At 37.5% G+C, this 72089-nt stretch overlaps 3 protein-coding genes across 6 annotated transcripts; 2 read left to right on the top strand and 1 right to left on the bottom strand.

The window, feature by feature from the left end:
• Positions 1-13413: 13413 nt before the first annotated feature.
• Positions 13414-26538, top strand: LOC107808330 (syntaxin-71). Its single transcript, XM_016632839.2, has 9 exons — positions 13414-13702; positions 13796-13921; positions 16814-16973; positions 25282-25367; positions 25502-25570; positions 25648-25692; positions 25775-25837; positions 25937-26013; positions 26241-26538. Exons 1-9 carry the CDS (start codon positions 13547-13549, stop codon positions 26254-26256), a joined length of 798 nt encoding a protein of 265 aa, XP_016488325.1. The 5' UTR covers positions 13414-13546; the 3' UTR covers positions 26257-26538.
• A 14043-nt stretch (positions 26539-40581) lies between these two features.
• LOC107789230 (zinc finger protein JACKDAW) lies at positions 40582-45280 on the top strand. 3 transcript variants are annotated; one of them, XM_075247054.1, is made up of 5 exons: positions 40586-41117; positions 41503-41902; positions 42403-43250; positions 43996-44088; positions 44894-45280. In XM_075247054.1, the coding sequence occupies exons 1-5, from the start codon at positions 40982-40984 to the stop codon at positions 44896-44898; spliced, it is 1482 nt and encodes a 493-aa protein (XP_075103155.1). In that variant the 5' UTR covers positions 40586-40981; the 3' UTR covers positions 44899-45280. The 3 variants fall into 3 exon arrangements, with proteins under 3 accessions (XP_016466522.1, XP_075103155.1, XP_016466588.2); XM_016611102.2 differs by having other exon boundaries at positions 40614-41117; positions 41509-41902; XM_016611036.2 differs by lacking the exons at positions 43996-44088; positions 44894-45280 and having other exon boundaries at positions 40582-41117; positions 42403-43466.
• Positions 45281-48291: 3011 nt separating this feature from the next.
• LOC107789081 (small RNA degrading nuclease 1) lies at positions 48292-53871 on the bottom strand. Of its 2 annotated transcripts, none has more exons than XM_016610945.2 (12): positions 53769-53871; positions 53258-53440; positions 53076-53165; positions 52398-52466; positions 51837-51980; positions 51564-51680; positions 51386-51455; positions 51027-51127; positions 50537-50671; positions 50343-50450; positions 49201-49305; positions 48292-49065 (listed from the first exon to the last, which is right to left on the bottom strand). In XM_016610945.2, the coding sequence occupies exons 1-12, from the start codon at positions 53802-53804 to the stop codon at positions 48730-48732; spliced, it is 1494 nt and encodes a 497-aa protein (XP_016466431.2). In that variant the 5' UTR covers positions 53805-53871; the 3' UTR covers positions 48292-48729. The 2 variants fall into 2 exon arrangements, with proteins under 2 accessions (XP_016466431.2, XP_016466366.2); XM_016610880.2 differs by having other exon boundaries at positions 49201-49308; positions 53769-53867.
• Between the last annotated feature and the right edge of the window lie 18218 nt (positions 53872-72089).

Genomic DNA, 72089 nt, shown 5'->3' with positions numbered 1-72089 from the left:
AAGCCATATGTTAAGTTCTCCAAATGTGAATTCTGGCTAGAGTCTGTAGCATTTTTGGGGCATATTGTATCAGACGAAGGTATTAAGGTTGATCCCAAAAAGATTGAGGTAGTTCAAAATTAGCATCGTCCCACTTCGACAACTAAGATCAGGAGTTTTCTGGGTTTAGCAGGTTATTATCGTCGGTTCGTGGAAGGTTTTTCATCTATTGCAGCACCTTTGACCAAATTAACCCAGAAGGGTGCTCCGTTCCGATGGTCCGATGATTGTGAGGTGAGCTTTCAGAAGCTCAAGACAGCATTGACTACAACACCAGTGTTAGTGTTGCCTTCTGGTTTGGGGATATATACAGTGTATTGTGACGCTTCACGCGTTGGCTTGGGTTGTGTACTGATGCAGGAAGGGCGAGTTAATGCATATGCTTCACGCCAGTTGAAGTCCCACGAGAAGAATTATCCAGTACATGATTTGGAGTTAGCTACGATTGTTCACGCTCTTAAGATTTTGAGGCATTATCTTTATGGGGTGTCTTGTGAAGTTTACACTGATCATCGCAGTTTTGCAGCATTTGTTCAAGCAGAGGGACCTAAATATGAGATAGCGCATATGGCTTGAGTTACTAAAAGATTATGATATTACTATCTTGTATCATTCGGGCAAAGCAAATGTGGTTGCAGATGCCTTGAGTAGAAAGGCGGAGAGTATGGGTAGTTTAGCTTTCATTTCAGCAGAGGAGAGGCCATTGACTTCAGATATTCAGTCCTTGGCCAACAGACTTGTGCGGCTGGATATTTTAGAGCCCAGCCGAGTTCTTGCATGTGTTGTAGCTCAGTCTTCACTATTTGACCAGATCAAGGCTCACCAGTATGATGATCCACACTTAATGGTTCTTCAAGAAACGGTACTACGGGGTGGTTCCAAGGAAGTTACTATTGGAGCGGATGGTGTTCTGCGACTTCAGGATCGTCTATGTGTTCCTAATGTGGATGGACTGAGGAAAAAGATCCTACAGGAAGCACACAGTTCTCGATATTCTATTCATCCAGGTGCTACGAAGATGTATCGTGATTTGAGGCAGCATTATTGGTGGAAACGAATGAAAAAGGACATAGTTGAGTATGTGGCTAGGTGTCTAAATTATCAGCAAGTTAAATATGAGTACCAGAGGCCAGGTTGCCTACTTCAGCAGATGACTATACCAGAGTGGAAATGGGAACACATCACCGTGGATTTTGTAGTTGGGTTGCTGCGGACCTTGCGAAAGTTTGATGCAGTTTGGGCCATTGTTGGCAGGTTGACCAAGTCGGCACACTTTATTCCTGTTGTGACTATGTATATTTCAGAGAGGTTGGCCCAGATATATATTTAGGAGATAGTTCGGTTGCACGGTGTGCCAATTTCTATAATATCAGATAGAGGCCCTTAGTTTACTTCATATTTCTGGAGAGTAGTACAAAGTGAATTGGGGACCCGGGTACATCTCAGCACAGCCTTTCATCCGCAGACCGACGGGCAGTCAGAGCGGACAATTCAGATTTTGAAGGATATGCTCAGGGCATGTGTGATTGACTTTGGAGGTCAGTGGGATCGTTTCTTGCCTTTGGCCGAGTTTGCTTATAATAACAGTTACCAATCCAGCATCGAGATGGCTCCATTTGAGGCTTTATATGGTCGGTGATGTCGTTCGCCCATCGGGTGGTTTGAGCCCGGTGAGGCTAAGTTATATGGTACTGATTTGGTGAAGGATGCCTTGGAAAAGGTAAAGTTAATTCAGGAGTGACTCCGTACAGCACAGTCCATACAGAAGAGTTACGCGGATCATAAAGTGCGTGATTTATCATTTATGGTAGGTGAAAAAGTTCTTTTGAAGGTTTCGTCAATGAAGGGAATCATGAGATTTGGGAAAAAAGAAAAATTGAGCCCAAGGTTTATAGGCTCATTTGAGGTGTTGAGACGAGTTGGGGAGGTTGCTTATGAGCTTGCATTGCCTCCCAGCCTATCGGGAGTTCATCCGGTGTTCCATGTATCTATGCTCCGGAAGTATCATGCTGACCTATCACATATGTTAGACTTCAGCACAATTTAGCTAGATAATAGCTTGGATTATGAAGAGGAGCCAGTTGCCATTGTTGATAAACAGGTTCGCCAGTTGAGGTCCAAGAGAATTTCTACAGTTAAAGTCCACTTGAGGGGCCAACCAGTCGAGGAAGTGACTTGGGAGGCCGAGGAAAACATGCGGAGCAGATATCCACACTTATTCAGCACTTCAGGTATAATTGTAAACTCGTTCGAGGACGAATGTTTGTTTTAGAGGTGGAGAATGTGATGACCCAAAATGTCATCTTTAAATTTAATAATTAATTATTTGTTCTAAGACCTCGAAAAGCACTATTTATCATTCCTCGACTTGCATGCGAAGTCCGTAAAATTTTTCGGAAAGTTTTTATGTGAAAAATGGATTAAAATGTGAATTAGAGCTTTAAAACTCAACTGAGTTGACTTTGATCAATATTTTGAGCAAACGGACTCTGATCAGTGTTTTGACAGCTCCGGTAGGTCCGTATCGTGATTTGGGACTTGGGCGTATGCCCGGAATCAAATTCTGAGGTCCCTAGCCCGAGATGTGGAATTTTGATGAAAAATTAAAAGTTTAAGTTCAAATAGTGACCGGATTGACTTATGTGCAAATGACCCTGGAATAAAATTTTGATGATTCCAACAGCTCCGAATGGTTATTTTGGACTTAGGAGCGTGATCAGAATTTTATTTGGAAGTCCGTAGTGAAATTAGGCTTGAAATGGCTAAAACAAGAATTTAAGTTTGGAAGTTTGACCGGGGAGTTGACTTTTTGATATCGGAGTCGGAATCTAGTTCTGAAAATTTTTATAGCTCTGTTATGTCATTTATGACTTGTATGCAAAATTTGAGGTCAATCGGACTTGATTTGATAGGTTTCGACATCGAATGTAGAAGTTGGAAATTTTAAGTTTCATTAAGCTTGAATTGGAGCGTAATTCGTGGTTTTAGCGTCGTTTTAGGTGATTTGAGGTTTCAAATAAATTCGTATGATGTTTTAGGACTTTTTGGTATATTTGGTTGAGGTCCCGAGGGTCTCGGGTGAGTTTTAGATGGTTAACGGATCAAAAGTTGGACTTAAAAAGTTGCTGCAATTTTTCCTTCTGCTGGATATTCTGGGCTGTGATCGAGCCCAAGATTGAGCCCAGATACAAGCCCAGGGTCGATGGTCTGAGTCGAAGCCAGGGACGAGGCTCAGAATCGAAGCCACGATCGAAGGTCCAGCTCGAGGGCTATGATCGAAGGCAAGGCTCGAGGGACAGGATCGAAACCCAAGATCAAGGGTCATAATTGAAGGCACAGGCTCGATGCCACGATCGAGGCCATGACCGAGTCCCAGGCTCGAGGCCATGATCAAGGCCATGACCAAAGCCCAGGAACGAGGGCCACGATCGAGTCCCAATTCCGAAGGTTGTCTGGGCAGATTTATAAAAGAGGGCATTCATCCCATTTGCCATTTTTAACGAACTTGATAACTCTGACTCAAGCCAATCTGGCAACGAATGCCACTGTTCTGGAGCCTTTTGTACGTGCGATAAAACCCAGGTTTCTATCAAGGTACTTTCAGATAGCTCCAAAGAAGCTCTGTTTGATGTTGTCCAACACATCGCAGATGATAAGTCTAGGAAGAAATACTTGATTGAACTCAAGAACCTTATTCTCACTCATCAAAATGACAGGCCCAAGCCTAAGTCAATTATTGAACCATTCAGCATGAAGCAAGTCATGGCTCGCTTCGATAAACCTGCTGAACCTTCGATTTCTGATCTGAGACATGAAGTCTCAGAACTTAAGGAAGAAATCAAGAATATCAAATGCAGACTTGGAAAAGTCGAATTTGATGTTCTAAAGGAACAGGTTCTTAAACAAGCTAAGACTTATACACATAAGTCTGAAAGCGAAGAAGAACCTGAACTTGAACCTGAACTTCATGAAAGTGAGTACCACTCTGAGAATGAAAACTCTATCAACCTTCGTCTTACCAAAGACAAGACTTCATCATCCCAAGCTCCAGGTCTTACGGTCATCACGAGTATCAAACCTCAGAGTTACCATATTCCTATCAAGATAGTTATTAGCAAACACTTCGCTATTAACAAAATCGCTTTGCTTGATAGCGGTGCAGACCGTAACTGCATCATGAAAGGTATTGTTCCAACCCAGTACTTAGAAAAAAGTACTTCCAAATTATACTCCGCTACAGGAGAACAATTTTGTATTAACTATAAGCTTTCAAAGGCTCATATTTGTAATAACGGTATTTGCTTGACAAATAATTTTATTATTACTGAAGATATTAATGAAGATATCATTTTAGGAATTCCTTTTATCACTTAGATAAAACCTTTTATTACTGGCTTAGACGGTATTTCTACTCAAATATTAGGAAAATAATTACATTTTCCTTTTGTTAAAACCCTTTCACAAGATGAGAGTGATTTTATTAGAAAAAATACTATTTTTCGTATTAACAAACTATCTCAGCATGTCACCTTTTTAAAGGATGAAATAAAAGTTAAGAAAATCGAGCAGATTTTAAAAACCCTGGAGATAGTTACTAAAATAGCTAATCTTCAAAACAATTTTGAAAAAGAAATATGCTCTGATTTTCCTAACGCTTTTTGGGAAAGAAAAAAGCATTCAGTTAAACTTCCTTACATTTAAGGATTCAATGAACAGGTCATCTCTACTAAAGCAAGACCTATTCAGATGAATCAAAAAATGATGGAAACTTGCAAAACGGAGATTTCAAATCTTCTTAAAAATAATATTATTCGCCCTTCTAAATCTCCTTGGAGGCGATATGTATCCTCCTCAGGAAGAAGTCCCTGAACATCTCAAGATGATCAGGTCTGGTGATCCTTATATACTGGATCAAAAGAAGATCGATCGTCAGTGGTCTCACCCTGATAACATACCTAAAAGAAAATGGTATGTTGTCACTTATTCTCTTGAACAGAGAAAAGACTTCAGAGATTGTTGGATATCAGACATGAAAAGAATGAGATGCGAAATCGATTTCTTTAAGTGGTTTGAAATATCTGGCAAATACGAACATCAGAAGGACTGCCTGCAAGTCCTTATTAACAAATGGTATACAGCCAACAACAAAGTTGTTGAATCTGTCACTCCTCCTCTAGAAGGAATAAAAATCCCGGTTTCAAATGTTGTCATCTCTGCTTCTTCTTTCAAAACCAAAAGTGAGAAAGCTACAAATATAGTTGCTTGTTCAGATCTTGACCGAGTTATTGAACAAAACAACTACTCAAACCAACTCCTTCATGTCATCTCAAGGCAAATAGAAGACTCCAAAGAAAAGTCTTTATTTAGTGGAAAGCCAACCTTTTCACAAGCCAGTTCTAGTCAGAACATTGAACCAAACCCAGGCTTCAAAATCACTTAGTTTTCTAAGGACAAATATCCAAAACTCAAAGATACCTTTGAAGTCAGTGGTAATGTTCTTGACAAAATCAACAAACAGTTGGCCGATCTTAATATTTCAAAGGAGAAACCTAAATATGGTAAAATATATCCAGGAAAAGGAATATCTCCTCCATAGGCTTACAAATGAACGCTTTCATAATTACAAAAATTATCATAAGCGTCCCTCATTCCCAGATATTCAATATGAGGAAAATCACTTTCTTGCCTCTACTTCTCACGAAGGAAGAAGCTTATCGAATGGAACATTGATGCTCTAGCAGAGCACCAAATATACCATAAACTCCATGAAATGGGAGTTTGTATTACAGCTTACAAGATAAGAGGATCTTCTGATAAAGAAGCCGCCTCTATGATTGTAGCTGGATTCACGGGCATGTTGAAACATTGGTGGGATAATTATTTCACTGAAGATGTTAGACAAGCTATTTACTCTGCTACGGCTGTTGAAATCGTAGTCAAAACCGAAGGAACTACCTCTACTGCTATGGTCATAGGCGGTACTGTTACTCCTATGGAAACTACCTCCCAAATAACTAGAGAAGATGCATGTGCTACCCTTCTCTATCACATAGCAAAACACTTCATCGGAGAACCAAAACTCTTCCAAGACAGGAGTTTACAAATCCTGAACAATCTGTCCTGTCCATCTTTAGATGACTTTATTTGGTATAAAAACCAATTCATCAGCAAGGTTATGATTAGACCTGACTGTCATCTAGACTTTTGGAAAGAACGATTCATCAGCGGTCTTCCTCCTTTATTCGCTAGCAAAGTCCGAACCAAAATCCAGGATCGTTGTGAAGGTAAAATTCCTTACCATCAGATGACCTATGGTGACATTGTTAGCATTATCAACGTTGTAGGTCTCGAACTCTGCATAGACATCAAGCTTAAAAATCAGCTCAAAAAAGAGCAACACTCCTCTAGAAGAGAATTAGGAAGCTTCTGTCAAGACTTCGGTTACACAAACATTATTGCTCCTTCTACTCATTCTTTTGATTCTATCAAATTCTGTCTTAGTGAAGTTCCAACTGATAATGAAGGATATACATTTCTGGATAAAATATTTGCACATTTTGATGTGCTCTGGTAGAGTAGAAATGGCCTCTTTGGTCTGAAAATCTTCAAACCTATTGAGGAATTGCTGAGGGAGGATTTCTCTGTTTCCTCCAAATAAGTTCCACCATTCGTAGAACCATCTAGGAATTATAGCTTTAGTAATATCTAAGCTATACTTAACGAACCAAGTATGTCCTGGCCTATGATACAAAAAATTAAACCATGCTACTTTATAATCATGCCAGTTATAAGTCTAGGGACGATGTGTCATGGTAAGTGCTACTGGTGTGTGCAAATGATCTACAAACCACTCAAAGGGTGATAAGATTTTTTTAATAGTAAACCTAGAGTAATTAATGAACCCTGGTCTATTATCACATAAAGTATGTTCTACTTCAATGGAGTCTTCACGGTTTGGCTTGGGTTGTGTACTGATGCAGGAAGGGCGAGTTATTGCATATGCTTCATGCCAGTTGAAGTCCCACGAGAAGAATTATCCAGTACATGATTTGGAGTTAGCTGCGATTGCTCACGCTCTTAAGATTTTGAGGCATTATCTTTATGGGGTGTCTTTGTGAAGTTTACACTGATCATCGCAGTTTTGCAGCATTTGTTCAAGCAGAGGGACCTAAATATGAGATAGCGCATATGGCTTGAGTTACTAAAAGATTATGATATTACTATCCTGTATCATTCGGGCAAAGCAAATGTGGTTGCAGACGCCTTGAGTAGAAAGACAAAGAGTATGGGTAGTTTAGCTTTCATTTCAGCAGAGGAGAGGCCATTGGCTTTAGATATTCAGTCCTTGGCCAACAGACTTGTGCGGCTGGATATTTTAGAGCCCAGCCGAGTTCTTGCATGTGTTGTAGCTCAGTCTTCACTATTTGACCAGATCAAGGCTCACCAGTGTGATGATCCACACTTAATGGTTCTTCAAGAAACGGTACTACGGGGTGGTTCCAAGGAAGTTACTATTGGAGCGGATGGTGTTCTGCGACTTCAGGATCGTCTATGTGTTCCTAATATGGATGGACTGAGGAAAAAGATCCTACAGGAAGCACACAGTTCTCGATATTCTATTCATCCAGGTACTACGAAGATGTATCGTGATTTGAGGCAGCATTATTGGTTGAAACGAATGAAAAAGGACATAGTTGAGTATGCGGCTAGGTGTCTAAATTATCAGCAAGTTAAATATGAGTACCAGAGGCCAGGTTGCCTACTTCAGTAGATGACTATACCAGAGTGGAAATGGGAACACATCACCGTGGACTTTGTAGTTGGGTTGTCGCGGACCTTGCGGAAGTTTGATGCAGTTTGGGTCATTGTTGATAGGTTGACCAAGTCGGCACACTTTATTCCTGTTGTGACTACGTATATTTCAGAGAGGTTGGCCCAGATATATATTTAGGAGATAGTTCGGTTGCACGATGTGCCAATTTCTATAATATCAGATAGAGGCCCTCAGTTTACTTCATATTTCTGGAGAGTAGTACAAAGTGAATTGGGGACCCGGGTATATCTCAGCACAGCCTTTCATCCGCAGACCGACGGGCAGTCAGAGCGGACAATTCAGATTTTGAAGGATATGCTCAAGGCATGTGTGATTGACTTTGGAGGTCAGTGGGATCGTTTCTTGCCTTTGGCCGAGTTTGCTTATAATAACAGTTACCAATCCAGCATCGAGATGGCTCCATTTGAGGCTTTATATGGTCAGCGATGTCGTTTGCCCATCGGGTTATTTGAGGCCGGTGAGGCTAAGTTATATGGTACTGATTTGGTGAAGGATGCCTTGGAAAAGGTAAAGTTGATTCAGGAGCGACTCCGTACAGCGCAGTCCAGACAGAAGAATTACGCGGATCAGAAAGTGCGTGATTTATCATTTATGGTAGGTGAAAAAGTTCTTTTGAAGGTTTCGTCAATGAAGGGAATCATGAGATTTGGGAAAAAGGGGAAATTAAGCCCAAGGTTTATAGGCCCATTTGAGGTGTTGAGACGAGTTGGGGAGGTTGCTTATGAGCTTGCATTGCCTCCCAGCCTATCGGGAGTTCATCCAGTTTTCCATGTATCTATGCTCCGGAAGTATCATGCTGACCTATCACATATGTTAGACTTCAGCACAATTCAGCTAAATAATAGCTTGGATTATGAAGAGGAGCCAGTTGCCATTGTTGATAAACAGGTTCGCCAGTTGAGGTCCAAGAGAATTTCTACAGTTAAAGTCCACTTGATGGGCTAACCAGTCGAGGAAGTGACTTGGGAGGCCGAGAAAAACATGTGGAGCAGATATTCACACTTATTCAGCACTTCAGGTATAATTCTAAACTCGTTTGAGGACGAATGTTTATTTTAGAGGTGGAGAATGTGATGACCCAAAATATCATCTTTAAATTTAATAATTAATTATGTGTTCTAAGACCTCGAAAAGCACTATTTATCATTCCTCGACTTACGTGCGCAGTCCGTAAAATTTTCCGGAAAGTTTTTATGTGAAAAATGGATTAAAATGTGAATTAGAGCTTTAAAACTCAACTGAGTTGACTTTGATCAACATTTTGAGCAAACGGACTCTGATCAGTGTTTTGACAGCTCCGGTAGGTCCGTATCGTGATTTGGGACTTGGGCGTATGCCCGGAATCAAATTCTGAGGTCCCTAGCCCGAGATATGGAATTTTGATGAAAAATTAAAAGTTTAAGTTCAAATAGTGACCGGATGTCGACATATGTACAAACGACCCTGGAATAAAATTTTGATGATTCCAACAGCTCCGTATGGTGATTTTGGACTTAGGAGCGTGATCAGAATTTTATTTGGAAGTCCGTAGTGAAATTAGGCTTGAAACGGCTAAAACAAGAATTTAAGTTTGGAAGTTTGACCGGGGAGTTGACTTTTTGATACCGGAGTCGGAATCCAGTTCTAAAAATTTTCATAGCTCCGTTATGTCATTTATGAATTGTGTGCAAAATTTGAGGTCAATCGGACTTGATTTGATAGGTTTCGACATCAAATGTAGAAGTTGGAAATTTTAAGTTTCATTAAGCTTGAATTGGAGCATAATTCGTGGTTTTAGCGTCGTTTTAGGCGATTTGAGGTTTCAAATAAATTCGTATGATGTTTTAGGACTTATTGGTATATTTGGTTGAGGTCCCGAGGGTCTCGGGTGAGTTTCAGATGGTTAACGGATCAAAAGTTGGACTTAAAAAGCTGCTGCGATTTTTCCTTTTGCTGGATATTCTGGGCTGTGATCGATCCCAAGATCGAGCCTAGATATCGAGCCCAGGGTCGACGGTCTGAGTCGAAGCCAGGGATGAGGCTCAGGATCGAAGCCACGATCGAAGGTCCATCTCGAGGGCTATGATCGAAGGCAAGGCTCGAGGGCCAGGATCGAGACCCAAGATCAAGGGTCACAATTGAAGGCACAGGCTCGATGCCACGATCGAGGCCATGACCGAGTCCCAGGCTCGAGGCCATGATTGAGGCCATGACCGAAGCCCAGGAACAAGGGCCACGATCGAGGCCCAATTCCGAAGGCTGTCTAGGCAGATTTATAAAAGAGGGCATTCGTCTCATTTGCCATTTTTGACGAACTTGAGCTTTAGCAGAGGCGACTTTTGACAGATTTTCGAGGGAAAGACATTGGGGTAAGTGATTCTAACTCGGATTTGGTCTACATACACAAATATATCATTATTTTCACCATTTAGTTAGTGTTTTGAGATTCAAATTTGGGAATTTTTTGGAAATCTAATAGAAACGAATTTTTGAGATTTCGGTATCGATTCGGAGTCGGATTTGAGTGAAACTGGTATGGTTGAACTCGTAATCAAATGGGTTATCGAATTTCGTAACTTTCACTGAATTTCGAGATGTGGGCCCCATGGATGAATTTTTAATTAATTTCGGGATTTTATTAAAAATGTAGTATTTTCTTATAGAATTGATTCCTATAAATTTTAGTGATTGTATCGAAATATTTTTGGTTAGATTCGAGCCAATCGAAGTTGGATAATCGAGGAAAAGGTCTACTAGTAGATTAAATTAGAGCAAGACGAGATAAGTCTCTTGTCTAATCTTGTGAGGGAAAAATTACTCCATAGGTAATTAAAGTAATAATTGTTGCTAATTGTGGGAGCTACGTACGTACGAGGTGACGAGAGTCCATGCATAGCTACTATTAATGCTAAAGTCCGGGTAGTTTAGAACTCAAAGCGTGAATTACTTGTGTAAATTGTATTCTTTGTTTAATTAATATTATTTGTTATATATTTATATATTATGAATTGTTAGATAAAAATATTAAATGATGAAAATCTCATATGTTTAATTTTCTGTGTAAATTAATTAATTGTTAAAAAGAATTTGTTCATCCTCCCGAATTTATCTTATAAAGAATATACTCTCTTTCCGGAGGTACATAAGAAAAATATCCTCTTTTCTTGTGGAGCGGGCCGAACGCCTCGACAAGATAGATGCATCTATGGATCGTGTCGCACGTTCCTCGGCAGTGTACACGATACTCTAGATTGGGCCGTACGACCTCGGCAGAAATCGTGCTTAATAATAATAATTACATGATACTTGGACAGTTTATTGTAGCTTGTAAAGCTATTTGATAAATTGAAAATTTTATTGAAATTGAAGGATTTAATTAATAGATTGGAAATTATTGCATTTGAAGAATTTTTATTATTTCTGCTAATTGAATAAAATTATTGTTAACTCTGTGAATCATGCTGATTTAAATAATCATAATTTATTTCATTTATTATTGTTGACCCTTAGTGAGTGTCAAAGTCGGTCATCTCGTCTCTACCACTTCGAGATTAGGCTTGATACTTACTGGGTACACGTTGTTTACGTACTCATGCTACACTTGCTGCACTTTTTGTGCAGGATCTGAGACAGATACTAGTGGAGGACCTATCATCGCACATCCTCGTTATCTAGGGGCGTAGTGGTGAGCTGCCTTTCTGAGCCGTCCTGCAGCTACCAGTGCCTCTTCTTGTATTTTTTTTTGTCTATTTTTATTTCAAACAGTATTTGAAGTTTTGTATAATCTACTAGATGCGCATACACTTGTGAAACTAAGTGTTGGCGCACACATTGGTAGAATTTGGTGTCTTATTATTTTCTTGGTTATTTTAAATTACTGGTTGGCTTGCCTAGCTGTAGTGTTGGGCGTCATCACGGCCTATAGGTGAAATTGGGTCGTAACACTTGGCTTGACCTCATGCTTCACTATCATTCTTTTAATATAATATATGAAGTTATATATTATGTCTTGGCTGCTTCCTAATTTAAAATAGAATAGGTTTCAGAAAAATATTGTTCATATATAAAAATTATTATTTCCATAAAAAAATAGTTAAGTATGTTTAAATTAAAATTCAAAAAGAGTAACTAATTATTAACAACACGTAATGCATAATTTTATTTTATTTTAAATTTAAATTCAAAAAAACTAATTATCACCTAACCTAACTAATAGCCTGTTTGGACAAGCGGGAGAAATCAACTTATTTTGAGAATTATTTTTTTCAAAAGTACTTTTGAAAAAAGTACTTTTGGAGAGAAGCAATTTGTGTTTGACTTATCACTCTGAAAAGCACTTTTGAGCAATAGTTTGTGTTTGGCCAAGCCTTTCAGAAAGTGCTTTTAAGTATCAAATTACGAATAAGGACATGAATAGATTTACTTAATAATTAATATTATAAGTAAATAAATAATCTTAAAAATTTGTTATTACAGGCAATAATTAAATATTTTTATTTTATTTAAATACAATATGAAAATAAAATTTAAAAGTACTTAATTCTTTTAATATAAGTTAAATATATTAAAAATTATTCAACAAATATAAAAGCATTCACCCCTAAAGTCACTATATATTAGAAAGTTATCCTAAAAATAATAAGAAATATTTATACATTAATATCCTAAGTATTAGGTTTAACGGTTATTTTGGTATATACTATATTTTGTTAAGGGCATTTTTGGTAAGAAGAAAAGTTAAAACTGCTTCTGCTTCTATTTTTAGGAAGAAACTACTTTTTTCTGCTTCTTCCCAAAAACACGTTTTTCCTCAAAAAAACTTGGCAAAACACCTCAAGTTAGGAAAAAAATGCTTTTGAAGAAAAAAGCACTTTTGGCCTCTTCAGAGGCTTGGCCAAACAGGTTATAAGACATTTGGCTTAACCTCGTGGTTCAATATCATTCTTTTAATATATACATGAAGTTATATTATGTGTGGGCAACTTCCCAATTTAAACCGGAAAGGTTTTAGAATAAATAATTTTCAGTATATAAAAATTATTATTTTCGTAAAAAAGTAGTTAAGTATGTTTAAATTCAAATTCAAAAAGAGTAATTAATTATTAATATCACATAATGCATAATTTATTTTTTTTAAATTTAAATTTTTTAAAAATAATTATTATCTAATCTAACTAACTTTATCCTAAATTGCCAAGTGAGTTTTTATTATGCTGCCACTTGGTTTAATATGATGTTTTTGCCTCTTTTTTTATTATATATAGATAGATATAGATAGATTAAATTGCATTATATGTTTTGACCTTTAATAAGCCAAGTAAGATATCATTATGATTAGAATAACAATAACAAATCTATTGTGGTCTCATAAAAGTAGTTTGCACGCAAAACTTACGCCGAAGGTAAAAAAAATTATTTTTGATAGATTTAAGAGAAATATATAAAGAAAAGAATTCACCTAAAGAGAAGAAGTACTAACGATAAATAAATAAAAAAAAACCCGAAACCGTAATTATGGTCATCATTGTTTCCTTCAATAAAATAAAAAATTAAACCCGAAACAAACCCCTATGCTTCTTTTTTGTAGAAAAGGGTACTCCAGTCTGTATCCTGAAGAGTGTTTTCTCCGTCTGCAAAGTGAAAATTCCCATTTGTATTATTTCGTGATTGAAGAAGAGAAGAATCAGAAGCAAAATGAGCGTAATAGATATTCTTACACGGGTGGACTCAATCTGTAAGAAATACGACAAGTACGACATCGACAAGCACAAGGATTCCAACGTTACCGGCGACGACGCCTTCGCTCGTCTCTATTCTTCTGTTGAATCAGACATCGAAGCTTCTCTTCAGGTCAAAATATTTCACCTTTTTAACATTTTGTCTGTGTGTGTTCTAGGGTTTAGTTTCACACAATTGATTTTTTTTTCTCTTTTGCGGTTACAGAAAGCGGAAACAGCTGCTAATGAGAAAAATAGGGCATCTGTTGTGGCGATCAACGCCGAGATTCGGAGAACTAAAGCCAAGTTACTCGAAGAGGTTCCAAAATTGCAGAGGTTGGCTGTAAGGAAGGTGTGGTTTACTTTTGACTTTTTTTAAAATCTGATTTGGTCATGTAATGATAGTGAATATTAGCTGATGTGATATGTTGTACTTGGACTACTTTTTCATAATCTGCTTATCTTTCGAGGTAGTGTTAATTTGGTTGACTGGTTCTGGATTTTGATGAAAGGTAAGATAAAGAAAAAAGTTGGAAGGAGGGGGGAGTGGAAGCCGGTGTAAAATTGTTTTTTTTTTTTTTAATTTTTTTAATTTTTTAAATATGTGAGTTTTGTAAAAGCATAGATGATCATGAGTACGTAGAGAAGAGGAAGGTTGCATAGGTTGATGATATATTATGAAATATTGAAATAACAGGATGTTGAATTGGTTAGAACGTGCCTACAAGACGCGTCGTAATAAAGGGGAATGGATATATAGGATTTAGATAGCTGATCACAACTAACTTTTTATTGTGGTGTAGTTGATTGATTGACAGTGATATATATTGTATTGTTAGGTCATTTGCTTTGCGGATAAGATGTGTACTGATCATCCTACATGGCTACATATAGGAAAAAGGGGCCATTGGGTGGGGGAGGGGGTTGTCTATTACACAGAATGTTGTATAACTATTAGCACATTATCTTCAATATTCGTTTTCCTCGTTTTAATGGTTCAAGAATGCTATAGATAGTCCTTTTCAAAAAGAACACTATGGATAGCAACAGGGAGTTTGATCAGCAATACAAGCACTCGGGTTTACTACAAATTATTACGAGTTTCTATTTTGCGGAACAAAAGTCTGATTTTGTACGATTTTAATTCTCCTATCCTAATTAGCAACTAATAGAAAACCCAGATGAACTCGAGGACTATGCAGTTCTTCTTTCTATCTGTCTGATGCTCCTAAAGCTTAAAGGTGTCGTGTGAGCTCATACCCGAGTATTTTACCAAGTTGCATTCTTTGCTTTAATTATGAGTGATAGACTTATAGTGTTCCTTTATACCATGTTAAAAATCTGTAAATCTAAATTTGGCTGTTCAGTAGATAAGAAAAATAGAAGCTCACCAAATCTTACTTGAGTCTAACATCTCAAATTCTGGAAACCATGTCACTTGCTGAGGACAATCATGCACAGCTTCCCTATTTCTGATTTTGCTAAAATAGTTTGTTAAGCCTAGAAAATAAGGCTGTTCATTCAGTCAGTTTTCAATAATTCTATTAACTTACAGGATTGTTCGTTTCCTCAATTTGGGTTTGCTTTTGGTTCTTTTAATTTGGACTTTTGGTTAGTGGGGTTTTTATTTTCGATTCAGGGAGATGTTGGGATTCAAGAGTAGTATAGAAACAAAAAATGCAATTGGTCATGCTATTTTCCTACTTCAATCTTAAGGAAGGGGGGGGGGGGGAGGGGAGACAGAGATGATGCCGTGACGTTGAAATCCCAAGAACAATCTGAGAGTAGCCGTCAAGCTTATGAGAACAAGAGTCCAAGCGAGCGGGAGAGCTTGAGCGGTGAAGAGGGCTGAGAGAAGAATGGAAATAGAGCACAAAGAAGTAAAGTTGAGTGATAGAATAAGGGGAAATAAAAACCCATTCGCTCAAAGAGACTCAGAAAACTTTAATATTGAATTATTGCACAGCCCTAGTACAAAAGAAAAAACTTTTGGAAAGAAATGAAATAGGGTCCTTTTATTGTAAGGAAGTTTATGAAAAAATTAGAATCTGCTTCCTCTTATTTGACTAAGCGGCAGAGACGAGATTGGTGAAAAATTGCGAACAGATTTAGATACCCAGTATGCGGCTTTATCCTTTTTTCAGTTTGCTAAAATTTATTCTTTTGGTTTTTCAGAATAACTTGAATCTATGGGATTGACGAATTATACCTTGAATATGTACCCTTGTCAGTAATTTCTTTTTCTTTTTTATGTTCTCCTTTGGTATATTGAAGCGACATAAATATTTGCACATACATTATATAGTTTCCTGGGGATTTCATATTGTTACAATTAGTCAATTATTTTCTGATTTCATGTCCATGCTACTTAAAAGATAACTGAACATAATTTTGGAAGATACTGAGCAAAGTGACTTGAGTATGGGAGTCTATGTGATAAAAATGCCAAACCGCTGGATTCAGAGGTTTCGCATAAATGGTACTATCAGATTGAGGGATTAAGAGTGTGAAAGCTTTCATCTGTATATCCAAAAATAATTGGATAGAATAAAGGTGATAATATACCCCCTTCCAAAACAAACCAAGAAGCTATTTATTGTAATTGACCAGAAAAGCTTGTGACTCATCTGGAGATGGTTGGGGACTAGACATTACCAAAATAGGTTGTGGACTTGATGCTCTGGTAATCTAGCCTCGTACATGTTTCTTAATCTAGTCCACGTGATTTTAAAAAAAAGATTTCTTAACCTAGTCATTGCAGCACATTTCCTTTGTAGAGTAAATAAGGACCGATGGGCGAAGTTGCGTTATTCTACTCCTACTTATTAATGCTAGAGCATTTGTCTTGATTAGCCTGTTTACTTTGTATCATTACAAGTGGAGTGGGTATTGCCTTAGTCTTGACTGACATGTCTGAGTTAAACCTCAATTTGCAAAACTGTTTTAGCAGCTTGCTTCATTTATAGAGTAAACAAGGACTCAAGGTAAAGACGGCAGTAATGGAGCTTAGAATGCTTTGGTTGTGGACACTTCGAACTTTGTTCATCTTTTTTCAGTTAATTGATAACTAATATCTCTTGGAATGTTCACACTTTTCAGTTACTTGATAACTAAGATCTCTTGCAATGTCCACTACTGTTGCTGCCCTTGTTTGGGCCTCCCTACCAAAAGAGTGAATCTGCATTTATATTGTAATCTGTGGTACTAATTAGTTGCCTTGGTACTAAAAACCCCTCAATTTCAGGTCAAAGGTCTGTCGGGTGAAGAACTTGCTGCCCGTAATGATTTGGTTCTTGCACTGCCAGATAGAATAAATGCCATACCAGATGGCTCTGCAGCTCCACCCAAACAATCTGGAGGATGGAGAGCTTCAGGTTCTCGCACGGAAATTAAATTTGATTCAGGTGATTGATAATTTCTGCCATTTAACTGATCTTCCTGTAAGTCCCGATGTTTGCTGGGGCTCTATCCGCGCCACAATTAAAGCATGAGCTTCAGAAAAGAAAGACACGCTGAAGAAAAAAATAGAAGAATATATGTAATGCAAGGAAAAACTAATTAAAAAATAAATGGAAAAAAAACTACAAATATATGTAGTAAAAAGAACATGTAGATTAAGTTCAAGATTCAATTTAATATTTTGTTTAGATGCAAAGATGCAATTATAGCTTATAAGTTTCTAATCCAGCTTACGTGACTATTTTCTTAGATTAAAGGTCTTAATTCCGTTTCCTAAGAAGTAATATATTCGGAGGGAGTTGGGTCAAGGTGTTAAGCAAAATAATTTAGGGGATGTAGTGGTGTACCAGAGAACAGGCCGGGTGTGTGACAAGAAGGATGGGAGCTTGGCTAGAGGGGGTGGGAAAATGAGGATATTGTTACTTATGGAAGTTAAGATTCTTTCATGGAATGTGAGGGGGATGAATGACCTAAACAAAAGAGCCATCATCAAAGTGGGGTGCTAACCTAGTTTGTTTTTAGGAGACAAAAATGGAAGTTTTGTCGGATGTGATTGTGAGGAGTGTCTGGGGAGGTAGTTGGGTAAAATACGACTGGGTCCCAGCAGTGGGAAGTGCCGGGGGCATTCTTCTAATGTGGGATGATAGAAGTTTGGAGGTAAAGGAGATTAAGAAGGGAGTTTTTTCTTTAGCAGCTCTTGTCAAAGATAGGGTGAGTGAGGTAGAGTGGGGATTTGGGGGAGTGTACGGACCGGTAGGAGAAGGGTCCAAGGAGGCTTTCTGGGAGGAACTAGCAATTGTGATGGGGGAATGGGACATTCCATGGGTTCTAGGGGGAGACTTTAATACTATTAGATTCCCGGAGGAGAGATTAGGGTGTAGTTTGATTTCGAAGGCCATGGAGGAGTTTTCTGACTTCATCAATGATCACTTTCTCATTGACCTTCCTCTGTCAGGGGAAAAGTTTACTTGGGCCAGGGCGGAGGATTCCAACTCAAGATCTAGACTTGATAGATTCCTGACATCGCCCTCCTGGGATGAGCTGGTACCGAATGTGCTGCAGATTTCTTTACCTAGGCTGACTTCGGATCATTTGCCTATTTTGCTAGATGGATGCAGAGGGAGGGGGGTGAGTGCTCCCTTCCGATTCGAAAACATGTGGTTGAAAGTGCCAGGATTCGGTGACAAGGTGAAAGAATGGTGGACAAGCTACGGGGTATCAGGGACACCTTCATTCCGTCTTTCGAAGAAACTTAAATTGCTCAAGGGAGATATTATTAGGTGGAATAATGAGGTTTTTGGGAGGGTAGAGGTTAAAATGAGGGAGCATATGCATGAATTGGGGGAATTAGAAAGAGGGGAAGGGGCGAGGAAGTTAGATAAATCTGAGAAAGCGAGATTGGGGGAGGTTAAGAGGGAAATAGTCGAGTTAGCAATAGCTCAGGAGACTAGTTGGCGACAAAAATCGAGGGCGCTCCGGTTAAAGGAGGGGGATTCGAATACTAAGATTTTCCATAGGGTGGCGGTTGCAAATCGAAGGAGAAACTTCATAGAGCCCTTAGTTGTGGATGGGGTGAGGATTGAGGGAGAGGAGGAGGTAAAAAGGGCGATAGTGGGGTTTTATGAGAACTTATATAAAGAGGAAGTTAGTTGGAGGCCGACTTTGGGGGGAATAGAGTTCAACCATATAGGGGAGGGAGACAGCGAGTGGCTAGAAAGGGTTTTCGAGGAGGAGGAGGAGGTGCACGAGGCTGTGTCGAATTGTGCTGGTGATAAGACCCCCGGGCCTGATGGTTTCTCCTTGGCTTTCTTTCAGCTCTTTTGGGACACCATCAAGGGAGAGTTGATGGAAGCCATTGAATACTTCCATGTGAAAGGTGTTTTCGAGAGAAGTATCAATACATCTTTTATTACTATTGTGCCTAAGAAAGAAGGTGCATCTTGTATCAGAGACTACATGCCTATTAGTCTCGTGGGGAGCATTTACAAGATTATTTCTAAAGTGCTTTCCAACAGACTTAAAAGGTTCTTGACATGACTGTTTCGTCCTCCCAGAATGCGTTTGTGGAAGGTAGGCAGATCCTGGATGCTGCTTTGGTGGCAAATGAACTTGTAGACTCCAGAAGGAAAAATAGAGAACCCGACTTACTATGCAAGTTGGACCTTGAGAAGGCTTTCGACCATGTCAATTGGGAGTTCCTGGATTTCATTATGATGCGGATGGGGTTTGGGGCAAGATGGAGGGGATGGATCAAGTTCTGCATTTCCTCAGTCAGATTCTCTGTCCTGGTTAATGGTAGCCCGTGTGGTTTCTTTGGCAGCTCCAGGGGTCTCAGGCAAGGTGACCCCCTATCCCCCATGTTATTCATTCTAGTGATGGATGCTCTGAGCAAAATGATGGATCGTGCGGCGGGCGGAGGCTTCTTGAGAGGATTCTCAGCTCCGATTGGGGTGCTCAGTGCCCGAAGGGTCTCTCATTTGCTTTTTGCGGATGACACACTGGTTTTCTGTGATGCTGATATGGATCAGTTGACCTACCTGAAGCAGATCCTGCAGTGGTTTCAGTTAGTATTAGGACTCAAAATCAACATCGGCAAGTGTGAGATTTTTCCGGTAGGTAAGGTTGCTAATATTGATGCCTTGTCTTATGTTCTCAGATGTAAGGTGGGCTCCCTTCCCACTACTTACTTGGGCCTCCCATTGGGCGCTTCATATAAGGATACTACGGTTTGGAATCCAGTGATCGAGCGGGTTGAAAAAAGATTAGCAGGCTGGCAGAAACAGTATTTGTCAAAAGGCGGTAAGGAAGTGCTTATTAAAAGCACTCTATCGAGTATGCCCACCTATTACTTATCCCTGTTGCAAGCACCGGTGAGCATCACAGAAAAACCGGAGCGACTTCAAAGGAATTTTCTTTGGGATGCGGCGGATGGAACTAGAAAGTTTCATCTAGTGAATTGGCAGTCACTTCCCCAAAGAAGTGGGGTGGACTTGGAGTGAAAGATCTTAGGGTATTTAACAGAGCTTTAATGGGGAAGTGGTTGTAGAGATTCGGGGTAGAAGAGCATGCTTTATGAAGGGAGGTCATAGTAAAAAAGTACGATTCCACGGGAGGGGGTTGGAGGACCAACGCAATCACAACACCTTTCGGGTGTGGCATGTGGAGGAGCATCATGAAGAATTGGGAAGTATTCAGTGGCAACATCACTTACAGGGTGGGAGATGGAAGGAGAATCAACTTTTGGAATCATAGGTGGTGTGGAGAGGATACTCTGAGGGTCTCCTTCCCTCACGTCTTCAGAGTTTCAAACCAGAAGGAATTGATGGTCCAACAGATTCATAAGGAGCATGAAAGGGGGTAGTATGAGACCTCTCATTCAGAAGGAACATGCAAGATTGGGAGATTGCGGAGCTCCAAGATTTGTTGGCACTGCTATATGGGCAAGACAGGCCCCAACCATCTTGTGACTCTTGGAGATGGGGCTTGCGTGGCGATGGTTTGTTCACCGTAAAGTCCTTTTACCAGAGTATGTTGGTGAGAGAGGAGACCACTTTTCCATACTCCTCGATCTGGATTCCTAGGGCGCCCACGAAGGTGTGCTTTTTTGCATGGCTAGCGGCGAGGGGAGTGATCTTGAATGCTGAAAATCTCTGAAAGAGAGGAATTACACTTGTTAGTTGGTGCTACATGTGTAAAAGCTCAGGGGAAGAAGTTGATCACCTTTTGTTGCATTGCCCTGTGTCCTCAGCTTTGTGGAGGGCAATCCTGAATCTTTTTGGTGTTCAATGGGTGATGCCAAGCACTGTAAAGGAAATGTTATATAGCTGGGCCGGTTTCCGTAGAAGACGAAAGCAAAAGGCGTGGAAGTTCGCCCCGTTAGCTCTCATGTGGGTAGTATGGGGGGAGAGAAATAGGAGAGTTTTTGAGGAGATTGAGTCTCCTTTTTCACATCTTAAGAATAGTCTTTTATCTTTGATCGCTTTTTGGTGCACTCATTTAGCCCCTACTTGTATAGAAGATTGGACGTCTTTTGTAGAGAATCATGTTCTGATGTAAATTCTCTACTTTTTGGTATACTTCGTGTATACGGGAGTTCTCTCCCTTTTGATTAACACAATTTACCTTATAAAAAAAAAAGAAGTAACATATTCACTCATAACATTTCTTTTACAATTAATGTTTCTCTTTTTCAGTTACTAGTGTTAGAACCCGCGCGATGCGCGGATATTTTGATAGAGTATTAGTCTTATGAAATTATAATATGATATATAATATTATTTTAATAAAATTTAGTTGCTATTTTATTTTGTAATGCAATGTGCATAAATATAACAAAATCTATATAAATTTAAAGGATACACATCATATGGTAATCAAATAAATTATTTGATCCTTATTTAATTGTTTAATAAATTAGCAAGTACTTAGTACTATTTATTTTTACTAATGTGACTTTTATTAACTTGTCAATTGTTCTAATATTTTGTCACTAATTTTCTTTTAATATAAAATAGATATATATTTTCTTACTCTAAAAATTTACTTTTTAAAACTTATGTTATACTGTTTAAATTTTCAATTGTCTAAATTTGTCAATAAAGTTTTTTGAGTACTATTTACGTATCTTTTGTTATATTTAATTGATTTAAAGTATAAATATTCTCATATTATCTTTATTCCCTCTTTTCATACATTCTTTTCTACTATAATAGTTGATTAGTTTTTTATTAAATAATGTAATATTTTTTTACTAAATTATAACTTTTAATTCATCAAAACTAAAAAGAGATAAGCCTTTTATTATTTTTGCAAAAAATCTACCAATATTTTAAATAATTTTTATTTTATGTTATATATATAATATCCTTATCTTATGTATAAATATCCTAATAATATTTTTATATTTTTGTATTATTCAATATGAAATTATGAATTCTATTTATTAACTATTATATATATATATATATATATATATATATTTACGCTATAGAAAAAATTTCCTTATCAATAATACTTTTTGAGTATGTTTATTTATTATTTTTATTTTTAAAAAAAATTAATTCAAAGTATAAATTCTCTCACATTTCTATTGTAGTATTGTTGTTTATAGTTATTGCTTTTACATCTATTTTTCTATTTCTTACGATGCTGTTAATATTTTTTATCTTCTATTGCTGTCACTGACCTATTGTCTATTGTTTATTTTTCTTCTTCTCGACCCGAGGGTCTTTCGGAAACAGCCTCTCTACCCCTCTGGGGGTAGGGGTAAGGTCTGCGTACACTCTACCCTCCCCAGACCCCACTTGTGGGATTATACTGGGTTGTTGTTGTTGTTATAAATTCTCTCACACTATCTCTAATTCCCCTCTTTCTGTATTAGTTTCCCCTATTATAAATTTTATATAATTATTTTATTTAGTGTTTAATCCAATAATAGATAACATAAATAAAGGTGCATATGTCCATACTTTATACTTTACCAAAATCTCAAGGTATTTTTTCCATCTTTGGAGTTTTATCCAATTCAAAAGCTTGGATAAGATTTGATTTATTTTATTTTTCAATTCAAAAGTTTGGATAAGTTTTGAATATGATTTGATTTAACAAAATAAATATATAGAAGATATAAAGATTATTATTATTTTATTATTACCATATAAGATTCAAAACAGAATTAAATAATAAAAATTTTAATTTAGTAAATGGATTGCATATATAGTTCTTAACCGAATTTTCCTTATTTGACAATATCCCTAGCTACAAACTCTCCTTAATATTGCCAAGTAGCTTTTTAATAGCTTGCCACTTGGCTTAATCATAATGCCAATATATATGGTAACTGTATTCCTTTAATATATATATAGATATAGATATAGATTTTTTTATTTACTTTCATTCTTTTATTCTACTGCTCATATTAGTATTTAAATTTACTAATAATAATAGTATTATTTATTTATCATCTTTATTTTATTTATTAATTTATGTCAAACTATATTCTCTCACACTATCTATACCCTATCTTCTTATATTATTTTTCTTACTATAAAATTTTATATATTTTATTAAGTGTTTAATTCAATAATAGACAAAAAAGGAGCATCCGTTTATATTTTCTTATACTTCACCAAAAACTTGAGGTATCGTTTTCGTCTTTGTAGTTTTCCTTTCCTATTCAAAAGCTTGGATAAGATTTGATTTGTTTGTTTGTTTTCCAATTCAAAAGCTTGGAAAAGAATTGAGTTGATTTGGTTTAAGAAAATAATATAAGATATATAGATTAATCTTATTATTATTATTATTATTATTATTATTATTATTATTATTATTATTATTAATATTAATATTTTGGCAATTTTTTAAGGAAGAGATAGCGACAAGAAGGTATAGAAAATATATGTACGATATTTGTTTAAGTTTTGGTGTTTCCTCAATTTTAAGTACTTTTTAATTTATTAATCCTAAAAAAATACAATTAACTTTATGTAAAGAAAATTTTCTATAAAGAGCCGATAAAAATGGGATGATTGAATGTTTGTTTCCCGAAAAATCTGTGTAGTACAACATATAGTTTAATTTTAATTTAATAAGGTTCCCAAGTGGCTTCTTAATAAATTTTCACTTGTCTTGTTAATAACTTGCTACTTGGCTTAATTACAATGCAAACTTTATTCCTTTAATATATATATATATATATATATATATATATATATATATATATATATATATATAAATGTTTATATTTACTATTCATTTTTACCATACACATTCTAGTACAATACAAATAAATATAAAAGTTATTCAATAGTAACTTTGACTCTATTACTTAATTACAAAGTGTGTGTTTTTATAAACAAATCTTATCTCAAATTTTTACAACAATAGTTCTACTATCGTTTTTTTTACATGATGTTTCTAAAAAAAATTATGAAATGAAAGAAAATGAATTATGTGGTTAGTAAATAATAACTAAAATAGAAATTCTTATTTTTGGAAAGTTTTGGAATCTATTTGCAACGAAAATAGGATTCAATCTTAATTGATTTATACCTTTAAATTAAATTTGATCAAATCTAATTTGCCTTAATTCTTATTAGATTTTGTCTCTAAATATTTTTGGATTTTGTCCTAAAAGTACCAAGTGACTTTTTTCAGTACGCCACTTAACTTAATTTTAAGCTTGACTACCCTCTTATTTTATGATTTTATCATAAAACTACTGGTTTTGTTAATAACTTTTACTTTTGTATTATGTGCCATAAGCAAATTGTTTTTTATATTTATATTCAAATATTTTTATGTTTAAATTATCACTAACTATCACGTTTAAAACTAAATTATAATTTGATTTTTTTCAAAATATACATAGCTATGTTAATTTACTATAAAACTACTGATACCCTCTATTCAGTTAGTGCTACTAACTGAAAAGGTCCTTCCATGATTTCTAGTTCCTAAACATACAGAAAATAAAACTCAACTCAAAATCATCCATTAAATCACCTATCTTAGATTAGATTGTCACCTCCATTTATGTAATTTAGCTCAAATTCATTTGTGTAATTTTGATCTTTGTGTAATTTGAAAACGGTATAAATATAAAATGTAGTTTGGGGATAACTTTACACTACTCAAATATTTTAAATTTTTTCTTCAAAAATATAAATCGATGCTAAGAGGTTTGGCTTTCAATTTGTATACATGTAAAATTCAATTAATTTGATTTTTTAAGTACTTAATTTTAATTGGATGAAAATCCAATTAATAAATGTACTTGCAAACAGATTCCATAATATAAGCTCCTTTCTTTTTATGGTACAAAGTTACCATTTGGAAATTTCATTGATTAGATTTAGATTATCAATTCGAATTCTTTATATAGACTGTCATTAAGTTTTTCCCAATTTTTTATCCTAAAATGCCAAGTGACTTTTTCTCAGTATGCCTCTTGGCTTAACCACAATGCCAATTATATTTATTCATTTAATATATATATATATAGAGATATTTATTCTTCAGTGCCACCCTCTTCAAGATAGAGCCTATGGCCAGGAAGACGCATACCTGTGCTAAAGAGCTCGCTAAACGAAGTGAACCACCTACATGAGCTTCGCCTAGCTTCAGGGTCTTAGTGGGCCTAAAATGAGCCTCTAACGACATAGTTTATCATGAAATAAAAGTATCATCTAATCCATCATTACTGTAGGCTATAGTTGATTGTTAGATTACTTACGGAGTGTAATTGTATTACAGATGGACAATTTGACAATGAATATTTTCAACAGACTGAAGAGTCAAGTCAATTCAAGCAAGAGTATGAAATGCGGAAAATGAGACAGGCATGTGCTTTTTTGGGTTGTTTATCATGAAATTCTTTGAATGAGGCTTTTTCCCCCTTAATTGACGTTAATGTTTACTGCTTCTTTACTGCTTCCTGGACTATGTTTAAGATTTAAGTTTGCACATCTCACAGGACCAAGGTTTGGAGGTCATAGCAGAAGGCTTGGATACTCTAAAAAACATGGCCAGTGATATGAACGAGGTTTGCTGCATTTATGGTTTCTATTTTATATCATTCCAATTGACATAGGTACTAAAGATGTGATGCTATGCATGCAGGAGTTGGATAGACAAGTTCCTCTGATGGATGAGATTGACACAAAGGTTGGTAACTTAACTGGTTTATGTAATACTTGATATGGAAAGAAACATAGCTAAAGATTGATATGGTTCGACTTCTCAATAGGTGGACAAGGCAACCTCAGACTTGAAGAATACCAACGTTAGGCTTAAGGATACAGTTAACCAGGTAAACTGAATTAGCGCTATATTCAGTTGCAGTAAGTGATCTGCACTGATACAAGGATTACTCCTGAGCTTTGTTTGACAAACTTTGGTTGTTTTCCAGCTGAGATCTAGTCGAAACTTTTGTATCGACATCATTTTGCTGATCATCATTCTTGGGATTGCAGCCTATTTGTACAAGTAAGTTTTCAGATCCTGTCTTGTCCTTTTCTTTTTGTTTCATTATTTCATCTTATATTGTCAACAATTAAGAGTGTCAGCCCGCGATTTAGGTTTAATGTGTTGATCCTTTTTCATAGTTTCAACTAGTGTAAATACCCTAGCTAAACTGTCTTCCGCAAGAGTTATATATAGTTGAATACTACCAATTACCAAATAGCCTAACTGGCGACTCTCATCAATTGCAGTGTCTTGAAGAAGTAAAACTCATGTTGGATCGACTTGTATGTTGGCCTTCACGATCCGTTTATTTATCATTATTTTTTTAATATTTTTTTTGTGTGTGTGCATGTAAAAAAAAAAGAAGTTAATATGGATGGTTAAGCCTAGCATTCGTATTCTACTTGCTTGTGTGTTTATTATTAGTTTGAGATTGAGGTGTAGTAATTGTTGTTTTTATCTTTAGACAATGTATTTCCGGTTTTAGTGGAGACGGGTTGTTTATTTTTCAGTAATGCCAATTGAACGAAATTATCATTTTACAAAGATTAAAGGATTGTGCTTAGAAAACTTAGATAACGAATATTTTAGTCCCATGACTTAATTTCCTAAGTAGTATTCTCTCTTTTTTATTAATATTCTTTTTTACCCGACCTTATAAAATAATTCTAAAGCAACTTCAACAAAACAAAAATGACATAAGGCACAAAAACATATTCAATTCCCTCTTAAATAAAGCCGACATTTTACTCACGAACGAATTAATGGATATAACTCTATTATTATTATTATTATTATTTTAAAGATGACGACAGCTCTATGCAAAGATTGATATCGCAATCTTGTCCGATAAAGAAATTGAACGTATAATCATCTTTTATTTTCGTGTTGCTTGGCATACATATAAAAATAGATTATTATAGTATTAAAGCGAATTTAGGAGGAAGAAATTGCGTTCCAAATTACTAATAGATTCTGGCAAGCTACTGTACAATCATGAGGAAAGCTGAAGCACTCGTGAGAAGGACTACACCTTTTGTGTCAAATTAAAATCTTAAAATATAATATTTTATCAGAAATAATGAACAAAAAATATAAAAGCGTAGTAGAAGTTCGAGATATACATTTCCTTCAATTTTCTTTGCTTTAACGCAGACTTTTAAGAATGAAGGCGTTAGTCTAGTTTAGTCAACGTGCAAATAATATAAGTAAAAGAATATCATGCTAAAAGCCTGTATTCAATAATGTTCGTTGGGCTAAGTTACTCTTAACATGATACTCTTAACGCTATGATACTGATTGCTTCGCTTAATTTATACAATTTTTCTACAAAGACCTTATATCGTTAATAATATTTTTACACAACATATACCTTCTTTTTTCATTAATTAATTTCCCTTCTGAAGCTTTGCTCGCACATTCACAATGTTGAACTATGAACATACTGATGTTAAATCTTTTTCTCGTAGGAGCTTAATATTTTTTTCCTTTTCCGATCGGCTAAATTAACTAATTATTCAATCAGGAGAGCCCCTTGAGCAGCTTAGACTATACTCGTGATATTTGCTCTATGAAATCTAACATCGAAAATGTCACAACTCAAAATCCATTAAAGGTCGTGATGACGCCGGACGCCGCTATCAGGCAAGCCAAAAATAAATATTGAGTTGGTTCTCATTTTTAATATTTTTGAAATTATATTTCCTTAAATTAAATAGTAAAAGATGGAAATTTCAGAGTAAATAATAATATTTTTAACAATTTCAGTACAAAATAACCCATAATCACCCCAAAATCCGGTGTCACAAGTGCATGAGCATCAACTAAGAATGTAAAATAAAATACAGCATCTGTCCGGAAATACAAATTTGGACAGGAGAAATATAAATACTCTGAATCAGACTCTGCCGGCTGCGGGTCGTAATATGGAATGCAGCTCTTGTAAGTCCCCGCATGCATACACGTCTCTGCTCTTACCAGACCACTAGTCACATATGTACCTGCACAAAAATGTGCAGTAAGTGTAGTATGAGTACGTAATCAACGTGTACCTAATAAATATCTTGCCTAACCCCGGAGGAGTAGTGACGAGGGGTCGACATCGACACTTACTAGTTGTCCAATAATATCACGTACAGTAGAGAGGTAAGTAAATGTGAGGCAGCGTAAATAAGTGAGATAAACAAGTATAGATCATGTGGTACAAATACCCCTCTTTACGAGGAACTCAAGCTCTCCATTAGAAATTTCCTCCTTAACCGGAGCGTATATTTGAATATAATGGATCTCATCAGATAGATTTTCATAACCCAAATCGAAAAAACTTACAGATACTCGGGCTTCTTGCCAAAATATTACGCATGATTCCATGAGTATATGATATAGGAAATGCCGAGGTGTACGGCCCGCTCCAACATAAAATTTAAACTGTACACTACCGAGGGTCGAACGACGCGAATCATAGATACATCTATTAAACTGCCGAGGCGAACGACCCGCTCCCGTGAGAGTGTGGTACACAAATCCTGCCGAGGCGAACTACCCGATCCCATAAGAGTGAAATACATAATCCTGCCGAGGCGAACGACCCGATCCCATTAGAATAAGAAGCTTTGATGGGTCTTTGACCCCACTCACGAATAAACGTGTGAGTTGTAATTTCTTTTAACTAAAAACCTTCCAATGAAGTATATATATCACGGAAACATGCCGTAAGGGGAGTAAAGTTATTCGGTGACTAATCATGAACTCGTGAAGTCTCTACAATAGCAAGTCTAGTATCAAGTAGAAATGTAAAGCAGAAGAATTTAATAGGCGAGAAAATGCTCAAATAGTGCAGCTACATCATGATGTGAACCTAAGCCTACCTGAACAATAACATGAATGTACTTACGTACGGGATCTCGTCACCTCGCGCGTACGTAGCCCCCACGAAAAGTAGTACACATCAATATACCACACCTAGGGGTAATTTTCCCCGCATAGAGTTAGACAAGAGACTTACCTCGCTCCGAAATTCCATAACCGGCTCAAAAGCCTCTGTAACACCTCAAACCGATGCTCGTCGCTCCAAACTAATCAATTAAGATGCAACCCAATCAAAATATACTATAATACTCATAATTAATCAATTTATAACAATTTCCAACTTCGCTCGAAAAATCGATAAAGCAACCCTCGGGCCCACGTGCCTGAATTCCAAAAATTTTCGAAGACAAACACTACCCATAGCACTACGAACTCAAATATATAATTTATTCTCAATTTCATGCCCAAATTCGTGATCAAAATCCAAGAATACCAATTTTTAGGTTTTTCTTTAAAATCCCAAATTTCTACCAAATTTCCATGCTTGAATCCACATAAAAACCATGTATTTGACTCAAAATAGGTGGGAGTTACTTACCTCATAATAGATGACGAAATTCCCTCTTCAAAAGCTCCAAAAATCGCCCAACCAAAATGAAAGATGGGTGAAATGAACTCAAACCCCGCTTAAAAGCATTCTGTCCAGCCCGACTTTCGCACATGCGGCCTCTTCGTCGCATCTGCGGTCTCGCAGGTGCGGCCGAAACCTCGCACCTGCGCTTTCCCTTTGCCTAGCACGACTCCGCACCTGCGCCTTTCCTTTCGTATCTGCGCCTTCGCAGGTGCAGACATACCCTCGCACTTGCGCTCCCAGACTCTTCTCTCACTCTTGCACCTGCGACGCACCTCCGCATCTGCGACCTCGCAGGTGCGGACAACCCTTCGCACCTGCGGTCACTGCCCAGCTTCGCCCAAACCGCACCTGCGACCATTGGCTCGCACCTGCGGCCCTTTTTGCGCAGGTGCGATCACACCAGATATCAGCTGCCTCATCTTTTCTTCCAAGTCCCAAACTCGATCCGTTAACCATTCGAAATCCACCCGAGGCCCTCGGGACCTCAACCAATTATACCAACACGTCCAAAAACACATTACAAACTTAGTCGAGCCTTTAAATCACATCCAACAACATTGAAACTACGAATCACCCTCCAATTCAAACTCAATGAACTTTAGAACTTCAAACTCCTACAATTGATGCCGAAACCTACCAAATCACGTCCGATTGACCTCAAATTTTGCATACAAGTCATAATTGGCATTACAGACCTATTCCAATTTTCGGAATCAGAATCTGACCCCGATATCAAAAAGTTCACTCTTGGTCAAACTCTCCAAAAACCTTCAAATTTCTAACTTTTACCAAATGACCCCGAAATGACCTACGGACCTCCAAATCCACTTTCGGACGCGCTCCCAATACCGAAATCACCATACGAAACTATTCCCAGACTCGGAATCCGAAACGGACATTGATAATACTTCAACTCAAATTAATGAAATTCTTCCAAAATGCCAATTCCATAATAGGCGCCGAAACGCTCCCGGGTCATCCAAAATCCGATTCGAACATACGCCCAAGTCTAAAATCATTATACGAACCTATTGGAACCTTCAAATCCCGATTCCGAGGCCATTTATTCAAAAATCACACCTTAGTCACTCTTTCCAACTTAAAGCTTACGAAATGAGAATTTTCTTTCCAAATCAACTCCAAACTTCCCGAAATTAAATTCCGACCACGCGTACAAGTCGTAATATCTGAAGTGAAACTGCTCAGAGCCTCAAACCACTGAACGACGCGCTAGAGCTCAAAATAACCGATCGGGTCGTTACATAAAATGATTTTAACTTCATTTTGTTGTATAAATGAGGCTTTTTTTCTTCGAAGTACAAATGAAATCTACAAATGTCACATAGTAGCATTGGATCCAATAGATCGTAGCAAGACAGCCCCATGTGTGGTTAGTCCCAAAAAATATGGAGATGTTTGGCTTTTGGGGAACGTGCATTGTGTTTGGCCACTGTTTTACGTAATTTAAAAGCCATCTGCCTTTTACTAAAATACTAAATCAATGAATTTATTAAGGAATAAACGAAAAGGAAAAAGAAAAAAGAACTGATAGATTTACTCTTTCAGATCTCGAGGGGGAACTGGGAAGCTAGGCTTATTAACCATAGCAGTCGTTTTCACTTTAAAAATAATTGTTCATACGATAATTCTTACATTAATATATGATTTTGCGTGCATAGGGGAGTGAAGGAAGGAATCTATGCAAAGTGATGTTCGTATGTGGTCGGAGACTCGGACATATAATCAAATCTTAATTACTGTACTTACATAAATATACTAGGAAAACTTTGTGACACACATATATATGTTCCTACGATTATGTGAATGTTATGTTTTAGTATTATATTGATTGAAAAGTACAATGTGCACAAGCAGGCAGACAAACACACACGTATTGAACTTATTCTTTTATATCTTTTGTAGAATAACAGTTGGTTATATCTACATGTAACCCTCCTTAAATGACAGATTGGTAATTTTAGAAATAAGATATATTAGTTACTCCTTACAATTGGTACTGGTGAGTGGTGACACATTGATGTTAATTTTTTATATACTAAGAGTTAGAGGCAGACGCTTATAATTATGGCAAGAAGAGGGGGTCACTTACGCCCGAAAACTTCAGCAAAAATTTCATAGATACTTGCAAATATCTTCAAGAAATAGTTAAATATTAAATAGTCCCCTTACCAATCTTTATGAGTAATGATAAATTTATATTGTATGTAATGGTGCCTCCGTCGAATTCTGAATTCGCCTCTTGTTAACAGTATATATAACTTACCCTCAATTATTAAACATATGTATGGAGGAAGGAAGAATAATTCAGTTTGCAGTAGGATCCAAGTGCATGCGGCCAAAAGTTAGCTAGTAGTTGAATTATAATTTTATTGTGAGCTTCATCATTTTACCTCGTGAAACAACAACAATAATAACAAACTAGTAGTTTTTCATAAGTGGGGTCTAAGGAGGGTAAGATGTACGCAGTCTTACCCCTACCCTGGAAGGACAGAAATGATGTTTTCGTTAAGGAGTTTATGTAATAGTTGCAACCACAAAAGAGTTTTATTTACCCGAAAAATCGGATAACGTTAGATTTGTATATGGTTCTAAGGATATGCGATACAATTTGATATAAATCGTGTAGAGAAATAGAAATATGTGTATTCTTAACTATGAGAATGAAAATAGTGAGCAAAAAGAATGAGTAAAAGAAGCACAAGGGGATATCTTTTTTCTCTTGTGATCTTTTGTTGCAGTCCCTTTTATAGTAGAGGGATCCTACTTTATATACAATAAAAAATACGTAGTGGAGAGCCCATGATGTATTGTCTTTTCCTTGATTTCCACCAAGATTCTCTCCCATAATGCGGTTGCAACGGCCCTAATCTGCGAGCTCGATTCTGACTTGGGGTCTCGGTATTCGGGGTGAATGTTGGTCGGTCTATGCATCTTCGATAATCTCCGCTTTGCCTCGTAGATCGATTTGGATATGGGCTCGATAATGATATCGAGCTTGTCATTGATCGGTCTTAGAGCTCGAAGTTCGCCGCCCTTACTTCGGACCTTGACCGAGCTTGTCATGCAGATATACTTTGATCGAAACATTATCGTCTCGATCAGTCTGTACGACTGACTCGAATCGATTTTGACCGTATACAGATAGTCCCTCGTTTCTCGAAAAAGGATGTGGCGAGAAACGATATGATTTTCCAACAGCTCGATCAGATATATACTGACGTTTTCATCGATCCCGACCATGACGTATGTGATAGCTGTCCAATCAGTTCAGTTTTACCGAGGCATTTAATGTGTCAGACGGTGGTCGGCCACCTTTGATATTGAACCATCATTGCTTCAATCTATAAATAGCCTTTCCTTCCACCATTCATCATTTTTATGTCTTCAGTCTTCCAAATTTTGCAAGTTCCTTTTCTGAGTTTTCTGCTTGTAAAGCTGTGAGTTTTACTGCAAATTCTTCCTTAGAACACCAAATACTTCCGTCCTTTGTTTACGAAATTTTAAATGGCAAAAACGTCTAAAACTGTTTCGCAAAAAGAGGTCGCTTCTTTATCTCGACCTGCTGGTGGCGAGGATGTGGAAGAGCCCCGCCCTGAGGAATTCGTTCCGGTTGGGTGTTTGATCGTAGGCGATTTTAAAATTGAAAAGCCTTCTCCGAGACCGGGTCGGTGGGAGCCGATGTCGAGGTATCAATGTTCAATCACCGAAACAGTTCTCGATAAAGTCATACAAGAATGCAACTGGGATAATAAATTCGTAGTAATCCCATCGCCCGATGAATCAATTACTACCTACGTCGAAGGGTTCTTAAGTGTTTATACTTATCTTTTCACGTTGGGACCCTTAGACCCTGTCATCATTGCCTTTTGTAAGAGGTACGATGTGACCCTCGGCCAAATCCACCCTTCATTTTGGAGGATAGTGATTCTTCTTCGATTTTTCTCGAGCAAGGTCGAGGGGCGTATCTTCACCCTCGATCATCTTATGCGTCTTTACAGTCCCCGACTTTATCGAGGAGGGCTGATCAAGCTTGCTCGCCGAGCAACCAAAGCACCATTCTCGAGCATAGACGAGACCCGGGATCGGGGTTGGATGGGCCGTTTTGTTCGAATCAGAACCTCGGATCTGATCCATGCCGATGACTTGCCATTTCCCGAGAAATGGAATATGAGCCGTGAGTAAACGTTTCTCTTTGCACATTTTGATCGAAAAGATGAAAGAGCTTCAGCATCGGTTAGATTTGGCCAGTTTAGATAAAGCAGATTTGGCCAAAGAACTCGAAGTTTCCAGATCTGAAGTGGTCGAGGCCAACAAAAGAGCCGATGCCAAAGTGGCTCAGTTCAGGATCGATGTTGAGGTTAATCAAGCCAAAGCCGGGAGCATGGTCGAACATGCAAAGTGGCAGGCTCGGAGAGAGGCTCTCGAGGAGGTCAGAGCTCAGGGCTTCGATGTTGGGGCCGAGATTGAAGTCTTCAGGGCGGAGGAGAACAAAGCTCGGAGGTTGGCCTTTCCTGAGGAGGACTCCGATGACTCGGGGGAGTCTGAAGACGAGGACGATGCCGAGAATACAGCCTCCGATAAAGATTGAGTCATTTAGGGCCTTAGGTCGACCGATGCATTCTTTTGATACCGCTTTCGGCTTTTGTATAAAGAACTTCCCTTTGGAAGAGTAGCCGCCTCTGTACAAAAAAATTGTAAATATAAATCTTTCTTCTTTTTGAAGAAAAATAGCCTTTCAAACTGAATAGATAGTTTGAATTTAAATCTCTGTTGCCTTCGGGCCTTGTGGGTAGTCCCCTTCGCTTTATCGAGCTTGAACATCCTTCAGCTTAAATAGTCAAGTGTTCGTTTTAATTCGAAGAAATGAGTAGTTTTGCTCGAAATCGAAATAAAAGTATCCCGCAGGCTTAGTAATAGAGTAAATTATTCGAACTCGATGCAATGCAGCCCGTAGGCGTAATGGTCGAAGTAGCCCGTAGGCTTAGTGGTCGAGTGAATGATTCGAACTCAAAATAAAGTAGCCCGTAGGCGTAATGGTCGAGTGAGTGCTTGCTCGAACTCAAAATAAAAGTAGCCCGTAGGCTTCGTAGCCGAGTGAATGATTCGAACTCGAAATAATGTAGCCCGTAGGCATAATGGTCGAGTGAGTGCTTGCTCGAACTCGAAATAAAAGTAGCCCGTAGGCTTTAGTAGTCGAATGAATGATTCGAACTCGAAATAAAGTAGCTCGTAGATGTAATGGTCGAGTGAGTGCTTGCTCGAACTCGAAATAAAAGTAGCCCGTAGGCTTCGTAGTCGAGTGAATAATTCGAACTCGAAATAATGTAGTCCGTAGGCGTAATGGTCGAGTGAGTGCTTGCTCGAACTCGAAAGAAAGTAGCCCGTAGGCTTTAGTAGTCGAGTGAATGATTCGAACTCGAAATAAAGTAGCCCATAGGCGTAATAGTCAAAGTAGCCCGTAGGCGTAATAGTCAAAGTAGCCCATAGGCATAACAGTCAAAGTATCCCGTAGGCTTAGTTATCGAGTGAATGATTCGAACTCGAAATAAAGTAGCCCATAGGCGTAATAGTCAAGTGAGTGCTTACTCAAACTCGAAATAAAAGTAGCCCGTAGGCTATGTAGTCGAGTGAATGATTCGAACTCGAAATAATGTAGCCCGTAGGCATAATGGTCGAGTGAGCGCTTGCTCGAACTCGATCCTGTTTGCATAATAAATCTTGAACATAGAATATTGGTAAAGAAGAGGTCTTTCTTTGCAAGTCATTATACATGGGTTCATGTTTTGCGTCAGGGCTCGGGCCAACTATACAAGCATGGTTCGTTTTGACCATTTGGCTCTTACAACGTTTCCTGTTGAGACACTGTTTGTCATGAAATAACGAAGTAACTTCTTTTGCACCGAACTTGATAATCGTCACAGATGCGTTCAATGATAAAGCTCCTTAGTATACGAGGTTGATTTTAAAGAGGCCTCGGATACTCAACAGTATATCGTTTTCGCTATATGGCTGGTATCGATCTCTGGTCGACTTTTGCTTTTTCGTAACGTACCTAGAAATCAACTGGTCATCTTCGACTCTTATTTTGGATTGATATCGATTGTGCACATCGGTCCAAGTAATAGCTGGGTACTCGATCAGATTTTGCTTCAGCCATCGTGAAGCCATCGAGCTCCGCTCGTTTAGACCTTGAGTGAAAGCTTGAACAACCCAATCGTCTGTGACTGGTGGCAGATCCATTCGTTCTATTTGAAAATGAGCTTCGAACTCCCTTAGCATCTCGTTATCCTTTTGTATTACCTTGAATAGGTCCGACTTTCAGGTTTCGACATTTATGGCTCCGGCATGTGCTTTTATGAAGCAATCTGCAAGCATAGCAAAAGAATAAATAGAGTTAGATGGTAAATTATGATACCATACCATTGCCCTTGATGGCACACGTGTAAGAAGTAATGTGCTCGTTAGGGTCGGTCGTTCCATTATATTTGGGTATTTCGGGCATACAGAATTGTTTGGGGATTGGTTTTGGAGCTGCACTCGAGGGAAAAGGCTTTTGAATGAATTTCTTCGAATCTAGCCCTTTTATCATTGGTGGAGCTCCCGGGATCGGATCGATCCTGGAATTATATGTTTCAACTTTTTTATCATTGGCTTCGACTCGTTTTGTGAGTTCCTCGAGCAATTTAGTAATTTCGGGAGTAGTCCCCGATTCTGGCTCATTTGACTTCACTATGGCTGGTTCCGTTCTATGGGTGATTTCTCGAATCGGATTGGGCTCCGGCCTGCTTTGTTCCTGAGTTTGGCTCTGCAACTGAGCTATCGCTATTTGCTGGGATCATCTATAAGCTGACTCTGATCTCCTCCGCGTTATGGGTGTCTCGAGCTACGGATCAAGTACCGCCCTGAATATTTTTTTCTGGTTCGGAGCGTTGGTTCGCCTCAAGAGCCACTTGTGAATTGACATCTAGCGGTACTTCGACTCGAGCTTCGGTGACATCGTTAATTCGCCTTCTGTCCTTGGGTGTCAAGTCGTTGATTTCATCTTGAAGGACGAGCTTCATGGTCGATAGGCAAAGACATCAATCGAGGGTTTGCCATTGTTGATCTGGAGTTGTAAACTGGTGTGTATTGCAGATTTGTATCAAACAACCACTGTTACCCTTAGCCCCAAGATGGGCGCCAAACTGTTTACCCAAAAAATCAGATAACGTTAGATTTGTGTATGGTTCTAAGGATATGCGATACAATTTGATATAAATCATATAGAGAAATAGAAATATGTGTATTCTTGACTATGAGAATGAAAATAGTGAGCAAAAAGAATGAGTAAAACAAGCACAAGGGGATATCTTTTTTCTCTCGTGATCTTTTGTTGCAGTCCCTCTTATAGTAGAGGGATCCTACTTTATATACAATAAAAAATATGTAGTGGAGAGCCCATGATGTATTGTCTTTTCCTCGATTTCCGCCAAGATTCTCTCCCATAGTGCGGTTGCAACGGCCCTAATCTGCGAGCTCGATTCTGACTTGGGGTCTCGGTATTCGGGGTGAATGTTGGTCGGTCCATGCATCTTCGATAATCTCCGCTTTGCCTCGTAGTTCGATTTGGATATGGGCTCAATAATGATATCGAGCTTGTCATTGATCGGTCTTAGAGCTCGAAGTTCGGCGCCCTTACTTCGGACCTTGACCGAGCTTGTCATGCAGATATCCTTTGATCGAAACATTATCGTCTCGATCAGTCCGTACGACTGACTCGAATCGGTTTTGACCGTATATAAGTTTGAAGAATTGAATTGCAAGTTATTCGTTCAGTTTAGACTTGCAATACAATATTCCTTCAAAAATTTCAAACTGTTTTATCAATGTATATTAGAGTACATTTCTTAAAGGCCATGTTGGGGAATATAGTAGAATGTTTTCCTTTTTTTTTTGTTTTTCATCTGGTGCCTGATATCTGCTTCGAGCTCGACTAAATTCAAATTCACTCTCTTTCTTAAAGCTACGACTATACAAATCAAAACATGTTTGACGAAGTAGGCAAGGGCGGCCTAAGGGTAAGGTAAATGAAGCCATTGCCTTAGGCCCCCAAAATATTAAGGGCTCCAATTTTAAGTACTATATGTCACATATATTTTATGTAATTATTATAATAAAATATTATTAAAAATTTAATTAAAATTATATGGTTGAGTGACAAATAAGTAACAAATAACGATAACTTTCTTTCTCATTTAATTAAATGATGTATTTACGTTCGTTATCAAATCTAATTTTTTCTCCTCTATGTACACACATGTTCTTTTTAATGTTTATAATGATTTCACTTCCTAATTTTAACTCAGTTTCTCTGAATTGACTATTTCTTTTCACTATATTTTATTGGTCCATTAGAATATATGCAACTTTTTTTGTTCATCTTGTTAAGAGAAATCCCCAAATGCAATTTGCGCAAGGTTCGAAAGTCGACAGATTAATTATTTTTGTGCGCCCTCTACCTTCTTCCATTTAATTAATATCATATTTTCATTGACATAGTTTCAAATGTGACGTGCACCTAAGTTGCACATCACGGTTGTATACTTACCACTGAGCCAAAGTTCTAGGAATTTGCTATGTATCTCATTATTATATAAATTTTACAAAAGAAACTTAAGGCCCTCTTAATATGTTTTGGTTTTAGATCACAAAATCCGTTGAGCCGCCCCGGAAATGGGACGCAACAAAAGATCTTAAATAAAAAAAATTCAACAACAACAAAAATATTGGAGGCTAGTCGTATGAAGTTGTCACGTCTAGAAAAAGAATAAAAAGATTGAAAAGGGTGCATTAAATTAGTACTGCTAGAATTTTTTGAACGAGCTACGGGTCATATCGTATAAGATTAGGGTTGTTGCTAAATCGAATTCAATCATGCAAGAATAAAACACAAATTATTTGATGTCACAATTATTTTATTTCAAATATGGTATAATTCTGCGGTTAGAAAAATAGAAGAATTTGCCAACCAGGATGACAGAAAAAGCGAGTGCTGACAAATTTAACAGAAGATGTTATTTTCAAAAGAGCAATCATAAAAATGAAATGGTAGTCTGAAAATGATAGCTAACAAATTTGTTTCTTTAATTGATTATTGCTTCCTTGTAAAAATATGTACTCTATATGAAATTAAAGTTTCTTCACATGCATGATCCTCTCGTATTCCAACTTTATACTTGTAAATAATACTAATAAAGATCTAATTTTAAGACATTTTACGCAATTTTTCCAAATTACCAAGTAACCGCATCGGGATGAAAAGAGTATACAAAACTCTATAAGAATGTGCTATCTTTACTGTCAATATAAAAAATTAGTCTGTTTTATTGCATATGATACTCTTTTAAAAAAATACTTGGCCTAAGAAGATTGGCAATATTTCGTACTTAAAACTTCTTTAATTTTTTACATTTTAACGTTTGTCCTAATGACATGCTCTTGTAATAGGAATAAAACAATCAATCAGAATGAAGAAAAACATAAAAATAGCCTTTTATTGTTTATTCATCAGGAAATTGAAATCTACTAGTCCGATTAATTCTAATTCACATTATATAAGGCCTATTAAAACAAAATTGTTTCTTACTAAGAGTTTCTCTACTCGAAAGCTCGAATCGGAGACCGAATTAAGTTTTTAGATTTGCTTTATAAAAACTAAGCACCTATGTGTAAGAAATATTCTGCTCTAACATTTTGTGTGCTCAGTTATATAGTATTATATATCATTCCTCTAAGTTCAAAATAAGTGACTTTAAGATTTTGAAATACTCATTAAGACATCATTTAATTGTATTAAGTATAAAAAATGTTTGACTAAATAACTCATTATATTATCTCAAATAATTAATGTCTTCCTAATCTTGTACTAAAAGGATACTTAATTTGAATCGGATTGATTTAATTAAGAATTATAAAACGAAGAACAAAATTATAGTATCAAGATGAGACGTACAGAAAATCACAGCTGGAACCCCACACGCTCAGTCTACTGTAACACACATGACTCGAAGAGTATCATACAAAAAATAGATTCACGGACTACCCCTTGGGAATTGCAAATAGAACAGAACTGGTCCCCATATTTTTTTAACCAGACACAAGTGGGTCTAAAAAGGATTAATTATTTTGTAATCATTTTATTCCTCATCTCTGAAGATTATTTATCAAAAGACTAATGTAAAGGTCTCAACCTTTCCTACTTTCACTTTCTCAGTTACAATTCCAATAAAATATTTAAGAGTAATTTCTTCGCAGAGTTGTCAAAAAGTTTTTTCAAACAAAGAAGTTAAATAGATAAAGCGTTACATTGATTGAGGTATCTGGTGGCAGTAACGTATCAATCTCTCTTGTCACACTTTAATTTAGCTGCTGTTCTATGCTCTTAAATTACTATAACATTATTATTGGTAATTGGAATTTAGCTCGAAAAACTACAAATGGCACACAGCTCTACACATTCTGTTTACAAGCAGCATAAAGCCAATACATATATACATACACATATATATACAATGCGGCAATTGGCAAAATATAGTATGTACTGCTAGCTTAAGTCTATGTACTAATAGTGTAAAAATTACTTATAAAATCACATCATTTACTATAAGGTAATTATAGGTAATCTGTAATAAAGAATTGCTGTAATAGTAATTTGATAAAAATAATAGTTAATCTGCTGTAATAAGTTTACTACATTAATACCGTACTCTTTCGGTCCCAATTTATTTAAATGGCGAAGTTCGAATTTTAAGAGTCAGAAGTGTTTCTTTGACTACGATTTTTTTATTTGTCTTTTAAATATTTCAAATTATTAATTATTGTAACTTAAAATACCTTTTACGTGATTTTCAAATATATAAATTTTATTTCAAAAACTTAAAAATTCTATATCCAAGTCACGATTGCAGTTAAAAAATTTAACTATCGAAATTCGTACCCATCGTAAGTTGAGAGAGAGGGAGTAACAATTTTATAATGTCAATGTAAATAATATATTTAAGCTTAGAATAAAAAATTATACTTAGATTAGGGGGGGATATAGGTGGGCCAGCTGCTAAATCTATGGCTGACCGACTTCGAAAAATAAGAGGTAGAGATAAAGTTGAAAGGACGTAGAAGAGGAAGCTGGAAATTGAGAGAGTGTGTTTAAAATAAGAGAGGAAATATTCTCCTTAGCTTTCAAGCTCTTTTTTGGGTGTTTTCTTTTGAAATCAAACAAACTTTGCTAACCTCTAGCTCCCAAAGTTGAAGTGATTATTGTATTTTTTTTTCTTGATGTTTTAAGTTTTAAACTTTGTGTGTTTCTGTTTGTGCTGTTGTTTGCTACTCATAAGGTTTCTTGTTAGTTTGTTCTTTTGACACAATCTGTGAAACTTCTGAGATTTTGAATACCACCAAGATTTTCTTATCTGTTTGTCTTTGGAAAAAAAACACTTGGTTTCTTTAGCTTTGTTTTCTAGCTACCAAAAACCAAACCCCATTGACAAAATGATGTCTGGAGATGTTTTTTCATTTCCTTCTTCTGTTAAAGCAGTACTTCCTCAGCATGAACTTCAAACAAACCCTAACCCTAAACCTAATCCAGCTTCTTCCAAGAGAAGAAGAAATCTTCCTGGAACACCAGGTATATTATTATTTAGCTTCAAATTACTTGATTTCCTATAGTTTCACTTGAACCTACAGTTTTTTATTTGGAAGAATATATGTGTGTGTGAAAGATCTTTTCCTTGAGCCTAGTCTATAGTAAACAACATCTCTACCCTCAAAGTAGGTATAAGGTCCGCGAACATACTAATCTCTCCAAACCCCACTTATGGATTATAGTGGATTTGTTGTTGTGTGTAAAGATCTTGAAAAGTAGCATAGATATCATGTTCTGAATCCATATCTTCTAAGAACTCAGAACTTGAACCAATAAAGCTTAAATCTTGGATTTGTCAATCCTTGCATGTACATCTTCTTTTTTAGATTTTATGCTTTGGTTTATTAGAGTTTTATTTTCTTGATAGATCCAGATGCAGAAGTTATTGCTCTTTCACCAAAGTCACTCATGGCTACAAACAGATTCTTATGTGAAATCTGCAACAAAGGTTTTCAAAGGGACCAAAATTTGCAACTTCACAGAAGAGGACACAATCTACCATGGAAGCTAAAGCAAAGGAATAAAGATGAAATTGTGAAGAAGAAAGTGTATATATGTCCAGAAAAGACTTGTATTCACCACGATGCATCACGTGCACTTGGAGATCTCACTGGAATAAAGAAACATTTCAGTAGAAAACATGGAGAGAAGAAATGGAAGTGTGAGAAATGTTCAAAGAAGTATGCAGTTCAATCAGATTGGAAAGCTCATAGTAAAACTTGTGGTACTAGAGAGTACAAATGCGACTGTGGCACACTCTTTTCCAGGTATTTAATTTATGTAACATGTTTTTTGTTGGGGAATATTTGTTCCAAGTAAACTAAATGCTCATCTATTAATTGAAATAAAATAAATGGTCATCCATCCATGCATAATACTCCATTATTATTTGCAAATACTGAATGGCTATTGGTATTTGCAAATACTGAGTATTAATTAGTAGTTCAAATACTGGTGAGAATTTTCAAAACAAGAATAGCAAATTACTTCAAAAAATTAAAAAAACATATATACTGGCTAGGAGCATTTCAAGTGAAATATGATTTTCGATGGATCACAAAAATTTCAAATTTTTTTTTTTTTTTTTGGGTGAAATTCATATCCAAACACAACTTCAAAATCCAAATTCGCTTTTAATATTCCGACTTTCAACTTCAAATACTTTTTTTTTCAACTTCAACCAATTATTTTCCAAAAATGCGCCCGCTTAATTGTTGGATACCATGTGTTTTGAAAGCTTATTGTTTTTTACTAATTCTTCTTGCAGAAAAGATAGTTTTATCACACACAGAGCTTTTTGTGATGCTTTAGCTGAGGAGAGTTCAAGAATCACTTCAGTTGGGGCTAACAATATGAACTTCCCAAATACTAATGACACCCTTTTGAACCAGCAATCCAGTTTACATGGAATTTCCCAAATTGGGACATTTTATAGACCAGATTTTGCTAGTATGGCAACTGGGAATTCTCTTCATCAGCAGCAGCAGAAACCAAGATTATCACTTTGGTTAGATCAAGCTAATAATCCTCTTCAAACATCTGCAAATTCAAATATTTTCGAGTCAACTACCACAAGCGGATTTGTAGATATGATACAAATGCCTTCTTCAAATGTCTTTGGATCATCTTCAACAGCTGCAAACTTTTCACTATCTTCATCACAAGGCACTTCAATGGCTGAAACCTTAAGTTCTTTGTATTCTGATAGTCAAAATAACCATTTAACCAAATCTTCAACGCCAATGTCAGCCACTGCACTTCTACAAAAAGCTGCTCAAATGGGTTCTACAAAAAGCAACCAAAGTACTTTCTTTAGCAACAGTTTCAACTTAATGAGCTCTTCTTCTTCTTCTCCATCAAATACACCAACCTTTAGCAGTTTGCATAGTAGTGAAACAACAGACCAAAAATTCCCCAAAATATCCGAAGATTACACAGTATCCTTGGGAGAGGACAATGGCGGGCTCATTGGGTGTACAAATTTTAGTTCGTCGGCAAATACTAAGGCAATAAACCTGGATCAGGCAATTATGCAAACAGTTGGCATGCAAACTCCAACAGTTTCGATGAGCTTACAACAGGGAATTAATAATTGTCTAACGAGAGATTTCTTAGGTATAAGAAATGAGCCATTTTTGTCACAAGAGATGGCTAAGTTTGCTTCGTTGAGTTCAGCTATGGGGTTGAGCCATTACAGTAGCAGTCATTAGCAATGGCAGTCTTTTTCAGTTTTCACTTCTCTTTCAGAATGCAATACTGTAAAATGCCACCTTATCTTCGAGCTGGCCAGCCTCAGCCTATTGGCTATATTTCCTTTCATTTTCGCACAAATTTGGATGCATTATTTTCCCTTTGAAAAGAAAAAACAAAACCCCGTATTTATTATTTGCAAACCTGACAAGAGATTATGGTATATACACACCATATCCATTATCAGACCGTCTCAGAACTTACATATTCACAGTGTAAAACCAAATTGACTTTTTTTAGTTAAAACAAACCAAATCAATTATGGTTCGATTTTTTTTTTCAATACCAAACCAAATCATCGGATTTTTTTCTCCGATTTGACTCGAATTATCGGTTTGATGCGGTTTATCGATTTTGTTTGTACACCCCTAATTGTTAATATAGCTTAAATGGTTTTAACAGAGTTTTTATCTTACTTTTCAAATTATCACCCGATATAATTGTACTTTAAATAATTTTATAGTATTGAAATTGTTTATACCGCCAGCAACACTACTACCTATATAACCTCATAAGTTATTGTAGTAAGTACGTAATAGAAGGTTGTTGAAGTTTTAGAAATACAAATTTCTTTTAGTAATACCATGTACATCTTCTGTGTGATTTGCAGGCTATTATACAATGGAGGGTTTATCTAGTGTGCACAGAGTGCTTACACGAAGGGTAGATGCTGTGGTAGAGACTGTAACGGCTGCGGGTTTTCGTGAGTACCCAAAAATTTTATTTTTGTATGCTGAATGGAAACAAAAGGAAAATCAAGGGACCTTGAGTTCTTCTTAATGGGACCAAGGGACCTTCAGACGTGACCTTAACTTAAATCCTTAAACAAAAAACTGAATAAAATCTTAATGGCTAACACTTAAGTCAAATATCTTGGCTAAGAATAAAGAAAAGAAAATTCCCAATTTTGGTCCTAAGTTATTCGTAATTCTAATTTCAGATCTCGAGATATTCCTCCAAATTTATTAAGTTACTTAAAACAGTTTTGGCCTCTCCATTAAGCTTTCATGAACCTAATATATTTATAATTGGATCATTTATTTGCTCAACTTTTACAGGTAAAAAGAAGTTTTGTACTGTTACTCCTTATTTTTAAGTTTGGATCTTAAATTAGTTTTTAAGAGAAAGGATAAAGTACATATGTACGATAATTTATATAGCAAAATATGTTTGATTAGATATCAGAAGGATGGAAATTAAGCGTCCTATAATTAAAGGGACCATAATTTTATAATCTAAAATTTGCACTAATTTCAATATTTGTGGGGTCTTGGAAATTCGACTACGACCGTTTGGGGGGGCGAAGGATACAATAACTAAAGGGGTGCTATGCATGTTTGTGTTTTCTATGTGTTGGTGTTACTATTTAATTATTATATTATCAAGTCTGTGACCTGATTAATTTTTCTTTATTTTATATTTTCTTCCGTTTCTATAATCCAATTGTTTATTTTTTACTCCTATATCACACTCCTTTTGTAACATATACTGTTTGGCATTTTCTTTAGAATAAATATGGCACGGAAAACTACGAGAAAGTGTGGACTAGTGTCAAAGTAACCAGGTCAGTTAGTCAACGTTGGTTGGCTTTGCAGAATCTTTTGAGAGTGATATGATTTTTTAATATATAATACTATCATCATGATTTTCGAAACTTGTTAACATGACTGATTTGAATTCATATTAGACAGGTTCATTAAGAGAGTAGATATAGATACCAAGTTCGGCTTCATAAGCAGTGACAGTTGTACTATAAAAATTCTTTTTTACTATGGCTCTGATAGGGTCCCTTAGCCAAGTTATTGTCTATGAATCGCCCCTCATTTTTCAACAGGCACACGATCACCGTCATGTCTTCTTCAACTGCTTGGGAGATAACGGTTTCATATTTTATTTAACTTTCTAATAAGGGCTCTTTTCATCCTTCCCTTGCGGTGCTACTTTAAAGATAATGCCAACCTCGCTATCTACTCTAGCTACATAGAAAAATGGCGCCCCCAGAGAAAGGTTGCAGTCCAGATGGCGGCAGCGGCTGCTGCCTACGCTAGGATGCATATGGACCCCATTATCCGTAATAATAAGTCTGACTATATCGACACCGACTCTCGAGCTGATTATGAGAAACTCATTTACGCCTTTGAATGAGAGTTGAGATATGGGGCCAAACCCTCTTCTCTCTTTCGCCCATCTACCTTGGCTGCTTTCCGGAGCGCACTAACAAAAAATCTGAGATAATTCTTAGTTGTTGTGGAAGTTAGTGTCTTAAAGAAAGTAAGTGCTTGTTGCTCCTGTTCTTATAGTTAGATAAGGCCTTCATACTCTTACTAAAGTACACTTAAGACTCAACCAATCTTGAAAGTTTCGTGGACAACTGACATACCTTGAATCTAGCCTGAAAAAAACGTCGAAGGGGTCGGATCACCCTGAGTTACTGAAGAGTTTTTACCGCTTTCTCTTCTCTCCAGCATTCTTGGACTGATCATATTGCTGCAACAAAGCAGTGTTAGAAGGAAGGCAAAAGGTGACTGGTGCTTTGTTTAGGGACGAGAGCCACTCACTATCGGTTATCATGAATATTTAGCCTTGCAAGGTGGTAATTCACACGGAATTTCACGTACTTCATGCTACTTAGGTTAAAGCGTAAGCCAATGATACTTTCGATTACAAGAGTTTCACCATCTAGGGTGCAGCACTATCAAAAATTTCTCTAATCCAAAAATTCCAATATGTGACCTCTGATTATAAGGTGGAGGATTTTCAATCTTCCATCACATATTTGATTAGCCTTTTAGCTCATGTGACTGCCTCGCAACCTATAAGTTTTGTGAATGAAAAGTATTTGTCAGGAGCATCTTCAATATACTACTCCAATACGACAAGAAATGCGAGTTCTCTTATTTATCAAGCAAACACTAAACATTATTAATCAACTTTTTATATTGTCCTTATAAAATAAAATCATAAACTAGTGCTTCAAACTAAAAGAAATTCTACCCCAAAAAAATACAAGGATAAAGCAATCATGAGTTGACTTCTTTCATACTACGAACTTTTAGTTGCCACCTTGGATTGGGACTAAGGCAGAATGTTATTTATCCAATAAAAATACTTGAAAACTGTAGTCCTTTTTCCATGTATCAAGTTTACGACAAAGAAAATCTAGGAAACAGAGAACTTTACAAATCCTTATTCAATTTTTTTACCGTCATTAGTGTGTAAAGTGATGGCAAGAAAGATGTCTGCTCAAGTAGGACGGTAATTTTGTCCCAACATTCAAATTAGAGTACTAATATTACATCTAGACCCATTTCCATGGAACAGTATTTGACTTTTTAACAGTTAGCCCTTTCATTTGAGATTTATTGGAGGAATTTTTATAAAGCACTTTAAATTAGAACATAGTAACTACAGTTTGTCTAACTATCATTCGTAGTTACTATTCAATTGTTACTAACTTGTATTATTTGTATTCAAACGCGCAACGAATACAGCATGTGTCAACTATATTCATTATTCGCACAACAAATACAACATGTATCAACTGTAACCAAGCCGAAATACAAGGGTGTATACAAATGATACAATTGTATCGCCTGTATACAGGGGTGTATACAAATGATACAACATGTATTGACTATATTCGTATCGCACAACGAATACAACTTAGGCAAAATACAGAAATACATAAAATTAAAATGCACTTATTGAGAGTCGAACTCAAGACCTCTGCTAAGTAAGTGGGCGCACTAACCAACTATGGTTTGCCTAATTACCATTCGTAGTTACTTTTCAATTGTTACTAACTTGTATCACAACGAATACAATCTGTATCAATTGTATTCGTTCGTACAATTGTCTTCATTCGCACAACAAATACATGTATCAACTGTAACCAAGCCGAAATACAAGGGTGTATACAAATGATACAATTGTATTGACTATATATGGGGGTATATATAAATGATACTCCCTCCGTTTTAATTTATGTGAACTCATTTGATTGGGCACGGAGTTTAAGAAAAGAGAGAAGACTTTTAAACTTGTGGTGTAAAATGAGGCACATATATTTTGTGTGGCTATAAATCATTGCATAAAGGTAAATTGTTTCCAAATAACGAAAGAGGTCATTCTTTTTGGCACAGACTAAAAAGGAAATAGGTTCACATAAATTGAAACGGAGGGAGTACAACTTAAGCCAAATACAGAAATACAGAAAAATAAAATGCTCTTATTGAGAGTCGAACTCAAGACCTCTGCTAAGTGGGCGCTCTAACCAACTAAGCTACAAGAGCTTGGGCCAAATACAGAAAAATAAAATGCTCTTATTGAGAGTCGAACTCATAACCTCTACTAAGTAAGCGGTCACTCTAACCAAGTTACAAGAGCTTGTTGCTTTTTTATTTCAATTCAAAACAATTAATCTCTTATTTCATGAATTTGCTATAAAAAAAAATAAAATAGTTGTGAATGGTAAATTTGCTGAAAGTATAACTATGAATGATAAATACAATGTAAATACTTGATGTGTCACGTAATTTTCCCTTTTATATTTGATCTAAAAAGTTGTATACAATAGACTTTTGTGGGTTAATAGTCCGTCCCCTCCCTCCCTCCCTCCCCATATATATATATATATATATATATATATATATATATATATATATATATATATATATATATATATATATCCCAAACTCAATCATAAGATTAAAAAATGGTTAGTTATTATCTAACAAAAATAAATTTCACCAAGCATCGCGAAAATGATTAAATTCAGTTAAAAAACCACCATTTCCACCTGAAACTATTGAAAGGAATTGAACAGAACACAGCTAAGATCATAGTTTGGTCATAAAGTTCTATACGCCTATTCCCGGCAGAGCACAAAAAAATGAGGTAAAGAGATGCCCACAAAGAAAACAAAATATATAAAGATGATTAAAAAGAGGGAAAAAATTCATAAGCTTAAAGAAATGGAAGAAATCAAGGTGAAAGCACTGTTACAATTGATCTTGCCTGAAATTCAGGAGGAAAAAGTCAAATAAGTGAAAAATCTTCAAACATAACCCCTTCTTGACAATCAAGCAGGACTGCAATCACATTAGAAGCTACTCTTGGCAGCATTGCTCTTATCATATTAAACATCATACCTAGAGCTCCAGAAATGGCCTCCAATAACGAGGGGAGAATCTTCTTTTTCCTTGCGTTTTCTCTCCGGCAGCCCAGAAGAAAGCAGCATAAAGAATAGCTGCTCTGACCTTCATGAAGTAAGGATAGACCTCTGATGTCGAAAATGATACTCTTTATCTGTTTTCAGTAGTGTCCCCATAAGTATATTGGAGACTTACAATCCTTGTTTTCTCACAAGGTTAACAATGAGTTTGTTCAAGTTGGAGATTTCATCATCTCTGTGGTTTAATTCTTTCTTTAGCCTCTCAATCTCCGTCACGTGAGTTTCACACTGACTACAACCTGCACCAGCCTCCTTGAGCTCCGTACATTGGTCTTCTATTCTCGGTTTCTTTGGCTCTCTCACGGTCTCTTCATCTACAGATGACCTCTTCATTGGGTTAACCTCTATATCTAAGTTATTGGTGGCCATCTTACAAACACACAAAACCCCTGATATACCGGAATCAAGATGAAATGAAACGAGCTTTTGTGGCCGTCCCACAGAATCCTAACAAAGATAGATTAACAAATGTTATGACACGCAGGTTGAATAAAAGCATATGCCTCTCTCATGTACACACTTGGTCTTCCCGTTGGACGATGAAAGCCCTTTTGTACAAAGAAATCCTGAAAGAATACCAACCTTATCTTGGTTGCCTTCAAGCTTTTCAAATGCCTCATTTGCCTCTTGCTGATTTTTGAAATTGACGAAGGCAGAATACTTGTCTGCTTGCCCTTTTTTATTAGCCTGCTAGCAGATCATAAACGGACAAATTAAATACAATAAAGTAAAGTTCCAACTCAAGTGATGAACCGTGCAAATTGTTACTCAAACATCTTTTGTGTGCAAGCATCTCGATTACTATTGCTGTTACAAAAGAGAGCAATGGTTCTCTTAAATTCAGAAGCACATAAAATGTGGGAAACTTCAAATTGCTTGAGAATTTCACCCCCCTGGATTTGGGGGGGGGGGGTGTTTAGGGATGGGATAACAAGAAGTTCAAACAGCAGGCAATCTAGACTACAGTATTGGGTGATAAGAGCAATTACCACTGCTAGTCCCTGGAGAAGGGGTTCTGAAAGCTAAGGATTACAAATTTCAGAAAGAAAAAAAAAAGGAGAGAGAGTGCAGGAGCAAGTACTCAAAGTTTTTGAACAATTAAATGGATAAATTTAATTAAAACTTGTGTACTAGGAAAAGTTAGAAAGTGGGAGGGAAGTGGAACCTGTGATGCCAGCTGCAGAATGAACTATGAAGTAGCTTATGTAGAGTCTAGATTTGTAAAAAAAACATGTAACTAGCTAATTTCAACTACAGATTCTTTGGTAGCATTAGAAATAAAAACAGTTTTGGTTTTGGTTTTATAATAGTAAAAACATAATCTGTTGGACTTGCCTTTAATAACGCTGATAACGATCCATATAACATGGATTTGTTTACAAGCACGTATCTGGTGAGGGTAATTGTGAACATTTGGCATTGGCACGTGTAGCTTCTGGCAAATATTAGTGTTTTTTGAAGAATTAGCAAAGCACCTATACCCAATGTCACACCAGTTTGACACGAGTACATTAAGGCAATTGAAGGAACCATGTAACATGAGGAATGACTATAGCATAGACCGTTACAAAAATACGTAAACAAGCAAGAATGTGATTCTTCAACGACTGAATGTCGACATATGCTTTTATAAACTAATTAGCATAAAGTAGTGCAAACTGCATAAAGATGTCATTCATTATTTATATGACATGAGAGAGAAAAAAGCATGAGATTCTCCTAACCTTAACTTCTAAGGTAAAGTCTCCAGGAATAACTTTGTGTAACTCTTCGCTATGAACAGCCACTGGTATTCTGTGGACAAGTAGCTTTGCCACCTTGGGCTCTTGCACCTAAACTCAAAGGAGTAGATGACCATCTTATAATCAGGACACAAGAAAGAAAATGAAATTTAAAATAAAAGGCTTTATGATATTACCTCCTCACGAACTAACGGTATGATACAATCAACTCCACGTTCAATCTTGGCAAGAACAAGTTTCATTGCAGTACATGCATCATCCAGACAATTATGTGGAGAGTCCTTCTTTCGAAGTTCAAAACCTAACACAGACTATTTGGAAACTATTGTAAGTAAACAAAAGCATTCACCAAGCAAAGCTTGTGATGAATAGTTAAATACTTGTTAATCTTCAGCTTATAAAAGGAACCACAGTTGGAAAAAGAAGAACAGGGAGAAAACCACAAAAAGACTGCTAAATAAAAAGCAGCACAACTATTTTCCTAAACACAAAACGAATAGAGTTATTTGGAGTGTTCAGATAAAAGCATTTGAAAAAATGTCTGCACTTACAAATTCCCAAATAAAATAGGAATCCAAAGTGAGGGTTGATATGACCAACAATTCAACAGAGTGGACATATTGTAGCATGGGAAAGAAATACTAAAATTAAAAAAGCACAGCTTACCTTACACAAATTACTTAAAGAAGGTCTTCTATTAGAAGGCTGATCCCGATATTTGAAGACATAAGATGTGTCAATCACTCTTGCATGATCTATCTTCAAAGCTATTAAGAACAACATAACAGAGCTTTATCAAAAAAAAGAAAAAAAGCAAAGGACATAACTGAGAAAAAGCACGACATAATACTCTAAGGACAGGGAAAGAAAAGAGAAAAGGGAGTAGAAATAACATTAAAGCACGGGGATATTAAAAAGAGACATGTGATCATAAAAGTCATGTCATTTCCATTTACCAGTAGATGTGCACCAAAGATTTGAATGTCGATTAAAGACCATCACTTATGATGCAAGATGTAGCTTACCACGAAGGTCATTGTGTAAACTGTGGCCAATCAATATGGTTCCATGTGATAATAGCTTCTTCATGGACATCTGGGTCATAGCACACAAAAGTTCAGACAAAGAAATTTTAATGGCTACTGGACAACCTAAATAGAACAACCTTTTTTTGAGAAGGAACCTAAATTGAACAACTTATACCTGTACATCAGCCAATGAACAAGAAACTCCATCTAAATCTCCAGCGGTTATTCCAGTAATCTCAGTTCTGTAATCTGCAATTGGTTTGTTTGGATTCACAAATTCATTGAGTTTAACCTGCAATTTTCAGAACTTCAAATTAACTTATGGTGACATGAAAAAAAAGAGTGGAACTACATCAGAGATAAAGAGGCTAAGCGGGTGGCTCCATTTGCAATTGGTTATGTAAACAGTATGTTTATGCCACAGAAAGGTATAAGGCCCAAAAAATACCTCCAACTTATCATCCACAGCACAGATTCTGACTAAAGCTTCGGTTCCATCTTGGCAAAGAACCATTTCGCAATCAATTGCAATCATTGCCTTTTTTGATTTTACGAAATTAGACTTTTTAGTCCTTCTCGTGACTAACCAGTCCTGTTTCCATGGATGTACATTGTAGTAAGAGAAGTATACTTTTACGTCAGAACAGCCAATTATACAAATGTAGTGATTCCAGGGCCACAGAATATATTCATGGATTTGACTATAACCACTACGGTAAACAAGCTAAAAACTAAAATGCAACAAAAATATACTGCAGGAGATCATGATATGCAAGTAAAACCATGCATTTTTTTCTTAAAATAACTTCATTTCAAAACAAATAAGCTGAAGCTTGTGACCCAACAGACCTTATAAATTGTTACAGGAAACACATCAGTTAAGAAATTCTTTGAAGGAACTTCTTAAATAGAGGTAGAACTTCCTAAGTAAACATTTTTGACATAGTTGGCAGAGATAGAACTTCTTAAGTAGACAATAAGAAAAGAATACCAAAGCCAGTAAACGAACCTCCTCGTGTGATGGAAATGAGTAATCTGTCGGGTATTGAGGGTGCTCAAAAGTTAAACGAACCAGTCCCTGCACTGCCACAATATCAATTTATTAAGCACAGAAGTTGTTGAGATATAGTGATCATAAACCTTCATAAGAAGATGCCAACCAGCATCTTCCTGGAAAAAAAGTGGGGCGGGGGTATCAAAATTGGAGAGCATGCAACTATTTTGCTATCAATAATTCTGAATACTAGTTCCAATTTTTATTTTTCATTTTTTTTATCACCGTGCCCTGCTAGCTTGCGAGGGACTTGACTATAATCCACCGAGCAGCATGTCCTGCCCACAAGCACATGTTGTCAATGGTAATTCTGCCCACCAAGGTTAGAGAAAATCACTCATCATAGCATGTGTTGTAGCTGGTATTCAAACCAGGGATCTCCAGGTTGTCATTCTCAAATATCAACTATATATATTAACAAGTTATAGCCGCAGTAAAATTCTAACAGAACAAGTTATAGCCACAGTTAAATCTAACAGAACAAGTTATAAGACCTATTAGCAGCGACTGGAGATGAATTAGCTACTCACAACCCACTTAAGTAGATTTTTCCCAACTATCTTGCAACAAAACCACCCTAATATCGCAGTTATGATTCGTAATAATATCTAAAAGCCAAAATATACTCTTCACCTGTTCCGCGGATTCACTATCCGGCGACTTTTTCTGAAGCTTCTCTACAGCATCTCGATTGGAATAACATTGAAACACCTTTTTAAAAAGCTGCACAAAAGGGACATTATTGCATTAGTAGTAGCAGCGTTATTTTACGCTAATTAACCAAATGAAAACAAGAGGTAATCGATATTAACCACCTTTATGTCATCCTCTTGGCTAAACGTCTTCAAAAACGCAAGCAGATCATCAACGGACCTCTTCGACGGGTCACTCAAGCTAACCCCTAACTTCTTGTCGTGTGATCTCAAAAAATCTTTCCAACCTCCGCTACTTCCTTTCATCTGTCGCTTTTGAGCTAACTTGACAATTTCGACTAGAACCTTTTAACAATTAAACATGATAAATTACATATCATCGTTTCTTCGGAAGCTAATTGTTAGTAATTATCTATTATACATAAACTTTGAATTTGCACTATTGGAAAGCCTAATTACTGTCTAGTTCTACAAAAAAAAATTGTAAAACCAGCTCAGAAATATGAACAGCATATATTTATAAATCGTTTAACCAGCTAATTGTACTTAACTCCTGCAAAAGTGGGAACATAAAAACTAATTTAAACGAGGGCATGTATTAAACAGGTTTATTTTGTGAGCATTTACAGTATAATCAAAAAAAATTGCAACTTTACACGGCTGAGAGATTCACCTCTTTCTTCGCTGATGAGGCAAACTTCGAATCCATTGCAAGGGCGGCTCTAGGGTAAGGCACGTGAAGTCCTTGACCTAGCCCCCAATATTTAAGGCCATAAACGTATGAAATAGTATTATTTTATTATATAATTTATATTTATAGTAATTATTAATAAACGATTTTAAATTTTAATATTTTTTAGACATGATAGAGGTAGGATTGAGTAAGTTAATTAGATAATTTTTTCTTTTATTAAATTAAATAATATATTCATATTCTCGTTAATTCTTTTTTTTCTTCCTCTATATATAGTCCTTCTTCATATTTCTCATAATAACTTTTAATTTCAATTCGAATTTTTTAAATTAATTATTCGTTTTGTCACATTTGATTGATGCATACATCACAAAGCAAGTTCTTTTGTATCTCTTTTTTTAACTAAGAAATTTCCGAGGCAAGTGTCGCAAGGTTCAAAACTCGATAAACAATGGGCTCGCTCCTTTACCATTTTCGCTTAATATTATTTTTTTTATATAGGGGAGAGAGAAACCATGACTTGCGCCTAACCCATACATCAAACATTGCACTTTTACTACTAGATCAAAGTCATGTAGGCTTTATTTTTGTATATCATTATTATATGAACTTTATGAAAGAAATTAAAACTTCTTTTAATATTCTTTAGTTTTAGACCACCGATTCCGTTGAGACTACTGTCACGTGAACATTCTGTTCAACCAACTTTATTCACATTTGATAACTGAATGATAAATTCACTAACGTTGATATTCTTTGTCATTATTGTATGATCTTAATTGAGACTATAAAATTTGATTGAGAGCCTTAGGGGTAGACGGGTGGCTCAGGGGGGAGGCTAGTAAAGCCTAGATTTAGCCCCTCGAAATTTTGAGGCCCTAAAATTTTTTAATAGGCCACTAATTTTATTAATCCGTCATTTATCCACTGAGAATCACTGCAAATTGAACAAAGTTAAGATTTGAGAAGAAAATTTGATGAGAAAAAATGGAGCAGCTCTTCACCTGCAGGTGGGGGAATTAGGATAGGCCTTTAGGGTTTATGATTTTCATGGGGTTTACGATAGTCGAAGTCCTAAACCTGCTCAATATTTAAAAGGTAAACTTATTCTTTTGACACTTTGGACTATGACTTTTGTCCTTTTTACGATATTTGGTCTAATATGTTTGACTTTGTTGCAAAAGAGTAATTTTGATGTTAGTTTTCATGAACTATGGGATAGATACAACGCAATAGTGCTTGCATGGATCATGATATTCTTACTAGGCTTAATGACTCATATGAAAATGCTAAGAATCAAGTCTTAATAACTAGACCACTACCTAATTTGAATCAAACTTGTGCTATGATCATCAATGTTGAAATTCAGAGGATCAATGAAAAGGGTGTGTATGGCTCTAATGATACTAATGAGGCTGCTGCAGTGTTGAGTAATATAAATTATAACAACAATGGAGGATTCAACAACAATGCATGCTCTACAAATACTAGATATACTGGAGGCTATAAGTCTAAGAACTCATTCAATAAGTCAACAATTTACGGTGAGTACTGCAAGTACAAAGGACACACCAAGGATAACTGCTTCAAGTTACATAGCTACCCTAGTGATTTCAAAAAAAGGAAAAGAGGAGGAACCTTCAATGTTCAAGCCAACAATGTAAGAAACTATGGAAGTCAGCCCTCAGAAACACAAAGCGACTCATTAGGAGGTTTTGGCCTCAGTTCTCCTACTCAATTTTTCACTCCAGAGCAATATCAGCAAATTCTGCAGATGCTGAACAAAGGGAAGGATGTTGAACTTGTAGCTAATTCAGCAGCTACAAGAACAGTAGGTAAAATACACATTTTTATGTCTACCTCGATGAATCATAACTAGATAACAGATACGAGAGCTTCTAACCACATGGTGCATACTCTAAATCTATTAGATTTTTATAAGGAACTATCATAGACATATAAGAATAAGGTACATCTACCTACTGGTGAAAAGGCAACTATTACACACGCTGGATCTATTCTTTTTTTAGAAATAAGAAAGTTCAGAACATATAACATATTCTAGAGTTCAAGTATAACCTACTCTCAGTCTCTAAGATTACAAAAGAGTTAAGGTATATGGTGGCATTCTTCCATGATTTTCGTGTATTTCAGGAACTCTTCAGTGGAAGGTCATGAGGATTGGTAAAGAAGAACTTAGTCTCTACATTCTCAAGGCTTAAGACAGACAATCTCCTAAGCAACACTTACCACCAACTATAAATACCATTGTTAGTAGTACAAATAAGTGTGCTAGTAAGCGTAGCACGCAATCCTTCAATAATTTTCCTTTGTGACATAAGAGGTTAGGACATGCCCCTCTAAAGGTGTTATAGAAACTGCATAGTTTATATGATTTGCATCTGGCTGATGATCACTATACTATGTGCCCCATTGCAAAATAGTCAAGACTTCCTTTTGCTCTTAGCTCTTCATGTTCTACCTTTATCTTTGATCTTGTGCATGCAGATGCCTGGGGTCCATATAGGACACCTACTCATGATAGCAAGAGGCACTTCTTAACTTTGGTAGATGACTATTCAAAGTATATTTGGATATTTCTCCTTATCACTAAAGCTGATACTATTGTAGTATTGAAATACTTCTTAGCAATGGTTACAAATCAGTTTGGGGTTACAGTTAATGTCTTAGAACAGATAATGAGACTGAATTTATGAATGACCAAGTGACTTCTTTATTGCAAATCTTGGAATTCTTCATCAAAGCTCATGTGTGTACACACCTTAACATAATAGAGCTGTTGAGAGAAGACACAGATCAATTTTAGACATGGCTAGAGAACTCAGGTTCCAGGCCTTTATGCCATTGAGTTTTTGGGGTGAATGTATGTCCACAATAGTCTATATGATGAACAAGTTACCTACTATTTTACTTCATGTTAAGACTCCTTTTGAATCATTATATCAGAAAGTCCCCCTATACAATATCTCAGAGTATTTGGAAGTTTGTGCTATGCCACCAAAGTGCAGAAGGTAGACAAATTTTGTCCAAGAGTAGTTCCAGTAGTTCACATGGGATACTCTTCTTCCCAAAAGGGCTATTTCCTCTATGACCTACATTCCAAGAGTTTCTTTGTGAGTAGGAATGTTGTGTTCAAGGAAGACATTTTTCCATTTAAGAACATGAAGTCTGGGGTCTCCTATCTATTTTTTATCCTAGAGTTCACATAATCATCACCTGCAGTCAAGGTTGATCAGCAGTCATCCTAAGGTTACATTCCTCCTACTACTCAGTCACCTTCTCCTAACTCTATTAGTGATGATCACTCAACACTTGTGCCTACTGAGGTCTCCAATGAACACTCATCATCTCCTGTAGAACTCAGAAGGTCTTCCATACCCTTTAAACCTCATGTGTGGCTCATTGATTATGTTGTACAACCTAAGAAATCTTTTTGTCAATATCATGCCGCACATTATATGTCTTATGACCAGCTTTCTCCTGCTTATCAAGCTTCTATAGTTGTTTACTCTACTATTGTTGAACCTAGTTCCTTCAGTAAGGCTAGTGTTGATCCTAAATGGGTGAAAGCCATGCAAGCTGAAATTTCAGCTTTGGAGGAGAATAATACCTGGTCCATAGTAGACATACCTCAAGGAAAGGTTCATATATGGTGTAAATGGATGTTTAAAGTCAAATATAGGTCCAATGGTGAGGTGAAAAGGTATAAGGCCAGATTGGTAGCCAAATGCTACAGTCAACAAGAAGGATTAGACTACACCGAAACTTTCTCATCAGTAGCCAAAATGGTTATTGTGAGAGCTATTATTGCTCTAGTTGTTGCTTCTAGTTGGTATATTTTTCAGATGGATGTACATAATACATTTCTTCAGGGTGACTTAGTGGAAGAGGTCTACATGAAAGTTCTAGATGTTTTTCAAGCGAGGGGAGGATCAAAAAGTGTGCAAATTGCACAAGTCTTTGTAAGGACTGAAGCAGGCACCCAGGCAATGGAATCTCAAACTAACTGAAGCACTTCTAGCTATGGAGTTTGTGCAAAGTCACTATGACTACTCTCTCTTTAATAAGAAGATAGGAACTGAACTGGTGCTTATTCTAGTATTTGTAGATGACTTGATAGTCACAAGTAGCAATCTACATCTTATCAAGCAGGTGAGAAAAGAGTTGCAAGAAAGATTCAAAATGAAGGATTTGGGAGAGCTGAAGTACTTTCTTGGCATTGAATTCTCAAGATCTCAGGAGGGTATCGTGATGTGCCAAAGAAAGTATGCCTTAGAACTGGTGTCTGAACTTGGTCTAGCAGGTGGAAAACCAGTTTTCACACCTCTTGAGTTTAATCATAAGCTCACATCTATTGAGTTTGATCAATAGGTAAAGAATAATGTTTCTGAAGATATGCTACATGAAGATAAGGGGAGTTATCAGAGGTTAGTAGAAAGACTATTGTACCTAACTATGACAATGCCAGATATAGCCTTTGTAGTACAGACACTTAGCTAATATATGCATGCGCCAAAGGTTTCTCACATAGATGTTGCAAGAAGAGTAGTAAGATACATCAAGTCTACACCTGGACTTGGACTTTTTATGCCTACTGGGAGCTGCAAAGATTTTGTAGCCTACTGTGACTCTAATTGGGGAGCATATGTGGAGTATAGAAGATTAGTTATTAGTTATGTGGTGAAGTTAGGTGGAGCTCTAATCTCCTGGAAATCTAAGAAGCAAGGGACAGTGTCCAGGAGCTCAGCTGAAGCAGAATTTAGAAGTATGACAGCCATAGTAGCTGAAATTGTGTGGCTAGTTGGACTCTTCAAAGAATTATGAGTGGATATCAATTTACATGTTTCCTTACACTGTGACAGCAGAGCAACCATTCAAATTGCTGCACATCCAATCTTCCACGAGAAAACTACATATAGATATTGATTGTCATTTTGTAAGGGAAAAACTTGTGCAAGGATTAATTCAAACACAACATGTTAGAACAACAGAGCAAATTGCAGACTTATTGACTGTCACTGCCCAATTTCTCCTATAGGCCGTGATGGCGCCCAACGTCGGCGCTAGACAAGCCAACGGTGAACTAATCATGTGATTTTGCTTTTTAATAAGTTTTCAAATAATTAAATTCCATTAAATTAAAGAGTAGAAACTTTAATAAATAAAATGAAGGCAACTAAGTGGCAATCATAGTGATATAAATACTCTAAAACCATAAAGTCTACTAGTATGTGTGTCAAGACCTGGTGTCACAAGTGTATGAGCAATTAGTAGAATATACAAAACTCTAACTACTGTCTGAAATAAAAATAGACAGAAAATAAGTGCAAAAGAGAGACTCTAGGTGCTGCAAAACGGCTTAGGAAGCAGCTCACCACTAGGCCTCAGGATAACGGGGGTGCGCACCGGTATGACTGCCAGATGCACCTGCCTCAGATCCTGCACGGTTAGTGCAGAAGTGTAGCATGAGTACATAAACAACATGTACCCAGTAAGTATCTAGTATAACCTTGAATAAGTAGTGACGAGGGGTCGACATCGACACTTACATTGGGCCAACAATAAAAAATACAGAAATTCTATAAGCATGGGTTATGTAAATAACAATAATAACTCAATAACAAGCAGGAAATAAATAATTCTTTCACTAATGGTAAATCCCAAGACAGTTTGTGTCATATATAATTTTTAACCTCTCAAGCCATAAAATAATATCAAATATAATTAAGCTCCGAGTATTATCACGCACGATTATGGCGAGGTCATACAACCCGATCCAGAATAATGTGTACACTGGCGAGGGTCGAGCGGCACGAACCATAGATGCATCAATTCTACTGCCAAGGTGTTCGGCCCCCTCCACAAGAAGAGAGGATACTTGATAAACATTCGGTTTAAATGCTATTACAAGGCTAATACACAAAGAATCACAATTCTTGTTAACGGTCAAGTATCTCTCCAAAACTCAAGTAAGCGGAAGTCGGTCTTTTACAATTCCTTTATCAAGTTCCAATATAATTTAGGCACTTTTAATTAACAAATAGGGTGCAGACATTACAAGTATCTTATGATTTGGGTCCTAAACTACCCGGACATAAGCGTAGTTAGTAGCAACACACGAACTCTCGTCACCTCATGCATACGTAGCCCCCACAATTAGGAGCAAATAGTAATTTAAATCACCCATGAGGTAAATTCCCTCTTAGAAGGTTAGGCAAGAGACTTACATTGTCTCAAAGCTCGTTTTCGATCCACAAATATGCTATAAATCCTCAACTCGGTGCCAAACAACCCAAACCTAGTCAAATGTTGTATAAATTAATCAATACATGTTCAAAAGTTCATAATCTAACTATTAGAGAGATTACTCAACACCAATTGAAAGATTCGTAAAAATCATCTCCAGACCCACGTGCCCGGATTCCGAAAATTTTTGAAAATAATTGTTACCCATAACCTTACGAACTCAAATATATAATTTTTATCCAATTCCATAATTATTTTTCGTGGTTAAATTCTATTTTTATCAAAACCTAGGTTTTTCATTTAAACCCAAAATTCTCACAATTTTATATGTTAAAATCTATCCATAATCTATGTATTTGACTTAAATTGGGTAGGAAATACTTACCTTCAATAGCTAGGTGGAAATCTCTCTCTAAAAAGCTCCAAAATCGCCCAAGAAGTGAAATAAAGGAACCAAAAATGGCCTAAGTCCCACAATAAATGGACCTCACTGCCTAGCGACTTCCGCTTCTGCGGAGCAATTGCCGCATCTGCGGATATAGCCTCGCAGATGCGGACCATGCCCAGGTTTACCATTCCCGCCTATGCGGGCAACGTCTCGCATCTGGGAACCCGCTTCTGCGGCACGAGCAACGTACCAGCACACCAGCCCGCTTCTGCGACCTCTTCCTCGCATCTGGGCCTTCGCAGATGCGGCTCCTCTCTTCGCTTTTACAATCACTAGGCAGCCCATGCTAGGCCGCTTCTGCGGCCATTGGCTCGCTTATGCGAGCTTGCACTTGTGGCTAGTCTTCCGCAGGTGCGATTGCACCAGAAACTCGAATGCCTCAGCTATTCTTTCCAAGTCCAAATGAGTTCCGTGCCTCGTCTGAATGGCATCCGGGGTCCCCGGGGCCCCGCCCAAACATACCAACAAGTTCAAAATCATAAAACGAACTTGCTCGACTTCACTAAACATGAAAAACAACACCAAAACTAAAAATCACATTCCAAACCAAATCGAATCAACTTATGAAGTTCAAGTTCTATCAATTTGCTCCGAACGCGCCGAATCATACTTAAACTACTCGGAATGATACCAAATTTTGCGTGAAAGTCTTAAATCAGCTTAAAGAGCTATTTCCAGGCTCGGAATCCCAAACGGACCTTAATAACACTAAAACCTACTCCAAACCAGATTTAAAGAACTTTTAAATCTTCAATAAGCCAACTTTCAACTTTAGGAACCGAAACGCTCCTGGGTCATCCCAAACCGGATTCGGACACACGCCCAAGTCCAAAATCATCATACGAATCTATTGGGATCGTCAAATCCCGGTTCTGAGATCGTTTACTAGAATTGTTGACCCAAGTCAGACTTAACCCTTTAAAGCCAATATTAAGGAACTGAGTGTTTCGATTTCAACTAGAATTGTTCCAAACCCAAACTAACCATCCCCACAAGTCATAAAACAGTAAAAGCACATACGTGGAGTCCTATATATGGGAACGGGAATCTAGAAAGCAAAATGATCGGTCGGGTTGTTACATTATCCACCTCTTAAACAAACACTGGTCCTCGAACGGGTCTAGAATCGTACCTGGAGTACCGAATAAGTGTGGATATCTGCTCCGCATGTCCTTCTCGGCCTCCCAAGTCACCTCGTCGACTGGTTGGCCCCTCCACTAAACCTTTACAGTAGAAATCATTTTGGACCTTAGCTGGCAAACCTGTCTGTCAACAATGACAACTGGCTCCTCCTCACAACCCAGGCTCTCATCTAGTTGAATCGTGCTGAAGTCTTACACATGCGACCTGTCGGCATGATACCTCTAGAGCATAGACACATGGAAGACCGGATGAACTCCTAATAGACTGGGAGGCAAAGCAAGCTCATAAGCAACCTCCCCAACCCGTCTCAACACCTCAAATGGACCTATAAACCTTGGGCTCAACTTGCCCTTCTTTCCGAACCTCAAGATTACCTTCATCGGCGAGACTTTCAAGAGAACCTTCTCGCCTACCATAAATGATAAGTCATGCGCCTTCTGATCCACGTAACACTTCTATCTGGACTGTGCTGTGCGAAGTTACTCCTGAATCAACTTTACTTTTCCAAGGCATCCTTCACTAAATCAGTACCATATAACTTAGCCTCACCGGGCTCAAATCATCCGATGGGCGAACGACATCACCGACCATATAAAGCCTCAAATGGAGATATCTCGATGCTGGACTGATAATTATTGTTGTAAGTAAGAATCGATCCCACTGTCCTTCGAAGTCAATCACACATGCTCTGAGCATATCCTCCAGGATCTGAACTGTCTGCTCTGACTGCCCGTCGGTCTGCGGATGAAAGGTTGTGCTGAGCTCTACCCGGGTCCCCAACTCACTCTGTATTGCCCTCTAGAAATGCAAAGTAAACTGAGGACCTCTATCTGATATGATGGAAATAGGCACACCATGGAACTGAATAATCTCCTGAATGTAAATATGGGCTAATCTCTCTGAAGAATACGTGGTCAAAACCGGAATGAAGTGTGCCGACTTGGTCAACCTATCGACAATGACCCAAACTACATCAAACTTCCGCAAGGTACGCGGCAACCCAACTACGAAGTCCATAGTAATGCACTCCCATTTCCACTCAGGTTTAGTCATCTGCTGGAGTAGGCCACCTGGTCTCTGGTGCTCATACTTAACCTGCTGGCAATTTAGACATCTCGCCACATACTCGACTATGCCCTTCTTCATCTGCCGCCACTAATAATGTTGCCTCAAGTCGCAATACATCTTCGTAGCACGCGAATGAATAGAATACCGAGAACTGTGTGCCTCTTCTAGGATCTTCTCCCTCAAGCCATCAATATTAGGAACACATAGGAGACCCTGGAGTCGCAGAACACCATCCTCACCGATAGTGACCCCTTGGCACCATCCTATAGTACCGTCTCCCTAAGAACCGACAAGTGCAGATCATCAAACTGACGAGCCTTGATCTGCTCAAATAATGAAGAGTGAACGACGACACATGCAAAAACTCGACTGGGCTCTAAAATATCCAACCTCACAAATATGTTAGCCAAGGACTGGATATCTAAAGCTAATGGCCTCTCCTCTTCTGAAATGAACTCCAAACTACCCATACTCTCTGCCTTTCTACTCAAGGCATCTACAACTACATTCGCGTTGCCCGGATGATACATAATGGTAATATCATAATCTTTTAGTAACTCAAGATACCTATGCTGCCTCAAATTGAGATCCCTCTACCTGAACAAATGCTGTAAGGTGCGATGATCGGTGTAAACCTCACATGACACCCCATAAAGATAATGCCTCAAGATCTTAAGAGCATGAACAATCGCGACCAACTCCAAATCGTGTACAAAGTAATTCTTCTCATGGGGCTTCAGTTGTCGTGAAGAATATGTAATAACTCGCCCCTCCTACATCAATACGCAACCCAGGCCAACGCGTGAAGCATCGCAATACATAATATACATCCCTGAACCGGAAGGCAACACTAACACCGTTGCTGAACTCAATGCGGTCTTGAGCTTCTGAAAGCTCACCTCACAATCATCAAAACAGAGCACCCTTCTAGGTCAATCTATTCAAAGGTGCTGTAATAGATGAGAAACCCTCCACAAACCGGCGATAATTACCTGCTAACCCCAAGAAGCTTTTGATATCAGTCGCCATGGTAGGACAAGGCTAACTCTGAACTTCCTCGATCTTCTTGGTATCTATCTTAATACCCTCGCCTGATACAACATGCCCCAAGAATGCCATATAATCCAACCAGAACCCACACTTGGAGAACTTAGCATATAACTTTTGTTCTCGCAATGTCTGAAGCACCACTCTCAAATGCTGCTCGTGCTCCTCCAAGCTACACGAGTATATTAAAACGTCATCAATAAAGGCAATGACAAAAGAATCAATATATGACCTGAATACCCGGTTCATCAAATCCATGAGCGCCGCCGGGACGTTAGTCAAACCGAAGGACATCACTAGAAACTCATAATGGCCATATCTAGTCCGGAAAGCCGTCTTTGGAAAATCCGAATCCCGAATCTTCAACTGATGGTACCCCGATCTCAAGTCGATCTTAGAGAACACTCTGGCACTCTGCAGCTGGTCAAACAAATCATCAATACGCGGCAACATATACTTGTTCTTAATGGTAACTTTGTTCAACTGGCAGTAATCAATACACATCCGCATAGTCCCATATTTTTTCTTCATAAATAACACCGGTGCACCCCAAGGCGACACACTCAGTTTAACGAACCCTTTTGCTAGTAACTCCTCAAGTTGTTCATTTAATTCCTTCATCTCTTTCTGAGCCATGTGGTACGGTGGAATAGAGATAGGTTGGGTACCTGGAGCCAAATCAATGCAGAAATCGACATTACGATCTGGTGGCATACCGGAAAGATTAGAGGGAAACACATCAGAGAACTCCCAGACTACATGCACCGAATCAATCGCCGAAGTCTCTGTAGTTGTATGTCGAACATAAGTTAGATAAGCCAAACAACCCTTCTCGACCATGTGTTGAGCCTTCAGAAAATAGATAACCCGACTAGATGCACTGACACATGAACCCTTCCACTCCAATCTAGGCAACTCTGGCATCGCCAAGGTAACCATCTTGGAATGGCAATCAAGGATGGTGTGATATGGATACAACAAGTCCATGCCCAGGATGACCTCAAAGTCAATCATATCAAGCAATAGAAGATCCGCTCTAGTCTCATAACAAAAGAAAGTCATGATACATGACCGATAGGCCTGATCCACATCAACAGAATCGCCCACTAGAGTGGACACATAAACAGGAGTACCCAAGGACTCACAAAGAACACCCAAGAAATGATCAAACAGAGATGAAACATATGAATATGTAGACTCTAGATCAAATAGCACTAAAGTATCCCTACCGCAGACAAAAATAATACATGTGATCACGACATCTGAGGCCACTGCATCTGGTCTGGACGAAAAAGCATAGAACCTAACTGGAGCGCCACCTTACTGGCCTTCACCTCTAGGATAGCCCCTACCCACCTGCCCTCTCCCTTTGGGCGACCGGATGGATGGTGTGGCAGCTGGTGCTGTAATCATAGGCTACTGAACGTGCTGCACTATCTTACCCCGAAGCCTGGGGCAGAACCTCCGCACATGACTAAGATCCCTGCACTCGAAATAATCTCTCGGTACGGAGGACTGCTGACCTAAAGTCTGACCCTGATGGCCTGAATACCCACTGGAGGAACCTTGAATAGCTAGTAGGCGGTAGGAACTCTCTAGCATGGCACTGAAATAAGGTCGCACTAGAGCACCCCGAGAAGGCGACGGTGCTGGATTTGTGGACCTGCTGGACTGACCCCTCAAAAACTGACCTCTGCCCCCAGTCGGGGCATCTCTAAACTCTCCAAAATACCGAAATAACTTATCCCTCGTAGCCTTCTCCCGGCTACGCTAACGTACACCCTCGATCCTCTAAACTATCTCTACAACTAGCTCGTAAGAAGTCCACATCTCAACCTCTCGGGCCATGGTGGCCTGAATATCAGTGTGCAAACCTGCAACAAACCTCCACACTCTCTCTACATCAGTAGGAAGTATCATAAGTGCATGGCGAGACAACTCAAAAAATCTCGCCTCATAGTCGATCACTGACATCTGACCCTGCTGGAGCTGCTCGAACTGAAACCGCAACTCCTCCATCTAAGAGGGTGGACTATATCTGCCCAAGAATAGGCGTTTGGACTGATCCTAAGTCATGGGAGAAGAACTTGCTGGTCTTCCGAGAAGATAAGACTACCACCATCTACGGGCCTTGCCCTCCAGCTGAAAGGTGGTAAAGCCCACCCCGTGGGACTCCAATATCCCCATGTTGTACAGTATGTCCCTGTACCGATCAATAAAGTCCTGGGGATCCTCATTTCGCTCACCCCCGAAGACATGAGGGTGTAGTCTAGTCTATCTATCCAATAGCTTCTGCGGCTCGCCGGCCGCAGCTGGTCTGGGCTCAGGTATAGCTGCTGCAACTGGCTGGGCTCTACCTACGGATAGTGCACCCGGGGTATGATATACGACAAGTGCATGCCTAGGAGCCTGAGCGGTAGGGGTCTGTGCTCCCCCTCCCACCTGAGATGTGGCTGGGTCTGCTGGAAATAAACCAGCCTGAGTCATAGAATCCATGAACCGTAACATACGGCCCATGACCTCTTGAAATCCCGATGCGGACATAAAATCCACAAAGGCTGGCTCTGCTGCAGGCACCTCGCCCGACTCTTCAATAATAGGATCCTCTACTTGATCCATTGGTGGCAAAAGTGGGGAAACTCTGGGACGTCCTCGTCCTCTACTACGGGCTGGAGCCCTCCCTCGACCTCTGCCTCGGCCTCTAGCAGCTGGAGGAGCAGCTCCTCCATGATCGGGTACCTCTGTCGCGCGCGTTCTCACAATCTATGAGAGAATAAGAGAAAGATACTTAGCACAACATCAACTGTACGATAGGAGATGAAGAAAGAGTAGTTTCTTAATACCCTATAGACTCTCGAAGATAAGTGCGGATATCTCCGCACCGATCCGCAAGACTCTATTAGACCTGCTCATAACTTGCGAGACCTACGTGAACCTAGTGTTCTGATACCATGTTGTCACCCAATTTCTCCTATAGGCCATGATGGCGCCAACATCGCCGCTAGGCAAGCCAACAGTGAACTAACCATGTGCTTTCTCTTTTTAATAAGTTTCCAAGTAATTAAATTTTATTTATTAATAAATTAAGGAGTAGAAAATTTAATAAATAAAATGAAGGCAACTGAGTGGCAATCATAGTGATATAAATACTACAAAACCATAAAGTCTACTAGTATGTGTGCCAAGACCTAGTGTCACAAGTGTATGAGCAACTAGTAGAATATACAAAAGTCTAACTACTGTCTGAAATAAAAATAAATAGAAAATAAGTTCAAAAGAGAGACTCTAGGTGCTGCAAAACGGCCCAGGAAGTAGCACACCACTAGGCCTCAGGGTAATGGGGGTACGCGCCGGTATGACTGCCAGATGCACCTGCCTCAGATCCTGCACAGTTAGTGCAGAAGTGTAGCATGAGTACATAAACAACATGTATCCAGTAAGTATCTAGTCTAACCTCGAATAAGTAGTGACGAGGGGTCGACATCGACACTTACATTAGGCCAACAATAAAAACTACAAAAATTCTAAATAAGCATGGGTTATGTAAATAACAATAATAACTCAATAACAAGCAGGAAATAAATAATTCTTTCACTAATGGTAAATCCCAAGTCAGTTTGTGTCATATATAATTTTTAACCTCTCAACGATCCAGAATAATGTGTACACTGGCGAGGGTCGAGCGGCACGAACCATAGATGCATTAATTCTACTGCTGAGGTGTTCAGCCCGATCCACAAGAAGAGAGAATATTTTATAAATATTCGGTTTAAATGCTATTACAAGGCTAATACATAAAGAAGCACAATTCTTATTAATGGTCAAGTATCTCTCCAAAACTCAAGTAAGTGGAAGTCGGTCTTTTACAATTCCTTTATCAAGTTCCAATATAATTTAGGCACTTTTAATTAACAAATAGGGTGCAAACATTACAAGTATCTCATGATTTGGGTCCTAAACTACCTGGACATAAGCGTAATTAGTAGTTACGCACGGACTCTCCTCACCTCGTGCGTACATCGCCCCCACAAATAGGAGCAAATAGTAATTTAAATCACCTATGGGGGTAAATTCCCTCTTACAAGGTTAGGCAAGAGACTTACCTTGTCTCAAAGCTCTCTTCTGATCCACAAATGTGCTATAAATCCTCAACTCGATGCCGAAAAACCTAAACCTAGTCAAATGTTGTATAAATTAATCAATACATGTTCAAAAGTTCATAATCTAACTATTAGAGTAATTACTCAACCCCAATTGGAAGATTCCTAAAATTCATCCTAGCACCCACGTATCCGGATTTCTAAAAATTTTGAAGATGTTACCCATAACCTTACGAATTCAAATATATAATTTCCATCCCATTCCATAATCATTTTTCGTGGTTAAATTTTATTTTTGTCAAAACCTAGGTTTTTCATCTAAACCCAAAATTCTCACAATTTTACATGTTAAAATCTATCCATAATCTATGTATTTAACTTAAATTGGGTAAGAATTACTTACTTTCAATAGCTGGGAGGAAATATCTCTCTAAGAAACTCCAAAATTGCCCCAAGAAGTGAAATAAAAGAACCAAAAATGACCTAAGTTCTGCAATAAATGGACATCATTGCCCAGCGACATCCGCTTCTGCGGACATAGCCTCGCAAATGCGGACCATGCCCAAGTCTGCCCTTCCCGCTTCTGCAGGAAATATCTCGCATCTGCGATCCCACTTCAGCGGCACGAGCGCCGCACCAGCGCACCAGCCCGCTTCTGCGACCTCTTCCTCGCATATGCGCCTTCGCAGATGCGACTTCTCTCTTCGCTTATGCCATCATGGGGCAGCCCGCGCTAGGCCACTTCTGCGGCCGTTGGCTCCCTTCTACGAGCTTGCACCTGCGGCTGGTCCTCTGCAGGTGCGATTGCACCAGAAACTCTGATGCTTCGGCTATTCTTTCCAAGTCCAAATGAGATTCGTGCCTCGTCCGAATGGCATCCAGGGCCACCTTGGCCCCGCACAAACATACCAAAAAGTTCAAATCATAAAATGGACCTGCTCGACCTCACGAAACATGAAAAACAACACCAAAACTAAGAATCACACTCCAAACCAAATCGAATCAACTTATGAACTTCAAGTTCTTTCAATTTGCTACGAACATGCCGAATCATACTTAAACTACTCGGAATGACACCAAATTTTGCGCGAAAGTCTTAAATCACCTTATGGAGCTATTCCAGGCTTGGAATTCCAAACTGACCTCAATAATACCAAAACCTACTCCAAACCAGATTTAAAGAACTTTTAAACCTTCAGTAAGCCAACTTTTAACTTTAGGCACCGAAACAATCCCAGGTCATCCAAAACCTGATCCGGACACACACACAAGTCCAAAATTATCATATGAACCTATTGGGACCGTCAAATCCCGGTTCCGATATCGTTTACTAGAATTATTAACCCATGTCAGACTTAACCCTTTAAAGCCAATATTAAGGAACTAAGTGTTCCGATTTCAAATCGAATCCTTCCAAACCCGAACTAACCATCTCCGCAAGTCATAAAATAATAAAAGCACATACGGGGAGTCCTATTTAGGGGAACATGGATCTAGAAAGTAAAATGATCGGTCGGGTCATTACATTGACAAAGGCACTATGCAAACCATAACATGACTGCTTACTAAGCAAGTTGGGAATGAAGAATTTATTTCATCCCTCAACTTGAGGGGGAGTGTTGAGAGTTGTGGGTCTCGCTTATTTAAGTGTAATGTAGTTAGTAGGTAGTTAGCTATAACTACTTACTGGATTAGCAATAGAGTAGTTAGTTAGCTTTTATAAATAGTAGTACTTACACAGTTGAGTGTATGAGTTGTACATATCTTATTTGTAGAGAATAGAATAATTGTTTTCCTCCTTCGTCTCATTCTTCATTCTCTCTGCTATGTTATCTCTGCCATAGCTAGAGCTCTTCAGCATTAAGGCTACAATTACTCACATGGAATCAAACAAATTGATTACCTTATTATAAGTTGAAACATTTATATGTGAGCAAAAATGGATCTAGGATTTGATGACTGTGGGTGCTATTATCTACCATTAGTGAAGAAGATTGGATTAAAGTATACATTTAGTCGGTTCGATCCGTTTTGAATTGATTCGGTTCGGTTGGTTCGATCCACTTTAAATTAATTTATTTTGATTTACAAGATTTTTGGTGCATAAATAAATAAGTGATCACCAAATTTAAAAAGTTTTGTCCAATTCGATCTAATTCTATCGACTTAAATTCTATTGAATAATGTAACTAAAAATATAAAATAAAAATAAACTTTTAAATTAGCAAATACACCCTAATGGTAAGCTATAATTACATGTTTTAGTCGCTTATTACACTCTAACTTACTGTACTTTAATTTAGTTTGAGCTTTAATAGCTAGTGTTTTGCACTAATTATGTGTTTTATGTCTTGTAGGTGTGATTCCGAGTGATGTAGATGTTATGGAATAAATTCAAGTGATTTGGAGCTTTGAAGTCTGAGTAAAAGCCCAAGGTATTAAGCCGGAATCGTGTTTGGGGGTCGAGAACCACATCTGGATATCAAAAAGTCACGAAAACTCCGTACTCTGAGAAAACATCACAACTGCGGCGCACCACGATTGCACAAAAATTCATGTTGCCTGTCATAATTAGCTCTCTGGATTTCTCCATTAATGTCCCGCATGGCGCGTCGCCTATGCGGCGCGCCTGTGCAAATTTTACAGAGTAATTATCCTATTTCGCGCAAGAAAAGAAGTTTTCGTCTGGGCCCGATCCTACTTGGTATATATACATGGAAAAATATTATTTTATGGACATTTGACACATCTAAGATCTAAGGAGGCTAAGAAGGAGTTGGGAAAGCAAAGGCATAAGGATTTCATCATTCAATCCTCACTCAAGACACGAGTTTGGATCATTTTATGTTTTCCTTTAACTTAAACTTATTTGTGATGAATTACTCCATATCCATGGAGTATTTCTCTTTAGGGTTTGATGGATTTGGTATATTGATATTTGTTTGTGGATTATAGCTCTAGTTTTTATGTATTGAATCGTTTTGGATATTTTAATCGCTGCATCTATATTCAATTGTTCATGTAATCGAGAGAGACATAACCTGTGATATCTTTGCACTATCTTATTGGTTGACTTCATTAATTCTTCTTAGTAATCGAAAGAGGCTAGTTGAATTGTTAATTAAACCTAGTTAGGAGGATAATTGAAAGAGGTTCTCCTAACGACCAATCCACTACGAATTCTTGCATATCTTCACCGAGCTCAACATAGTTCATCTTGTGAGGTTGAGACTTAACCGAGAGAGGAGTTTTTACTAAACGTTTGAACTAATAATTGAGTGAATTTGAGAGACTCACTTGAACATTTATAGTGAATTAATCAGAGTTAAATCCCAGACATTTATCTTGCACCTATCCAATCAATCCCTATTTTCTCCCATTGGTATCTTCCTTACTTACTTTTGTTTCAATTGTCATTCATCAATTAACTTTAGATTTTTAGTTAATTTTAGTTTTTAATCACATAATTCTAAACTGTTGATTATCTTGGATAGCAATCTAGCTAGAAACTACGATAATATTATTTAACTACAATCCCAGTGGATACGATATTATATTATACTATATTCGACTAGCGAGCATAATTAAAGTGATGTTTTGTGCTCGTCAAATTTTGACGTCGTTGTCGGGGATTGGTAATCAATAGTGTTTGAAATAGTTTGTAGTACTAGTCAGGAATTTTTCCTTTTGTTTTATTTTACTTTTCTCTTTTTATGCTTGGTGTTCTTTGACTGTACACATGCTACAAGTTAGATTGGTGCATGACTTGATCTTCTAGGAAGGAAGTGCTACCATACGAAGTGGAAAGCGAGAAATAACTCTGACAGCTGAGGAAGGAAAGAAATCTCTCCGAGAATATAGTGAAGGTTTGGAAATCCTCAACCAAATAAACTATGGCTGGAGATGATGATAATGTGGACTTGGTTGCAAGAGAGGCAGTCCAGTAACGAGAACAAGTTGCACAAGAGGAGGGGGCTCAGTGAATTGCTATGAATCAACCCTTGGGGGCAGATCAGTTTGGAAATATACCTCCTGGGGCTGGGAGACCACTTGGTGATTATGCTAGACCGGTCTAAAACCAAGAATTATCAAGTATTAGACCACCTCCCGTTCCAGCTAACAATTTCGAGTTGAAGCAAGGGTTTCTCCAAACTCTTCAAAATTGTTGTGTCTTCAGAGGGAATATGAACGAAGATCCAAACAACCATCTCATAGACTTCGAGAAGA

The sequence above is a fragment of the Nicotiana tabacum genome, chromosome 24, assembly GCF_000715075.1.
Source record: "Nicotiana tabacum cultivar K326 chromosome 24, ASM71507v2, whole genome shotgun sequence".
NCBI lineage: Eukaryota > Viridiplantae > Streptophyta > Magnoliopsida > Solanales > Solanaceae > Nicotiana > Nicotiana tabacum.
This window is presented reverse-complemented; position numbering and strand designations above follow the sequence as displayed.

Coding starts and splice junctions, on each gene's coding strand:
- LOC107808330 (XM_016632839.2), top strand. CDS start 13,547: ATGAGCGTAATAGATATTCTTACACGGGTGGACTCAATCTGTAAGAAA. Junction 16,974..25,281: donor GGAAATTAAATTTGATTCAG/GTGATTGATAAT, acceptor ATTGTATTACAG/ATGGACAATTTGACAATGAA. Junction 25,571..25,647: donor TGGCCAGTGATATGAACGAG/GTTTGCTGCATT, acceptor CTATGCATGCAG/GAGTTGGATAGACAAGTTCC.
- LOC107789230 (XM_075247054.1), top strand. CDS start 40,982: ATGATGTCTGGAGATGTTTTTTCATTTCCTTCTTCTGTTAAAGCAGTA. Junction 41,903..42,402: donor TGTGGCACACTCTTTTCCAG/GTATTTAATTTA, acceptor TTCTTCTTGCAG/AAAAGATAGTTTTATCACAC. Junction 43,251..43,995: donor TCTAACGAGAGATTTCTTAG/GTATAAGAAATG, acceptor TGTGATTTGCAG/GCTATTATACAATGGAGGGT.
- LOC107789081 (XM_016610880.2), bottom strand. CDS start 53,804: ATGGATTCGAAGTTTGCCTCATCAGCGAAGAAAGAG. Junction 51,128..51,385: donor TTTACACAATGACCTTCGTG/GTAAGCTACATC, acceptor TGTTCTTAATAG/CTTTGAAGATAGATCATGCA. Junction 50,672..51,026: donor CTTTAAGTAATTTGTGTAAG/GTAAGCTGTGCT, acceptor GTTTCCAAATAG/TCTGTGTTAGGTTTTGAACT.